The sequence below is a fragment of the Mustela nivalis genome (genome assembly GCF_964662115.1).
Source record: "Mustela nivalis genome assembly, chromosome: 5".
NCBI classification, from domain to species: domain Eukaryota; kingdom Metazoa; phylum Chordata; class Mammalia; order Carnivora; family Mustelidae; genus Mustela; species Mustela nivalis.
In genome coordinates this window covers 135,844,591-135,916,679 of record NC_139024.1, presented here as the reverse complement: position 1 = coordinate 135,916,679, position 72,089 = coordinate 135,844,591, and positions in this window count along the sequence as shown.

Below are 72,089 nucleotides of genomic sequence, written 5' to 3'. Positions count from 1 at the left end.
AATTATAGCAAGACTACGATATACAAATTTAATACACAAAAGTAATTTTTTCCTCTGTACTGGTAATGAATAATTGCAATTTGAAATTAAAAAGAGAGGGCCATTTACATTAGCACATAAAAAAGGGAAATGTTTACAGAAAATATGTACAAGATCTATATGTAAAACTACAAAACTCTAGTGAAAGGAATCAGAGAACTAAATAAATGGAAAAATAATCCATGCTCATAATAGGAGGACTACATTGTCAAGATGAGTTCTTCTAGACTTGATCTAAAGATTTAACATAATCCCAATCAAAATCCCAGCAAGTTATTTTGTAGGTATTGCCAAATAATTCTAAAGTTTATACAGAGGAACAAAACAAACAAATAGCTCCCACCACTCCCCCCAAAAGAATACTTAACAAAATATTGAAAGGGAAGAACAAAGTCAGAGGAATGACACTGCCCAACTTCAAGATTTACTATAAATCTACAATAGTCAAGACAGTGTGGTATTAATGAAAGAATAGAGAAATAGATCAGTGAAACAAAATAAAGAGCTCAGAAATAGAGGCACAGAAATATCCTTCACAAAAAAGCAAAAACAATGCAATATAGAAACAGAGGAGCCTTTTCAACAAATCATGCTGGAAGAACTGGACATACATATGCAAAAAAAAAAAAATAAATTTAGACCCATAACTTACACTCTTCAGAAAAATTAATTCAAAATGCTTCATAGACCTAAATGTAAGATGCAAAAATATGAAACTCCTAAAAAGATAACATAATCTAAATGACCTTAGGTTAGGTGATGGCTTCTTAGATGTAAACCAAAAACATGATTCATGAAAAGAAATTGATGACTTGGACTTCATTAAAATGAAAAACTGTTTAATTCACTGTTAGAGAATATATATATGTGGTTTCATGGCCTTCTTTAATGATATGCTTGGATTCCTTTCTCTTTATTTTTTTGTATATCTGTTATACACTTTTGATTTGTGGCTACCATTAGGTTTGTATATAAAATCTTATGCAGGGGCACCTAGGTGGCTCAGTGGGTTAAAGCCTCTGCCTTTGTCTCAGGTCATGATCTCAGAGTCCTGGGATCCAGTCCCGCATCTGGCTCTCTGCTCAGCAGGGAGCCTGCTTCTCTATCTCTCTCTGCCTGCCTCTCTGCCTACTTGTGATCTCTGTCTGTCAAATAAATAATTAAAATCTTTTAAAAAGATAAGATAAGATAAAATCTTATGCATATAGCAGTTTATATTAAGTTGATGGTCGCTTAAGTTTGAGCTCACTCTTTATTCTTATCCCCTAGGTTTCAGGTATATGGTGTCATATTCATGTCCTTTTATTTTGTGAATCCCTGAACTGATTCTTAGAATTATACTCAATTTTACCACTTTTGGGCATCTTTTTTCTTACTCTTGCTTATGGTCTTTCCTACCAAAGAGCCCTTTAACATTTCTTATAGGGGTGGTTTAGTGGTCATGTATTTCTTTACCTTTTTATTGTCTGGGAAACTCTTTATCTCTCCTTGTATTCTGAATTATAGCCTTATTGAATAAAATATTCTTGGCTGCATGTTTTTTTCTTTCTGCACTATGAATATATCATCCCGCTCCCTTCTGGCCTGAAAAGTTTTTACTGAAAATTTAACTGGTAACCTTATGGGGTTTTTCTTGTATGTAGCAATTTACTATTTTCTTGCTGCTTTTAAAATTCTCTATTTATCACTACTTTTGCCATGGTGTGAAGCTCCTTGGGCTGATTTGCAGGGGGATGGTTGGGGGGGTGGTGTATCTGTGCCTCCTGGATCTAGATTTGAGAACGTTTTAGCTATTTTTTCCTCAAAAATCTGTTCTGTCCACTTTTCTCTCCTTTTGGGATCCCTATAATATGAATGTTATTATGCTTGATAATGTCCTTGAGTTTCCCAAGTCTATTGTCACCTTTCATTAGTTTTTTTCTCTCTCCTTTCAGCTCAATTGCTTTCCATAACTCTGCAGGTCACCGATCCATTCTTCTGCTTCCTCTATTCTACTATTTTTAATTTCAGTTACTAAGTTCTTCATCTCTGATTCATTCTTCTTTTTAATGTTTTCTATCTTTTCGTTAAGGGTCTCTCTGAGGTTCTCCTCTCTTATCAAGTCTAGTCATTATCTTTATGACCATTACTTTAAATTCTTTATCAGGCATATTATCTCTGTTTTGTTTAGCTCTCTTATTGTAATCCCCCACCCCAAGCTCTTTCATTTGGGACATTTTCCTCTGTCTTCTCATTTTATCTAACTCTCTGTGTCTGTTTCTCTGTGTTAGGAAAATCAGCTGTGTCTCCTGTGTTTTTTTTAAGTTTTTATTTATTTGTTTGAGATAGAGAGAGAATGAGCATGGGTGAGAGGCTGTGGAAGAAGGAGAAGCAGGCTCCCAGCTGAGCAGGGAGGTCCATATGGAGTTCAATATCAGGGATCATGACCTGAGCTGAAGGCAGATGCTTAACCTACTGAGCCACCCAGGCAGCCCCTGACTTTTTTTTTTTTTTTTTTTTAAGATTTTATTTATCTTTCCTGCTCTTGTCATTTGTGGGTGGGGTCTGGTACCTTTTTTGTTAGTAGGCCAGTCTAAGGCTGCCTTGGTCTTGGGTTGAGTCAGTCCAGGTGTTTGCAGTAGCACCAAGCTGCAGGAAGCTTTCCCTTTGTTGTTCCTGAGAAATTTTTATTGCTGGGTAGAGCCTGCAGTCAGAGCAGCTGTCTGTCTCCAGCTCACCACTTGGCTTGCAATGGAACCAGTGTGTGTGGTTAGTTATCTTTCCCTCTCCCTGGGGCAGGAGTCACTTTGGAGTGGTGATTGTTCACATTGGGGCTGCTTGCCCACTGCCAGGTTTGTGGCACACTTCAAAATAGTTCCAGCTAAGGGCCTACTGGAGGGGGCATGTCTGCAGGAGAACGCAGTGACAGTGCATGCTGTTAGCAAGTTAGGTATCGAGTGCTGGTGCCTCACTGATTCCTGCAGGTGTTCCTGTGTCTAGTTTGGGGAATAGGGGAAGGAAATGGTGCCTGATAGTTCTTAAAGTCTTTCAGTGATCCCTGCCCCTCCAGAAAATGTTCTGAGATTAGTAAACAAGTCTGTCTCTTGTATATCCCAGGAATTTTTTCAAACTGCTGCTCCTAGGCTGTATCTCCATGGGCCTGTTTGTTGTGTTTTCTCTTTAAAAGAAGAGACTCCATTTCCTCTTGCCCTCCTAGCTCTCCCTGAGAGCTGATTTCCCACTGAGAGCCAAGCCCACTGATTTCTAATGCCCCAGTGTTAAGCCCTGCAGATTATAAGAATTTGTGAAATTTGATTCCTCTGGTTTTCAAAGCCAAATGTTCTGGGGATTCATTTTCCAAAGCAGGTTCCCCAATGGACGTGAGAATGTGTTTCTCTCCCCTCTGCATTTCCTGCGTCCCTCCCTCCCACAGACAGTCCTATGGGTACATTTAGGGCCTGACTCTGTCTCTGCCCTTCCTACCCTCTCCAGTGTGGCCCCTTCTCCACATTTGCTGTGGAGAGTATTTTCTGCCAGTCTTTGTGGTGTTTTCTGATTTGTTTACACTAATGTGGGTGTTATCTAGTAGTATCCATGGAACAATGTAAGCTTAAGTCTTCCTACTCCTCCATCTTCCCCAGAATGATCTCCAAATCAACATCTTTAAAGTGCAGAAAGAAAAACCTAATGTCAACATATGATTCTATATTTGCAGAACTCTTTTTTCCAAAAATGAAGCAGAAGCCAAAATGAGATGCCACACATTTATTAGAATGACTAAACGGAAATACTATTGCAAAGACGAAGTACTGGTTAGGATTTGGAGCAGCTAGAACTGGAAACACAAAATAGTACAGTGTCTTTGGAAAATGAGTTTGATAGTTTTTTATAAAAGTAAAAATATAGCTATTATATGACCCCAAATATCTTTTTTAGGTATTTCACTTTTCAAGAAAATTGAAAGGTATTATTTAAACAAAAATCTTATGTGAATGTTTATGTCTACTTTAGTCATATTGGCTAAAAATGTGAAATAAATTGAAGTGTCCTTCAGTAGATGAATAGGTAGACAGATTGGCACATCCAAATAATAAAATGGCACAATAAAAAGGAGCAAAGTATTGATTCACACAAGAGCATGGATGCATCTTAGATATACCTCTAGAGACACCTGGGTGGCTCAGTCGGTTAAGCCTCTGACTCTTGATTTCAACCCAAGTCCTGATCTCAGGGTCCTGGGATCTCAACCCTACATGGGGTTCTGTGCTGAGTGTGGAGTCTGCTTGCCTCTCTCCCTACCCCCCCCCCCAACTTACACTCTCTCTCACTCTAAAATAAATAAAATCTTTAAGTGTCTTCCTGTGACATAATATTGTATATATTATGTAATTGGATTTATAGAACATTCTAGAAAAGGCAAAATTAAGGGATGGAAGATGATCAGTGGTTATCAAGCTATGATGTGGGGGAAGGGGCAGAGTGAGAGAATTTGGGGGAGTGATGAAATATTTCTGTATGTGTAAAGAAAACTTCAGTATTCCTTCTGAAGTTTCTTATTCTCTATTTTCTCTATTCTCACACTACTTCCACACAACACTTCTGGCACCAGATGTGTGGGGTTTTTCCTCTACAACAAGCAATTTTCTGTGACACCAGCTGGATCTCCTATAATTTGGCTCAATTCTGACACTATTGGCCTCGAGATAGCCTCAGATGCCACAGATTAAGACTCAGTCCTACAAGACTGCCCCATTCCCCTTGCTTCAGATGTAATTAGAGTTCCAGGTTGTTATTTGTGCTCTTGACCTTGGAGCTTGTATTGGAGGTCCCCAGGACCTTATCCTAGGGTTTGGTTAATTTGCTAGAGTGGTTCATAGAGCTCAGAAAAACAGTTTACTTACTGTCTGACAATTTACTATGAAGGAATATGATAAAGGATATGATTAACATTCAGATGGAAGAAATGCATAGGGCAAGGAATATATGCAGGAACGGCCAGGCTTATCACTCTGCCACACTTCCATGTTCAGCCTGGAGGCTTTCTGAACATTGTACTTAGGGGATTTTTATGGAGGCTTTATCACATAGGCATGATTGATCATTAACTCTATTTCCAGCCCTTCTCCTCTCTCTAGAAAGTGGGAAGTAGGGCTGAAAATCCAAAGCTCCTCATCTTAGCTTGGTGTTTCTGTTGATCAGCCTTTTTCAAGGGGCCCATCATTACCCCCTTAGAACAAAAAGATACTGCTATCACCCAGGAAATTCCAAGAGATTTAGTAGCTTTATGCCAGGAAATGGGGTCAAAGACCATCTAATAGAAAAGCTGCTCCTCACAACCTAACCCTACACCTAAAGGAGCAGGAGAAAGAACAAGAAAGAAACCCTAAGCCCAGCAGGAGAAGAGAAATCATAAAGATCAGAGCAGAAATCAATGAAATAGGAACCAAAAAAACAATAGAACAAATCAACGAAACTAGGAGCTGGTTCTTTGAAAGAATTAATAAAATTGATAAACCCCTGGCCCGACTTACCAAAAGAAAAGAGAAAGGACCCAAATAAATAAAATCATGAATGAAAGAGGAGAGATCACAACTAACACCAAAGAAATACAAACTATTATAAGAACATACTATGAGCAACTCTACGCCAATAAATTTGACAATCTGGAAAATATGGATGCATTCCTAGAAACATATAAACTACCACAACTGAACCAGGAAGAAATAGAAAGCCTGAACAGACCTATAACCAGTAAGGAGATTGAAACAGTCATTAAAAATCTCCAAACAAACAAAAGCCCAGGGCCAGACGGCTTCCCGGGGGAATTCTACCAAACATTTAAAGAAGAACTAATTCCTATTCTCCTGAAACTGTTCCAAAAAATAGAAATGGAAGGAAAACTTCCAAACTCATTTTATGAGGCCAGCATCACCTTGATCCCAAAACCAGACAAGGATTCCACCAAAAAAGAGAGCTATAGACCGATATCCTTGATGAACACAGATGCGAAAATACTCAACAAAATACTAGCCAATAGGATTCAACAGTACATTAAAAGGATTATTCACCACGACCAAGTGGGATTTATTCCAGGGCTGCAAGGTTGGTTCAACATCCGCAAATCAGTCAATGTGATACAACACATCAATAAAAGAAAGAACAAGAACCATATGATACTCTCAATAGATGCTGAAAAAGCATTTGACAAAGTACAGCATCCCTTCCTGATCAAAACTCTTCAAAGTGTAGGGATAGAGGGCACATATCTCAATATCATCAAAGCCATCTATGAAAAACCCACCGCAAATATCATTCTCAATGGAGAAAAACTGAAAGCTTTTCCGCTAAGGTCAGGAACACGGCAGGGATGTCCATTATCAACACCGCTATTCAACATAGCACTAGAGGTCCTAGCCTCAGCAATCAGACAACAAAAGGAAATTAAAGGCATTCAAATCGGCAAAGAAGAAGTCAAATTATCACTCTTCGCAGATGATATGATACTATATGTGGAAAACCCAAAAGACTCCACTCCAAAACTGCTAGAACTTATACAGGAATTCAGTAAAGTGTCAGGATATAAAATCAATGCACAGAAATCAGTTGCATTTCTCTACACCAACAGCAAGACAGAAGAAAGAGAAATTAAGGAGTCAATCCCATTTACAATTGCACCCAAAACCATAAGATACCTAGGAATAAACCTAACCAAAGAGGCACAGAATCTATACTCAGAAACCTATAAAGTACTCATGAAAGAAATTGAGGAAGACACAAAGAAATGGAAAAATGTTCCATGCACCTGGATTGGAAGAATAAATATTGTGAAAATGTCTATGCTACCTAAAGCAATCTACACATTTAATGCAATTCCTATCAAAGTACCATCCATCTTTTTCAAAGAAATGGAACAAATAATTCTAAAATTTATATGGAACCAGAAATAGCCAAAGGGATATTGAAAAAGAAAGCCAACGTTGGTGACATCACAATTCCGGACTTCAAGCTCTATTACAAAGCTGTCATCATCAAGACAGCATGGTACTGGCACAAAAACAGACACAGACAGCCTCTTCAATAAATGGTGCTGGGAAAATTGGACAGCCACATGCAGAAAAATGAAATTGGACCATTTCCTTACACCACACACAAAAATAGACTCAAAATGGATGAAGGACCTCAATGTGAGAAAGGAATCCATCAAAATCCTTGAGGAGAACACAGGCAGCAACCTCTTCGACCTCAGCCACAGCAACATCTTCCTAGGAACATCGCCAAAGGCAAGGGAAGCAAGGGCAAAAATGAACTATTGGGATTTCATCAAGATCAAAAGCTTTTGCACAGCAAAGGAAACAGTTAACAAAACCAAAAGACAACTGACAGAATGGGAGAAGATATTTGCAAACGACATATCAGATAAAGGACTAGTGTCCATAATCTATAAAGAACTTAGCAAACTCAACACCCAAAGAACAAATAATCCAATCAAGAAATGGGCAGAGGACATGAATAGACATTTCTGCAAAGAAGACATCCAGATGGCCAACAGACACATGAAAAAGTGCTCCATATCACTCGGCATCAGGGAAATACAAATCAAAACCACAATGAGATATCACCTCACACCAGTCAGAATGGCTAAAATCAACAAGTCAGGAAATGACAGATGCTGGCGAGGATGCGGAGAAAGGGGAACCCTCCTACCCTGTTGGTGGGAATGCAAGCTGGTGCAGCCACTCTGGAAAACAGCATGGAGGTTCCTCAAAATGTTGCAAATAGAACTGCCCTATGACCCAGCAATTGCACTACTGGGTATTTACCCTAAAGATACAAACGTAGTGATCCAAAGGGGCACGTGCACCCGAATGTTTATAGCAGCAATGTCCACAATAGCCAAACTATGGAAAGAACCTAGATGTCCATCAACAGATGAATGGATCAAGAGGAGGTGGTATATATACACAATGGAATACTATGCAGCCATCAAAAGAAATGAAATCTTGCCATTTGCAACAACATGGATGGAACTAGAGCGTATCATGCTTAGCGAAATAAGTCAAGCAGAGAAAGACAGCTATCATATGATCTCCCTGATATGAGGAAGTGGTGATGCAACATGGGGGCTTAAGTGGGTAGGAGAAGAATAAATGAAACAAGATGGGAATGGGAGGGAGACAAACCATAAGTGACTCTTAATCTCACAAAACAAACTGAGGATTGCTGGGGGGAGGGGGTTTCAGAGAAGGGGGTGGGATTATGGACATTGGGGAGGGTATGTGCTTTGGTGAGTGCTGTGAAGTGTGTAAACCTGGTGATTCACAGACCTGTACCCCTGGGGACTAAAAATATATGTTTATAAAAAATTAAAAAAAAAAAAAAAAGAAAAGCTGCTCCTACTGTTCTTATTACTTAAGAAATTACAAGGGAATTAGGAGGTCAGTGCCAGGAAGTAGAAATAGAGATCAGTATAAATATTTTTAATTATCTCACAATATGCTACTATGGAAGTAGATACATAACTATGTAGATATATAACTATAATTATATATAAAACCTACCATCTATCACAAGTCCTTTCCCATGGAAACCACAGTGAAGGTTCTTGCCCAGAGTTCCGCCCCTCCTTCCGTGTTGTGATGGACTTTGGTGCCTCCCTCTGTGAACTTCATGACTTGGTGTGCCACTTGGTGTTTCTTGGGATTTATGAGTAATGAATTATCTTTTCAATGGCAATCATCTCTTGATCTGTTGGCCTTATTATACCTCAAATTTTTCTATTAATACCCTATATTTTAAAACAATTAACACAGTGAACAGATTAGTTTAGCCTTAGACTGGAATGATATGCTATTAGACTGCTCTTTGCTTACTGACTTGGTTCTACCAGACAGCAGGGACAGCCTGGGGAGGTACCACTGCTTGTTGGCATATGCTTATGCTATGGTAAGACTACTGTTTGTTGCATGTGCTAGGTGTTGCCATTGATTCCCATCCTAAATTCAGAATTTGGAAACAAGGCTCTCTAGTTTCTATTTGAGTTACTTGCTTAGATTCTGGGATATGCTCCCAGGGGCACCTAGCTAAATTTACAAAACACTCCACTGAAGGGAATAAAGTGTGACTTTCTTCAAAGTGCTGGATCATGGGCCTGACTGATGTACCAGGCAGCACTGACAAGTTGTGGGGTGAGCTGAGTTGCTATTTTTTCATACATCTTAGCCTAACCCATTGAGGAGAGGGAGAATGTGCTTTGGAGGTGCTGGGATACTGGGAGCTAAGCACAGAGTCAGTGTGAGGATATTGTTTCAGGAAACATAAAATTCCACAAAGGGTGCTCTTCTAGACCTGACCTCATCTGTTGTTGCTTAAGGGATCTTACCCTTGGAGACCAGGGTAAGATCATGCTTAATTAAGGAAAAGAGAGAGAGAACATTTTGTTCCTATCCTGCCTAAGACCCATGAAGAGGTTGTAGAATGGATTGAAGAATGTAAACAGCCCAGATAATATACAGTGGGCCTTATCAAGCATTTCTGATTATCAGCATGCCAAGAACCTTATACTCAAAATCCAGAGTCTTCAAATACTGTTAGGCTACCTTTACTCTCCTAAACTGGATCAAGCTTCTCAGAGGACAACTGGGGCACCCTAGAGAGGGAGGCCACTCCCTATGCTTAGCCTATTCAGGACTAATATGAGTTTATCCAGTGAACCCCCAAAGGATGAAAACAGTCTGAGATAGACAGGAGGCTTAAAAAAAAAAAAGCCAGTGGGAATGGAAGTTGGTACAGCCACTTTGGAAAACAGTGTGGAGACTCCTTAAGAAATTAAAAATAGAGCTACCCTATAACCCTGCAATTGCCCTACTGGGTATTTGCCCCAAAGATAGAGATGTAGTGAAAAGAAGGTCAATCTGTACCCCAATGTTCATAGCATCAATGGCCACAGTCGCCAAACTGGAAAGAACCAAGATGCCTTTCAGTGGATGAATGGATAAGGAAGATGTGGTCTATATATATTATGGAGTTTTATGCCCGCATCAGAAAGGATGAATACCCAACTTTTATATCAACATGGACGGGACTGGAGGAGATTATGCTAAGTGAAATAAGTCAAACAGGGAGAGTCAGTTATCATATGGTTTCACTTATTTGTGGAGCATAAGGAATAACGTGGAGGATATGGGGAGCTGGAGAGGAGAAGTGAGTTGGGGGAAATTGGAGGGGGAGATAAACCAGGAGAGACTGTGGACTCTGAGGAACTAACTGAGGGTTTTGAAGGGAGGGGGGTGGGAGGTTGGGTGAGTTTGGTGGTGGGTATTGTGGAGGGCACGTATTGCATGGAGCACTGGGTGTGGTGCATAAACAATGAATTCTGGAACACTGAAAAGAAATTAAGAAAATAAATAAAAAATTTTTAAAAAAGAACACCCAGTGTTCATTAAAAAAAAAAAATAAAGACAGTGAAAATGGACTGATTCTTCAGACAACAGAGCTAACTGTATTGTTCCAGGAAAAGGCTGCTGTGGTTCTAAGTGCAAACCCCAGTTTCTGGGAGATGGATTGGAGAGTCTTGGAATGAGAACTGGCTGCCTTTGAGACCCCACCAAGCCCCTTATCTCTTTTCCTATAATTGCCCATAAGTTCCACACTATGAGCTATCAACTGGAAACTAAAAATTATAGCTTCTGGTGGCTAACAGCCTAAAGCAAAACCCAGAAGATAAGAGCAATAGGGGAAAAAAAAAAAAAAAGGTAAAAGACAAAAAAAAAAAAAAAAAAAGTCACCTAAATACAGAAGGAGAAAATAAAGGTAAATAAGTAAATTATTTTTATACATATATGTTAAAATATAGAATAAATGATATATATGTCCATATATTAAAAACAAACTTCATAATTTGATCCAAGTGGAAAACCAAAATTTATATATTAAAAGAGTTTATGTAACAACAACAAAAAATGAGAACACCAGTTGGCTTTTGTGCCTCTACAATGTAGATTCTAAATCAAATTTAGCGTTTGCTAAAATAAACAACTGACAAAACTTAACATGCTTAATTAATACTGGGGCTGAAATTATACGTGGAGTGCATGGGAAACCCACTAAATTTAAACACTGTACCCCCTATAATCTTAGAAAAATAACTGTAAAACAGAGTTTTACAGTTACAGTCTTGTAACTGTAGTTGTAGTTGTAGTCTTGCCTAAATTTCTTATGCTCTTAGTACCCATTGCCCTAAAATATTTTATTGGACATAGATATTCCAACAAAATGAGTAATAATGAAACAGTTAAATGAAGTATTTAGCACTTACAAATCAGCTTGATGAAATGGGACCCACAAACCCCCGCTAAAATAGATAAGATGGCTCACATATAAATCAACACAGGGATTAAAAATTACTGAATAATACCTAATTAATAAACAGATTATTATCCTCAGTATTTACCATTCAACAGCCCTGTTCTAAGCTTAACCTGTTCTTAAACCTGGAAAAAATAAACATCTCCTACAACCTTAATGCTGTGGTCCCAGTCATTAAGGCCACCATACTCAATATCCAACACTTAAAAAATTACTGATATAGATTTGACTAATCCATTCTGTTCAATGCTTATTTTGACAGCCTCTCAGCCACAGTTAGCCTTCTCTCTGAACAGACCCATCCATCTTTTCCAGGCTATCAGTACCTCAACAGCTTTCCCATTCTACATTATCTTTGCAGGAGATCCTTAGCTACATCCATCTTCATCTAGGAGCACAGGTATAACATTATATCAATGCCATTCTCTTCCCAGGAGATTCATCCCTAAGGATATACAAATCCGATATATTCTAGTCCTGCCTGGGTTTCTGGTGACAGTGTATTCCTCATTTACAGATTTTGCTTATCTCCCTGATACTGCTAATTGCAAGACATACCAGCTTAAATGAGTGTACCTATAACAAAAAGGCTCTAGAATCTGTCCACATTAGAATCAATGGGCACTCTCATTAGTGCCTCAGAGGCTTCATCATTATAGAGGCTTCACAGCCTCTTCTCATGCCTCCTGGAATCTCTGGACTGTCTATTATGGCTGCAAATTCCTAAAGGTCTTCTGATGCAAGAAAGGGCCCTTTCTGGCTCTGTGCTATACACCATTAAAACAAAAAAAGTTGGATGCATACTGGGCTTTCTTGGAAATGGAGGCTTTTATAGACCCTGAACCTATGACTCTTCATACATAGTTGCTCATTACACTTTGGTTTACAGAAACAGCATCCCACAAACTTGGCATAGTTACCAACACCTCCTTAATACAGGATGGAGCCAAACTTTGGCCCTAAGGCATATTTCACTTGTAGAAGGGGCTAGCATCTCTTGACCTCAGTCTTCTGCCAGAGATGGCATCCCTCCTCCAGAGGAACCCCTTGGGCATAACTGAGTGAAGAGCAATAGGAATGTGAAGATTCTAAGAATGCCACTGCCACTCTCATAAAAATGATGAAGTTCAATAGAATGTTGCTGCTTTCCCTCCCTTACCCAGGATGTCTTTCTGATAAGGGATGGAACACCTTCAGGCAATCATCTTAGCACTGGATGCTCTGGCCAACAAATGGCCCCATCTTCATATTTTTTATACATTGTTGGGTCATCCCCCAAGAGTTGAACAATTAAGGAAGTCTCTTGTCTCACAGATACTCAGAATGTTGCTGCATATACTAAGGCCCCAGTACAAGATCCTACCAGAATACTCATTACCCACTTAGTAGTTGCAGACATTACCAATAAGAACCAAGGCACATATTTCACTTCTCAAAATATACAGTGTTAGGCGCTCATAAAAAGCATTCAATAGAAATTTCATGTTCCTGTGGAATCCTAGCCACTTTAATTAGAGACTTTAATAGTCTCCTCAAACAACTCCTTTTCAAATTCTAATCCAGTAAGTGATTATCTATCTTGCTCTATCTATCTATCTTGCTCTAAGCTTTAATTTCTCTTAATCTACTGCCTGCTGGCCAACTCACAGCTTAAATCAAATTAAAAAAAAAAAGCTAAACCTTTTCCATCAACTTTTCTTATATTTAAAGGAGGATATATCTCTCTTCCATGTATATAAGGACTCATTATATGAGGTTTTTAAATTATATCTCTCATCTGTATGAACTTTTAATCTTTTCCATAAGGGCTGAAGGCTGGGACATCTACATTCCTGGTACTCATTAACCATAGAATGTCCCATGGGCCACATAGCTCCTCCTCTGATATGGGTCCATTTGAGCCTAAAAATTCCACCACCTCCTAAAACAAAAACACACAAAAAAACCCATTATGTGCAACTATATACCAGGCCATTGGTTATTTATCTCATTACAGTTGGTCTGGGTGCTTTCATTGGCTTGCAGTATGGAGTCCCAAACCCTCCAAGTAAGTTATTGTTTCAACCAGACATGACAAGTGCTGAGGTCCACACATCATCAAGTTTGACTAATACAAGCCCTTCTACCCAAAGACCTCTCTGGCTTGCTTTTCAACAACCAAACCAACAACTGAGGTAAAGTGCTTATAGTTATTGGCAAAATCCAAAGGTCTTCTTATGAGCTAATGTTAAACTTCCAACCTTAATTTGCAAACAATCTTACACCCTATTAGCACACACACCCAAACTGAGCCATATATATTTTTTAAGATATAATGGATATAATAGTCTTATAAAGGTTTTAGTTTTACTTGTACAACATAATGATTCAATATTTGTATATATTGAAAAATGGTCACCACAATGTCTGATTATCACACACATAGTTAAAATTTTTTCTTATGATGAGAAATTTTAAGATTTACTTTCAATAACTTTCAAATATACAGTACAGTATTATTAACTAGTAACCAGGCTGTACCTTAGGTACCTGGGACTGACTTACTTTACAAATGGAAGTTTATAACTTTTGACCACCTTTACCCATTTTGCCCACTTCCCATCTCACCCATATTAGATTCCACATATAAATGTAATCAAGTGTTATTTGTCTTTCTCTGGTTTATTACATTTAGCATAATGCCATCAAGGTCCATCCATGTTGTCTCAAATGGCAAGATTTTCTTCTTTTTCATGGGTGAATAATATTCCAATGTCTATATATGCCAGAACTTCTTTCCCTGTTCACTCATTGATAGACACTTAAGTTGCTTCCATGTTTTGGTTATTATAAATAATGTTAAAACCTACATGGGAGTGCACATATCTTTCCAAGTTAGGTGTTTTTTAACTTCAAATAATAACCCAAAGTTGGAATTGCTGGATCATATGGTAGTTTTATTTTTAATTTTCTGAGGAATTTCATAATGTTTTCCATCATGGCTACAGCAATTTACATTTCTACCAACAGTGCATAAGTAATTCTTCACATCCTTACTAACATTTATTATTTCTTGTCTTTTTTGATAATTACAATTCTAACAGGTGTGAGGTGATATATCATTGTAGTTTTGATTTACATTTACCTGGTAATTAGTGATTTTGAATACCTTTTCAAGTATCTGTCAGACATCTCTGTGTCTTTTTTGGAAAAATGTCTATTCAGATCCTCTGTCAATCCTCTAATTAGATTGTTATTGAGTCGTATGAGTTCTTTATATATTTTGAATATTAATCCTTTGTCAGATTATGAGTTGCAAATATTTTCATTTGGTAGGTTGCCTTATCTTTTCTTTCTCCTCTTTCTTTTCTTTTTTCTTTTTTTTTTTTTCTGTGCAGAAGCTTTTTAGTTTGATGTAGTCCCATCTGCTTATTTTTGTTTTTATTGCCTCTGATTTTGATGTTAAATCCAAAAAATTATTACCACCGTCTATCTCAAGGAGCTTATTGCTTATAATTTCTTGTAGAAATTTTATAGTCTCAGGTCTTATGTTTCAGTCTTTATCCAATTTGAGTTAATTTTTGTGTATAGTGTCAGATAGCAGTCCAGTTTCATTCTTTTGCATGTGGCTATCAACTTTTCCAACATCAATTGTTGAAAAGACTGTCCTTTCCCCATTGTATATTCTTGCCTTGTTTGTTGTAAATTAATTGGCCAAGTATATGTGGGTTTATTTCTAGGCTATCTATTTTGCTATTTTGTCCTATTGACTTATATATTTATTTTTATGCCAATACCATACTAATTTTATTACTATAGCTTTGTGATATAGTTTGAAATCAGGAAATATGATGTCCCCAGCTTTGTTCTTCTTTCTTAAGATTGCTTTGGCTATTTAGGGTGTTTTCTGGTTCCACACAAATTTTAGGATTATTTGTTCTGTCTGTGAAAAATGCCATTAGAATTTTGAGAGTTGACTGTATGATTTAAAACCTATTTGCTACAGAACTCTTCTCATCACCAATCTAGGGAAAACCTTGGATTGTTGGAAACTAAGATTTTGCCACCCATAATTGGGGCTCGAGTCAAGCCAGTTGGGCGCTGGGATGGCTGTCAATATCACCTTTGCTAGCTTTTCACTTGTGAGCCCCTTGACATATAAGGTATTTTCAAGTTAAGTTCCTAAGCCCAACATGGCATTCAAATTATGTAAGTGGGTCAGCCTTGTTATAATAACACAAAGAGCCACAAAAACAAGATCCATATCAACTCAAGTAGATATCCACATGGAAAGGATACACCAGTCCTACATCTCAATTGATATCCCTGTGGCCCAGAGGCCTGCTACTGGAGATGACATCGCTTCAGAAGACTTCATCCTAGCCCAAGATCTCACTGTTGGAGATGATTTAGCCCTCTTCACCAAAGACAAATTTATTCCAGACACTAAAACCTCCACCCCAGAATTAAAAGTGTAAAGCTTACAAGTTTTATTGAAGTTGTTATCAGTTTAAAATAGTGTGCTATAAATTAAAGATAGTTTATGAAATACTTATGGTACCTACAAGGGAAAATCTGGTAGGAATTTCACAAAAGAATGTGATAAAGAAGTCAAAGCATACTCATACCAAAAGACATCAAAACATACACACAGAAGAGCAGAATAAAAAACAAGAAACAATAAAAGCACAAAAAACCCCATAAAACAATTAGCAAAATTGAAATAATAAGTCTTTACCTATCAATAATTACTTTAAATGTCAACAGATTAAATTCTCTGATTAAAAGATCTAGAATGGCTGAATGGATCAGAAACAAAATCCAGAAATATGTTTTCTACAAGACACTCACTTTTTTAAAAATTTTATTTTATTTATTTATTTGACAGAGAGAGAGAGATCACAAATAGGCAGAGAGACCGACAGAGAGAGAGATGAGGAGTAGCAGGCTCCCTGCTGAGCAGAGAGCCCAATGCGGGACTCAATCCCAGGCCCCTGGGATCATGACCTGAGCCAAAGGCAGAGGCTTAACATACTGAGCCACCCAGGCGTCCCAAGAGACTCACTTTGAAGTTAAAGACATATAGACAAAATAGACTTCAAAGCAAAAATGGTAAGAAGAGAAAAAGAAGGTCAAAATATAATGTTAAAGGAGTCAATATATCAAGAACACATAAAAATTATAAATATTTATGCATTCAACTTGGAACAACTAAATACATAAAGGACAAACTAACAGAACTAAAGGGAGAAATAAACAGTAATACAATAATAGTTTGGGACTTTAATACCTCACTCTCAACAATGGATAGATTATCCTGATAGAAAATCAAAAAAGTAACAGTGAATTTGAACATCACTATAGACCAAATGGACCTAATAGACATGTACAGAACATTCTATCCAACCACAGAAGAATACACATTCTTTTCAAGTGCAGAAGGAGAATTTCTAGGATAGACTCAACTTTAGCAAAGTTGAGAAGACTGAAATTATACCAGATACCTTCTCTGACCACATGGCATGAAACTAGAAATAACATAAAGAGGAAAACTGGAAAATTCACAAATACTTGGAAATTAAATAGCCTTCTTCTGAATAACCAATGGATCATAGAAGAAATTAAAGGGAAATTAAAAGTTTCTTTAAAAAAGATTTATTTACTTAGTTGAGAAAGAGAGAGAGAGAGAGAGAGGAGGAGGAGCAAAGGGAGAGGCAGAGGAAGAAGCAGACTGCCTGCCAAGCCAGGAGTCTGAAGTGGATGGAGCTTGATCCCAGGAACTGGGGATCAGAACCTGAGCTGAAGGCAGATGCTTAACTATCTGAGCCACCCAGGTACCCTGGAAATAAAAAAATTTCTTGAGACAAATGAAAATGGGAGGGGGTAAGATGGGGGAGGAATAGGGGACTCTATTTCAACCAGTCCCCTGAATTGAACTGGCTATCTCAGACCACTCTGAACACCCACAAAATCAACCTGAGACATAAGAAGATATATCCAGATCTATACCAATGGAATATCTCTGGTGGCTGGTTTCATAGTATGACGTGGGGAGCCTTGATTCTGCAGGCAGATAAAAGAAGGTAAATGGAATGGGGAGGGAGTCGCCATAAGCACTGGCACTGGAAATGTGAAATAACACAGGAGTGTAAAAGCCCCCTGATCTAGAGACTGGGAATAGACTAACAGACTGGTAGTGGCAGGGAAAGGACTTCAGAGCAGCCCTCCAGGGCTGAAACCTGGAGCTGCAGGGGTTTGCATATGAACTGGGGGCAGCTGGCAGTTTTAGAAGCACAAAGGGCAGAGACATGCCTGGACCTGGAAGCAAGGGCTGGGAGTGCTGCTGTGGGGTGCTCAACACAGGATTTTGTGGTTTTTAGCAGTACAGACAAAAATGGAGTCAGTATGGCCTGGAGGGGTTTCTGGAGAACAGACTGTTATCTCTCTGTTGATATAACAGTCTGTTCTGAGACAGAGGATTCGATATGGTCACTTCTGCTCTGGCTCTCAGAAAAGACACAGAAAGCCACCAGGGAAAGCCACCAGAGAACAAAAGTCCCCCAAAGCTGGTTTTCACTGAGCCCATTCCCTACACAGGGGGCAGGACAACTTTGCCCAAATAGGGTTATCTGAGTAACAATGCTATAGTCCCTCTCCCCACCCCAGAAGACAGGCTGGAAGAACAAGAGACCAACAACCCTAAGGTCCCTATAAAACAGGTGCATCTAGCTTAGGTTGTGGTCTGTATTTTAGACTCTGTAGATTCCTTCAACCACCCCTTACCAGAATGACTATGAGGAGGAACCCCAAACATAGGAAAATTTTGAGACTGTGACATCTGCCACAGAACTAATGGATATAGATATAAGCAAGATGTCAGAAATAGACTTCAGGGTAACAGTTATGCAGACAATAGCTAGATTAGAGAAAACCATTAATGGCAACTTAGATTCTCTAATGGCAGAAGTGAGAGCTGATCTGGCAGAACTGCTATCAGTGATATCCAATCTAATCTAGATACTCTAATAGGTAGGGTAAGTGTTGGAGCAGAATAAATTAGTGATCAAGAATACAAATTTATAGAAAAGAAGGATCGAGAGGAGTCCTGGAACAAGCAGCTTAGAACCCATGAAAACAGAGTTAGAGAAATAAATGTTGCCATGAAACATTCCAGTGTTAGAATTATTGGGATCCCTGAGGGGGTGGAGAAAGAGAGAGGACTAGAAGATATATTTGAGCAAATCCTAGCTGAGAATTTTCCTAATCTGGGGAATGAAACAAGCATTTGTGTCCTAGAGGCAGAGAGAACAACCCTTCAAGATCAAGGAGAGGAGACTGAAGCTCAAGCATGTAATAGTGAAACTCTTTAATCTTAAAAGGGGGAAGAGTTTCCTTATGTACAGAGGGAGGAACATCAGAATAATGTCAGAACTGTCCACAGAGACCTGGCAAGTCAGAAAGGGCTTGACCTATTCAGGCAAGACCTGAATGGCAAGACCTATTCAGGGTATTAAATGAGAAGAACATGAAGCCAAGAATACTTTACCTGGTAAGGCTATCACTTAGAATGGATGGAGAGATAAAGAAATTCCAAGACTGGCAAAAACTGAAAGAATACATGATCACTACATTGGCCCTGCAAGAAATATTAAGGGGGGTTCTATCAAAGGAGAAAGACCCCCAAGAATGATATGGAACAGAAACTTACAGAGATAATCTGTAGAAATAAAGACCTCACAGGCAACACGATGACAATAAAATCATATCTTTCAATAATCACTTTCAATGTGAACAGCCGAAATGCTCCCATAAAGCAGGACAAGCTCACAGATTGGATAACAAATAGGATCCGTCTATATGTTGTCTATGAGAGACTCATTTGGAACCTAAAGATACATCCAGACTGAAAGTGAAGGGATATAGAACCATCTTTCATGCCAATGGACTACAAAAGAAAGCTGGGGTAGCTATTCTCATATCAAACAAATTAGATTTTAAGCTAAAGATTGTAGTCAGAGATACAGAAGGACACTATATCATTCTTAAAGGATCTATCCAACAAAAATATCTAATGATTGTAAATATCTATGCCCCCAACATAAGAGCAGCCAACTACATAAGCTAACTGTTAATCAAAATAAAGAGACATATTGGTAATATACATTAATTGTAGGGGAATTTAACACTCCATTCTCAGCAATAGACAGATCATCTATGCAGAAAATCAACAAAGAAGAGCTTTGAATGACATGCTGGACAGATGAGCCTCATAGATATATACAGAACATTCCACCCTAAAACAACAGAATACTCATTCTTGAGCACACATGGAACTTTCTCCAGAATAGACCACATACTGGGTCACAAATCAGGCCTCACTGATACCAAAAGATTGAGATTATTCCCCGCATATTCTCAGACCACAATACTTTGAAACTGGAACTCAATCACAAGAAAAAGTTTGGAAGAAATTTAAACACTTGGAAGCTAAAACCATCCTGTTCAAGAATGTTTGGGTCAACCAGGAAATCAAAGAATGACTTAAATAATTCATGGAAAGCAAACAGAACGAAACACATCAGTCTAAATCCTATGATGGGTTATGGCAAAGGTTGTCCTAAGGGGGAAATACATAGCCATCCAAGTCTCACTCAAATAATAATAATAATTAATAATAATAATAATAATAAAAGAAAAGAAAAGGAAAAGAAAAAAAATCCCAAATACACAAACTATCTTTATACCTTAAAGAACTGAAGAATCAATTAGTTAAGCCTAACCTATGCATGAGAAGGGAAATAATTAAGATAAGAGCAGAAATCAATGCATTAGAAACCAGAAATACAGTAGAACACATCAACAAAATTAGAACCTGGCTTTTTGAAAGAATTAATAAGATAAAAAAACCACTGGACAGACTTATCCAAAAGAAAAGAGAAAGGACCCAAATTAATAAAATTATGAATGAAAGGAGAGAGATCATGATTAACACCAAGGAAATAGAAACAATCATCAGAAATTACTATCAACAGCTATATGCCAATAAGTTAAGCAACAGGGAAGAAATGGATGCATTGCTGAAAACCTAGAAACTTCCAAGACTGAAACAGGAAGAAATTGACAAACTGAACAGACCAATATTTAGTAACAAGATTGAAGCAGTAATCAAAAACCTTCCAAAAAATGAGCTCAGGACCTAATGGAGTCCAGGGGAATTCTACCAAACATTCAAAGAAGAAATAATACCAATTCTCCTAAGCTGTTTCAAAAAATAGAAATAGAAGGAAAGCTTCCAGACTCTTTCTATGAAGCCAGCATTTCCTTGATCCCCAAACCAGGCAAAGATCCCATCAAAAAGGAGAATTTCAGACCAGTATCCTTGATGAATATGGATGCTAAGATTCTCAACAAGACACTAGCTAATAAGATCCAATAGTACATTAAAGAGATTATCCACCATGACCAGGTGGGATTTACCCATGGGATACAAGGATTGTTCAACATTCGCAAATCAATCAATGTGATAGGACAAATTAATAAGAGAAAAGAGAAGAATCATATGGTCCTCTCAATTGATGCAGAAAAAGCATTTGACAAAATACAACATCCCTTCTTGATTAAACTCTTCAGAGTACAGGGATAGAGGGACCATTCCTCAATTTCATAAAACCCATCTATGAAAAATCTGCAATGGATGTCATTCTCAATGGGGGGAAAAGCTGTAAGCTTTCCCACTAAGATCAGGAACACAACAAGGATACCCACTCTCACCACTATTATTCAACATAGTATTAGAAGCCCCTCAACATGAGACAGGAATCCATCAGAATCCTAGAGGAGAACATAGGCAGTAATCTCTTCGATATCAGCCACAGCAACTTCTTTCAAGATATGTCTCCAAAGGCAAAGGAAACAAAAGCTAAAATAAACTTTTGGGACTTCATCAAAATCAAAAGTTTCTGCACAGCAAGGGAAACAGTCAAGAAAACAAAGAGGCAACCCACGGAATGGGAGAAGATATTTGCAAATGACAGTACAGACAAAAGGTTGATATCCAGAATCTATCAAGAACTCCTCAAACTCAACACACACAAAACAGACAATCATATTAAAAAGTGGGCAGAAGATATGAGCAGACACTTCTCCAATGAAGACATACAAATGACTATCAGACACATGAAAAAATCTTCATTATCTCTCGCCATCAGGGAGATTCAAATTAAAACCACATTGAGATATCACCTTACACCAGTTAGAATGGCCAAAATTAGCAAGACAGGAAACAACATGTGTTGGAGGGGATGTGGAGAAAGGGGAACCCTCTTACACTGTTGGTGGGAATGCAAGTTGGTGCAGCCTCTTTGGAGAACAGTGTGGAGATTCCTTAAGAAACTAAAAATAGAACTTCCCTATGACCCTGCAATTGCACTCCTGGGTATTTACCCCAAAGATACAGATGTAGTGAAAAGAAGGGCCATCTGTACCCCAATGTTTATAGCAGCAGTGGCCATGGTCACCAAACTGTGGAAAGAACCAAGATGCCCTTCAACGGACGAATGGATAAGGAAGATGTCGTCCATATACACTACCCAACTTTTGTAGCAACATGGACGGGACTGGAAGAGATTATGCTGAGTGAAATAAGTTAAGCAGAGAGAGTCAAGTATTATATGGTTTCACTTATCTGTGGAGCATAACAAATAACATGGAGGACATGGGGAGATGAAGAGGAGAAAGGAGTTGAAGGAAATTGGAAGGAGAGGTGAACTATGAGACACTGTGGACTCTGAAAAACAACCTGAGGGTTTTGAAGGGACAGGGGGTAGGAGGTTGGGGAAATCAGGTGGTGGGTATTAGAGAGGGCACGGGTTGCATGGAGCGCTGGGTATGGTGCAAAAATAATGAATACTGTTATACTGAAAATAAATAAAAAATAAATAAAAATAAAAAATTAAAAAAAAGAAGTCCTAGCAACAGCAATCAGACAACAAAAAGAAAATAAAAGGTATTCAAATTGGCAGAGAAGTCAAACTCTTTCTTTGCAGATGACATGATATTTTATGTGGAAAACCCAAAAGACTCCACCCCTGAGAATACTAGAACTCATACAGGAATTCAGTAATGTGGCGGGATACAAAATCAATGCACAGAAATCAGTTGCTTTCTTATACACTAAAAACGAAACTGCAGAAAGAGAAATTAGAGAATTGATTCCATTTACAATAGCACCAAAAATCATAAAATACCTTGGAATAAGCCTAATCAAAGAGGTAAAGATATATACTCTAGGAAATACAGAACACTCATGAAAGAAATTGAAGAAGACACAGAAAGATGGAAAAACAGTCCCTGCTCATGGATTGGAAGAATAAACATTGCTAAAATGTATATCCTTCCCAGAGCAATTTACACTTTCAATGCCATCTCTATTACAATACCATTGGCATTTCTCAAAGTGTTGGAAAAAACAATCCTAAAATTTGTATGGAACCAGAAAAGACCCTAAATCACCAAGGAAATGTTGAAAAAAGAAAAACAAAGCTGGGGCATCACATTCCCTGATTTCAAGCTATATTACAAAGCTGTAATCACAAAGACGGCACAAAAACACATAGGGGCTCCTGGGTGGGTCAGTGGGTTAAACCTCTGCCTTCAGCTAAGAACATGATCTCAGGGTCCTGGGATTGAGCCCTGCTTTGGGCTCTCTGCTCAGCAGGGAGCCTGTTTACCCCCCTCTCTCTGCCTTCCTCTCTGCCTACTTGTGGTCTCTGTCTGTCAAATAAAGAAATAAAATCTTAAAAAAAAAAAAAAAAGAAGATGCATAGACCAATGGAACAAAATAGAGAGTCCAGATATGGACCCTCAATTCTGTGTTCAAATAATCTTCAACAAAACAGGAAAAAATATCCAGTGGAAAAAGGACAATCTCTTCAATAAAAGGTGTTGGAAAAATTGGACAGCTATATACAGAACACTAAAACTTGACCATTCTCTTACACCATACACAAAGATAAGCTCAAAATGGATGAAAGAACTCAGAGTGAGACAGGAATCCATCAAAATCCTAAAGGAGAACATAGGCAGTAGCCTCTTCAACATCGGCCATAGCAACTTCTTTCAAAAAACATGTCCAAAGCCATAAGAAACAAAAGCAAAATTTGGGACTTCATCAAGATAAAAGCTTCTGCACAACAAGGGAAACAGTAAAAAACAAAAACAAAAACAAAGATGCAATGCACGGAATAGCAGAAGATATTTCAAAATGACACTACAGACAAAGGGCTGATACCTAAGATCTATAAAAAACTTCTCAAACTCAACATCCAAAAAACAAATAAGTAAAAAAAAAATGGGCAGAAGACATGAACAGACACTTCTCCAAAGAAGACTTACAAACAGCTAACAGACCTATGAAAAAATGTTCATCGGGGCGCCTGGGTGGCTCAGTGGGTTAAAGCCTCTGCTTTCGGCTCAGGTCATGATCCCAGGGTCCTGGGATCGAGCCCCACATCGGGCTCTCTGCTCAGCAGGGAGCCTGCTTCCTCCTCTCTCTCTGCCTGCCTCTCTGCCTACTTGTGATCTCTGTCAAATAAATAAATAAAATCTTTAAAAAAAAAATGTTCATCATTAGCCATCAGGATATTCGAATCAAAACTACATTGAGATACCACCTTACACTAGTTAGAGTGGCAAAAACTGACAAGGCAGCAAACAACAAATGTTGAAGAGGATGTGGGGAAAAGGGAACCCTCTTACATTGTTGATGTGAATGCAAGTAGGTACAGCCACATTGGAAAACAGTGCAGAGGTTCCTCAAAAAAGTTGAAAATAGAGCTACCCTATGACCCAGCATTTGCACTACCAAAGATACAGATATAGTGAAAAGAAGGGGCACCTACACTGCAATGTTCACAGGAACAATGTCCACAATAGCCAAACTGTAGAAAGCAAAGATAGATGAATGGATAAAGAAGATGTGGTCCATATATACAATGGAATATTATGTAGCCATCAAAAAGGATGAATACCCAGCTTTTGCATCAGCGGGGATGGAGATTAAGCTGAATGAAATAAGTCAAACAGAGAAAGTCAATTACCATATGGTTTCATTTATTTGTGTAACATAAGGAGTAGCATGGAGGATGTTGGGAGAAGGAAGGGAAAAATGAAGGTGGGAAATCAGAGGGGGAGACAAAGCATGGGTGACTATGGACTCTGAGAAACAAACTGAGGGTTTAGAGGTAAAGGAGGTGGGGGGATAGGTGAGCCCAGTGATGGGTATTAAGGAATGCACATATTACATGGAGCACTGTGTGTTATATGCAAACAATGAGTCATAGAATCATTGATCAAAAAACTTATGACATACTGTATGGTGACTAACATAACAAAATAATAATAATAAAAAAACAAATGAAAATGGAAAAACAATAAACTATAACTTGTGGAATGCAGCAAAAGCAGTTTTAAGAGGGAAGTTCATAGTAATAAATACCTACATTGAGAAGCAAGAAAGATCCCAAATAAACAAACTAACTCTAACTCTACACTTTAAGGGACTCAAAAAATAAAAACAAACTGAGTCTAAAGTTATCAGAAGAAAAGAAATAATAAAGATTAGAACAGAAACAAGTGAAATAGAGATAGAAAAAAATCAACCAAACTGGCCCAAATCAACAAAATTATAAATGAAGGATACATTAAAAGCAATAACACAGGGGTGCCTGGGTGGCTCAGTGGGCTAAGCTGCTGCCTTTGGCTCAGGTCATGATCTCAGGGTCATGGGATCGAGTCCCGCATTGGGCTCTCTGCTCAGCAGGGAGCCTGCTTCCTTCTCTCTCTCTCTCTCTCTCTGCCTGCCTCTCAGTGTACTTGTAATTTCTCTCTGTCAAATAAATAAATAAAATCTTTAAAAAAAAAAGCAATAACACAGAAAATCATAGGATCATAAAGGAATACTAAGAACAACTATATGCCAACAAATCAGACAACCTAGAAGAAATAAACACATTCCTAGAAACATACAACTACCAAGACTGAATCAGGAAAAATTACAAAATATTAAAAGACCAATTACTAGTAAGAAGTTTATGGTAGTAATCAAAAAATTTCCAATGAGCCCAGGATGACTTTACTGATGAATATTACTAAATATTTAAAAAAGAATTAACACCAATCTTTCTCAAACTCTTCCAAAAAATTGAAGAGTGAAACTCTCCCAAACTCCATTTTACAAAGCCAACATTATCCTGATACCAAAACCATGAAATATAACTATAGGCCAATATCTCTGATTAACATGAAAGCAAAAATTCTCAATAAAATATCAGCAAACTGAATTTAACAGTGCATTAATAAGATTATTCACCATGATCAAATGGTGTTTATCTGTGGGATGCAAGGATGGTTCAATATATGCAAATCAGTCAATGTGATACATCACATCACATGAAGAAAAAGAATCATGTAATTATCTCAATAGGCACAGTAAAAGCATTTGACAATATGCAACATCCATTCATGATAAAAACTCTTAACAAATTAGGCATAGAAAGAACATATCTCAACATAATAAAGGCCATGTATGATAAGTTCATAGCTAACATCATACTCAATGGTGAAAAAATTAAAAATTTTCCTCTAAGATTAGGAATAAAACAAGAGAGCCCACTCTCACTGCTCCTACCCAATATAGTACTAGAAGTCATAAATAGGGCAATCAAGTAAGAAAAATAAACAAATGATATCAGAATTGGAAAGAAAGAAGTAAAATCATCTCTATTTTCAGATGACATGATTTTATACATAGAAAACCCAAAAGACTAAAAAACAAAATATTGTTATAGCTAACCAATAAATTCAGTAAAGTTGCCAGATTCAAATTAACATACAAAAATCAGCAATATTTCTTCACAGTAATAATGAATTCTCTGAAAAAGAAATAAAGAAATAAATCCTATATGTAATAGTGTCAAAAACAATAAAATACTTAGTAATAAATTATCTAAGCAGGTGAAAAAATCTCTACTCTGAAAACTGCAGACACTGATGAAAAAAACAGAAGACACAAATAAGTGGAAAGATATCCTGTGTTCCTGGATCTGAAGTGTTAATATTGTTAAAATGCAAATACTACCAAAAGCCATCTAATCTTGGACAAGATTCCAATGTCATTTTTTACAAAAGCAAAAAAACAAAAACAAACCACAAAACCCCAAAACAAAACAAAACAAAAAAACCAAACTCTTAAAATTTGTGTGGAATTACAAAAGATACTGAATAGTCAAGCAAATCCTTGAGAAAGAAGAGTAAAGCAGGAGGCATAATTCTTCCTAATTTCAAGCTATACTATAAAGTAATAGTCATCCAAACAGTATAGTACTGGAATAAAAACAGACAAATACACCAATAGAACAGAATCAAAAGCCTAGAAATAAACCCAAACCTATATAGTCAACTAATATTTGACAAGAAAGAAAAAAATACTCAAGGGAGAAAAGACAGTAGCTTAAAAAATGGTACTGGAATAGCTGAATATGTAAGAGAATGAAACTGGATCCATGTCTTATACCACCCAAAAAAATTAACTCAAAATGGAGTAAAGACTTAAATTTAAGACCTGAAGACATAAAACTATTAGAAGAAAATGTAGGAATAAAACTCACTGATTTGGATTTTAGAAGTGATTGTTTGGTATGACACCTACAGCAAAAGCAATAATATAAAAAAATAAACAGGTAAGGCTCATCAAACTAAAAAGCTTTCCACACAAAAGAAATCATTGACAAAGTGAAAAGAAAACCTATGGAATGGGAAAAAATATTTGCAAGCCATATATATATGGGGTTAATATCCGAAACATATAAAGAATTCACACAACTCAATAGCAAAAAAACAAATACCCCATTTCTGTAAACAAGATAAAGGAAGGGTCAACAAATATATGAAAAGATCCCCAACATCACTGTTGAGGGCAATGCAAATAAAATCACAATGAGATATTATGTTATGCATGTGAGAATGGCCATCATCAAAAAGACAAGAGATAACACGTGGATGGGAGAAAGGAGAATCCTTGTGCCTATCCTGTTCGTGGGATTGTAAATTGGCACAGAGATTATGGAAAACACTGTGTGGAATACTCAAAAACCTAAAAAAAGAACTACCATGTGGTCCAGCAATTCCACTCTGAGGATATGTCCAAAAAACACAGAACAGTAACTTGAGAAGGTAGCTGTACCTCTATGTTCATTGCAGCATTATTTAAAATAGACAAGACATGAAAACAACTTAAGCATCCATCAATAGATAAACGGATGAAGAAGTTGTGAGATATATATATATATACACACACACATACAATGGAGTACTATTTAGCCATAAAAGATGAGGAAATTCTACCATTTGTGACAACATGGATGGAACTTGAAGGAAGTTTGCTGAATGAAAAATGTCAGACAATGACAAATACTGTATGATCTCACTTACATGTGGAGTCTAAAGCAAACACCACACTCATAGAAAAAAGAGCTCAATCTTGAGGTTACCAGAGGCAAGAGATGTGGGAAGAGGGAATTGGAGGAAGGTGGTCAAAAGGTAGAAAGTTCCAGGTAGGAGAAAAATAAATACTAGGGATGTAATGTACACCATAATAACTAGCTAACACTGCTTATGGTGGGAAAGTCAAGAGTTAATCCCTAAGAGTTCTCATCACAGGAGAATTTTTTTTTCCTTTTCTGTTGTCCTCTTCCTTTTCTTTTTATTGTATCTGTATGAGAAGATGGAAGTTGGCTAAACCTACTGTGGTAATCATTTCACAATATATATAAATCAAACCATCATACTGTACAGCTCAAACTCATATAGTGATGCATGTAAATTATTTCTTTTTTTTTAAAGATTTTATTTATTTATTTGACAGACAGAGATCACAAGTAGGCAGAGAGGCAGGCAGAGAGAGAGGAGGAAGCAGGCTCCCTGCCAAGCAGAGAGCCTGATGTGGGGCTCGATCCCAGGACCCTGAGATCATGACCTGAGCCGAAGGCAGAGGCTTTAACCCACTGAGCCACCCAGGCGCCCCTGTAAATTATTTTTTAATAAAATTGGGGGGTGGGCGGGAAACCCCTTCATACCAGAAATACCTATGGATTGCCTTTCTTAAGGTGATAACCATTTAAACACATTTAAGGACATTTAATTGCCTTTCTTCCTTTGATATTAGGGATTCCATTATGATTCTTGACCTACTTACTGCTTAGCCCATGATCCTGGTATATTTTTGGCTCTTCTCCTAAAGCATACACCATATTCTCCCATAGTAAGGGGAAAGCTGGTCAAGTTACTGTGGTTAGTGTCATTCTAAAATTAACAGAGATCATTGTTCTCTCCATCAGGCTCCTGCCTCATATTAATCAACTAGTGCCTGGCCCCCACTTTTCTATCTTCCACCAAGTCCCCATATGATGTCAAAGCATCACAAAGCCAATTGTATTAACCACATCTTTTATTTTCTATATTCTGATGCTTTGACATCTGAATATGGGCTGACCCTGAGGTGAATGCCTCTTCCAAGGGTTAACTAATTTTTAGAGATAAGAAACAACCCACCCCATAAGCACATCTTTCAAATGTAAACCAACCTACACACAACCCCACTTCTTTTATCCAGCTCTCACATTCTAGGCAACTGACACTAATCACCTGGAAACAAGGTACCAGACAACTAGACAGATGTGGATAGTTCCTATGCCTCAGGGCCTGTTGAGATGATCCAATCTTAAACCTGCTTACCCTATTTCACCCATTTCATCTCATGGAAACTACAATAAGTACTCTTACCAGTTTCCACCTCTGCCTCTGCTTCCTGACTTCCCTTTGTGGCCCCCTGTGTTATGGCATGCCCTTTTCTTTTGAGCTCTGTAATTCTAATAAGCTTCCTTTTAAATATCAGTTGTCTCCTTATCCTTTGTCCTTACTCTTATTAATAATAAAGCCTATATTTATTATTATTTTTTAAAGATTTTATTTATTTATTTGACAGACAGAGATCACAAGTAGGCAGAAAGACAGGCAGAGAGAGAGGAAGGGAAGTAGGCTCCCTGCTGAGCAGAGAGCCCAATGTGGGGCTCGATCCCAGGACTCTAAGATCATGACCAGAGCTGAAGGCAGAGGTTTTAACCCACTGAGCCACCCAGGTGCCCCTAAAACCTATATTTAAAAACAATCCTGTGTTTATCTTTATCTTTGTTCTGACTACATGGTACAGAAAGTAAATGGTTTGTAGTCTGTATCCCCAGCTACAACAGCGATGGTATCCAAAGCTAAGATCCTGGTACATGGCAGGAGGCATGTAACATATGGTTATTGAATTCGACTCAAATTTAATTTACAGTTGGCCCATCCTCTTAATTATTTGGAATTGTTTTTCCCACCTCTGACACCCCTTTTTTAATGTTACATCAGTTTCAGGTGTACAACATAGTGATTCAACAACTTTATATATTGTGCTACATTCACCATTAATGTAGCTACCATCTGTCTACATATATTGCCATTGCAATATCATTGACTATATTCTCTACGTTGTGCCTTTTATTCTTGTGATTTATTCATTCCATAACTGGAATTCTGTATCTCCCACTGCCCTTCACCCATTTTCTCCAAACTCCTGCCCCCTCTCTTCTGGTAGTCATCAGTTTGTTCTCTGTCTCTATAGGTTTAGTTTTGCTTTTTTGTTTGTTTGTTTGTTTTTTCATTTGTTTTTTGGTGTTTTGAGTTTTTTTTTAGAGTCAACTTATAAATGAAATTACAAGGTATTTGTCATTCTCAGTATGATTTCTTTCTTTTAAATTCTTCTTTTTAAAAATTCCAGTATTTTTAACTACATTGTTATATTAGTTTTAGGTATACAACATAGTGATTCAACAATGCTATACATTGCTCAGTGTTCACCACTCAGTGTTCAGCACTGATTGGATCGGATTTTATTTAGTATAATACCCTCTAGGTCCATCCATGTTGTCTCAAATGTCACGATATTATCCTTTCATATGGCTGCATAATATTCCATTGTGAGTGTGTGTGTGTGTGTGTGTGTGTGTGTGTACCACATTTTTCTTACCCATTTATCCAACACCCATTTTTACACTATAATGGCCAGAACTCCCTGTGGCATTCCAAGCTTCGATCTACGCTGAGGTAGTGTGTGGGAGAAAGAACATAGGAGTAGAATTAACTGGTCAGGTTTTCAGTGTTGGTTCTGCCACAAGGTTGCTGTTTCTCTTAGCTGGATTGTTTTATACAACTTCTAGGACTTAGTTACTCATCTAAAAAATGAGGCCTATGACGTAGGCACTCTCTGAGATAGTGCCGCCTGCAATAACTTGCATGGGGAGAGAAGTGTTCCGTGTCTGTGCTGTCCAATATGGCAGTCATTTCCCACCTGTAGCAACTAAGGCCTTGAAACGTGGCAGGTGTGACTGTGTTGGAAGCTCAGGGCTAAGACCCCTCCCAGCTTTAAGTTAGCACTTTCTTTATGTTTTTCTGCACATTCTTTCCTCTAGCCTTGTTTTCGAATTCTAATATATAAAAAGAGAACACTCAAACATCTTTTTTATTTTTGTTTGTACAAAATATCAACACGTTTGTGACATAATTCATGATAAAGGAAACTTTTTAGATAAGAATCTTGGAGAACGGAGGAACACCCAAAAGGATGGCATAGCTGCGGAGTGTAAGGATGTGAGGCATGAGCCCCAGGAAGACGTACCTGGTGCTGTGACCAGACAAGACTTGCGGTATCCCCAGCTCATTCAAGGTGCCAGGCAGGCAGCCCCTGTTGTGCCTCTGCTTCTGCCTGGGGGTGGGAAGTGGGGACATCCAAGCATCTAGAGGCTGCTGTATCTGCTCAGCTGATGGGAAATGAGTTTGGAACACAAAGTCCTACTGCCCCCTGTGGACCTGTGTCTCCAGTGAATGTAAAAGGGGGCTCACTTGTGCACAGAAAGGCTTTCATAGGAGTGGTGCTCAAGTGGTTCTCAAAGGTCTCCCAGGGACATTTGGTAATGTCTGCAGATCCTTTTGGTTTTCACAAATTGGGGTAGGGGGTGCTATTGGTATCCAGTGGGTAGAGACCAGAGATGCTGATAAACATCTTACAATGCACAGAAGATCCCCACTCCCAACAACAAAAAACTATCCAGCTGTTCTAAACCTCAATAGGGCTGAGATTGAGAAACGCTAATTTTTTTTTTATTAAAGATTTTATTTATTTATTTATTTGACAGAGAGAGATCACAAGCAGGCAGAGAGGCAGGCAGAGAGAGAGGAGGAAGCAGGCTCCCTGCTGAGCAGAGAGCCCGATGCGGGACTCGATCCCAGGACTCTGAGATCATGACCTGAGCCGAAGGCAGCTTAACCCACTGAGCCACCCAGGTGCCCCGAGAAACGCTAATTTTTAAAAAGATTTTATTTATTTATTTGTTTGTCACAGAGTGAGCACAAGCAGGCAGAGTGGCAGGCAGAGGCAGAGAGAGGAGCAGGCTCCCCGCTGAGCAGGAAGCCCCATGCAGGACTCAATCCCAGGACTCTGGGATCACGACCTGAGCCGAAGGCAGTGGCTTAACCAATTGAGCCACCCAGGTGTCCCAAGAAACCCCAATTTTATAGCAATATTCTATCATTGTGTACTCTTGGATTTCTAAATTTTTTATTGTATTGATCAACCCAAATAGTCTTATGTGAAGGAGACATTTTTCCACTTTGTTCTTTAATAATTTTGGTTTTCTTTTTTCTTTTGACGTATGCATGCGTGCATTTATTTGTATATATTTTCAAATGGCCTATAATTTGTAACTTCAAATTGGCTGTAAAAATGCAACTTCATATTTATGGTACAGTTAAATAACACTTTCCAGACAATATTTATCAAGTATTTAATATTTATGTTCAACCGTTTCACACATATTAATTAACCATGAGCAGTCTTGTAAGATGACATTGTTTTTATTTCATTGTGAGGGAAACCAAGATGAAATAAGGAGTAAATGGTTTCTCAACACTGTAAGAAGAATCAAGTTTCTAACATTCAAATGTTTCTGTTCCTTGGATCTTTATATACAAAATAACTTAGCAAATGATTCCTTTTTTTACTTTAAATAGCCAAATTTTTATTCATTGATTTTAGAAACTAAGTTTTACTGAGGTACACTTTACATACATCAAAATTTAAATGTACAGTTTGATTAAGTTATGACTTCTATTGTTTCTAAACTTACTATTAGAGCAAAATTTATTATGTGTGCAAAATAAATAGATTTAAGATCTATTGCACCAATTGGCTGTATGGCATCTTAGTACATGCAAAGGTTAACAGTTCTGATACATCAATAAAATCTCACTAATTTAACACATTGGGAAAATGTCCAGTGTGCCTGAATAGGAACAATTGTGAATTTTAGAATATTTCTTAGAAAAAGTGTTTTATTACTCCTTAGGCATCAGGAATCCTGCTGTGAAATCACAGTGTGACCTGAAGAATTCACCTCACTTCTCTGAATCTGGATCTCTTCATCAGAAGAGATAAGGGGATTAGATTAAAAGATTTCTTGGGGAGTTCCTGGCTGTCTCAGTCGGTTAAGCTGATTCCTGCAGGCAGCTCAGGTCATGATCTCAGGGTCCTGGGAGCAAGCCCCGAGTTGGGTCCCTTGCTCAGCAGGGAATCTGCTTCTTCCTCTGCCCCTACTAGTTCCTCCACTTGGCTCTCTCTCTCTCTCTCTTTCTCTGTCAAATAAATAAATAAAATATTTAAAAAATAAAAGATCTCTGGGGTCCCTTCCAGCTGAACAGTTTTATGACTTTCAGTTTATGCTTTCAGAACACTAACTGAACTCATTCCGTGTCAGGGACTCTCCTTCCTGCCCTCTGGTATCCCACACTCTCCTGGTTTTCCTCCTCCTGCTGCTCTTTCTTGAGCTCCTTTCCAGCCTCTCCTCTGTGCGGGGATTCCTCAGGCTTCGTCTTCAGACCCCTGAGGCGGAACTACCCATTTTCTGTGGTTGTTGCAGCCACCTGCCTGCTTATCACTTCCAAATCTGTCTGTCTGTCCCCCAGCTACTCTGCTCCCGGCCTCTTGCGAGCATATCAAGTAGCTTTTGTCCATGGATGCCCACGGGCATATCCAACTTATGTGTCCAGTGGGATCCTCCTTCCCCAAACCCCACATGCTGCTGCTTTCCCTATTTTCCTTATTGCTGTAGGAGTAGAAATGAAAACACCAGCACTTATTTAAATCTCAGAATAACTCTGAGGTGTTATTTTCCCATTATATAGAATCTGTATACTAGAGAATAAAACACTGACGATCAGAGAAGCGAAGGAGAATGTCTATTGGCTCCACAGCTAGTGCGTTGGTGGAATCTGGATTTAAACTCAAGCATCTCTGACTAAGAGACTAGAGAGCTCACCCATGGCCCTACCCGACACGTCTGCCCAAGCCCGAACCCTGGGGGTTGTCCTCCATTCCTCCCTCACCACTCATACCCAAACCAACGCTGGCACCGGAATTCTAACGGCTCTCAGACCCGCTTGCCAGACCTCTGCCCTGGCTGAGTTAATTCACTCTCACCCTCAGCCAGCATAGCCAACCCCTCCCTGTCTCCAGTCTTCCCCTCTTCAACCCGCTCTTTACATTTAGAGACAAGTGCTTTTTCTACAGCAAAGATTGTGTCACTCTCTTGTTTGAAACCCTCTGGTGGCAGTGCATGGCGATCAGACAAGAGCAAGCCTCTGCACTCCCAGCAGCCTCCGTCTGCTCGGCCAGCAGTGCAGCCCATCGGCATTATTTGTGGATTCCGTGTTTGCCGGTTGCCTACTCTCTACAATGTATTTGTAATTTCAGAATCAATACTGCTGGCACGTTTGCAGTTTTTTACAGATATTTATGGAGTGGCAAAAAATTCAAGTTGTCTGACATGCATCTTGCCGAATGAGGGTGAACAAGGTGAGGTTCTGCCATTTGTTTCAACTCTCATGCTAGAAACAAACGTCCTTTCCATGGTTTATTCAGTATCATGGTTTTCACATTTTGGACCTTTCTGCTGGTGATTCATTGTTTGAAATGGCCTCTAAGCAGCATGCTGGAGTGCCACTTCATGTTCCTAAGTGCAGGAAGGTGGCGACATGCCTTATGGACAACGTACACATACTAGATTAGCTTTGGTCAGGCATGAGCCATAATGTTGTGAGCCACGAGTTCAATGTTAATAAATCAACAGCATAAATTACATGAGGTGTCTTTAAGTAGAAACAAACATAAAACAAGGCTATGTGTTGACTGGCTAATAATAACATGACCACAGGCCCATAGGAGTCTAACCCCGTATCTTCTCTGGTTCAGCATTTGTTAGTTCAGTGTTTGTGGCAACTTTGTATGAGAACATAACTACAGTAAAGAGGGAGAATCAATTGTACTTTTCTCTAGTCTGTGGTTTGTCTGTTTATTTTCCTAACAGTAGCTTTTGAAGAGAAGTAGTTTTTAATTTTAATTTGGACACTGTCCATTTAAATTTTGTTAAAAAGTTTTATGCCTGTGAATATACAGATTTAATGCAATCTCTGTTAAAATACCAAAATCATTTTTCACAGAACCAGAACAAACAATCCTAAAATTTGTATGAAACTACAAAAAGCCCATCAGAGCCAAAATAATCGTGAGAAAAGAAAAACAAAACTGGAGGAGTCACAATTCCAGACTTCAAGTTATACTACAAAGTCATTGTAATCAAAATAGTATGGTGCTCGTTGGGTCAGTGGCTCCAGGAATGCAGGAGGAACAATAAAAATGGCCGCTGGGCTGTCATCTTCCAGGCTGCCCTCTTCCTTTACCCATGATTCTCCCGTCAGAAGGACATATGCCGAGGACACGTCACCATAACTAAACCGATAACTATGCAGGAAACAGGAACATCAGGACTCCCCCTACCCTCCAATCACCAAATACCTTACCTTATATGGCTGTAAAACTATGCCCTATCTTAACCCAAGTAAAAGACCCACTCGATCCCCTCCTGGGCGCGACTTCCCTGACTCTCCTCTCCTGTGTCAAGGAACCTTGCCCAAGGCCCTTTTAATAACCCTTTCCTTGAGCTTATCTCCCCTGGTGTCGTGTGCATCTTGCCTGTAAAACCTTACACTGCTGGCACAGAAATGCACACATACATTAATGGAACAAAATAGATAACCCGGAAATAAACCCCAAATTATATGGTCAAATAATCTTCCACAAAGTAGGAAAGAATATGCAGTGGGTAAAAGACAGTCTCTTCAACAAATGGAGTTGGGAAAACCAGACAGCTATATGCAAAAGAAAGAATTTGAACCACTTTCTTTCTTACACCATGCACAAAAATAAACTCAAAATGGATTAAGGACTCAAAATGGATGTGAAACCTAAAACCATAGAAATCTTTGAAGAGAGCACAGGCAGTAATTTCTCTGATATTGGCTGTAGCAACATTTTCCAGATATGTGTCTTGAGATAAGGGAAATAAAAGCAAAAATAAACTATTAGAAGCCATCAAAAGAAAAAGTTCCTGCACAGAGAAGGAAATAATCAACAAAACTAAAAGGAAACCCACTAAATAGCAGATGATATTTGCAAATGACCTAGCCAGTAAATATATGCAGAACTTATAAAATTTAACACTCAAAACCAAATAATTCAATTAAAGATGGGCAGAGCACACAAATAGACATTTCTCCAAAGAAGACAACAGACTCATGAAAAGATGTTTAACATAACTGATCATCAGGGAAATCCAAATCAAAACCACAAAGAGGTATCATCCACATCTGTCAGAATGATTAAAATCAACAACAAAAGAAACTGCAGGTGTTGGTGAGGATGGGAAGAAAGGGGAGCCCTCACGGATATTGGCCTGCACTTCTCTTTTTTAGTAGAATCTTTTTGTGGCTTGGGTATCAAGGTAGAGCTGGCCTCAGAAAATGAACTTGGAAGGTTTTCTTCCTTTCCTAGTTTTTGGAATAGTTTGGGAAGTATAGCTACTAACTCTACCTTAAATATTTGGTTGAATTTGCTTATGAAGTCATCCGGCACTGGACTTTTGTTTGCTGGGAGTTTTCTGATTACTGACTCAATTTCCTTGCTGGTTATCAATCTGTTCAAGTTTTCTATTTCTTCCTGTTTCCATTTTGGTAGGTTATATGTTTCTATGAATTTATTCTAGGTTGCTCCATTTCTCCTAGGTTGTTCACTTTGTTGGTGGATAGTTTTTTCTTTTTCTTTTCTTTCTTTTTTTTCTTTTTCTTTTTTTTTTTTTTTTTACAATACTCTTTTCTAATCCTCTGTATTTCTGTTGTGTTGGTTGTTAGTTTTCCTCTCCCATTTGTGATTATATTTTTGGGTCTTTTATCCCTTTGATAAGAAGTCTGGCTAGAGGTTCATCAATTTTATTACTTTCTTTAAAAAAAAATCACACTTGCAGACCAGGAATAAATCCCACTAATCATGGTAAGTGATATGGTTTCATTGATTTATTCTTTTTTTTTTTTTTTTAGTATTTATATCATTTATTTCTTCTCCAGTATTTATTATTTTCTTCCTTCTGTTAGCTTTAGGCTTCATTTGTTGTTATTGTTCTCAATCTTTTAGGTGTAAGGTTAGGTTGTTTATTTGAGACTTTTCTTGCTTCTTGAGGTAACCCTGTATTGCTATATGCATGCTTCCTTTAGGACCATTCTTGCAGCATCTCAAGGGTTTTGGATTGCTGTGTTTTCATTTTTATTTGTTTCCTTTCAGTTTTTGTTTGTTCCTTGATTTCCTGGTTGACTCATTCATTCTTCAGGATATTCTTTAACCCCCATGTATTTGTGGTCTTTCCAAATTTTTGCTTGTGATTGACTTCTAGTTTCATAGTGTTATGGTCAGAAAAGATGCATGGTATAACTTCAGTGTTTTTATTTTTATTGAGGTCTGTTTTTTGACCTAATATGCAATCTATTCTAGCGACTGTCCTATATGCACTTGAAAAGAATGTGTATTCTGCATTTTTAGGATGGAAAGCTCTGAATATATCTGTTAAGACCATTTGGTCCAGTGTGTCATTCGAAGCCATTGTTTCCTTAATGATCTTTTTCTTAGTTGATCTGTCCATTGATGTAAGTGGGGTGATGAGGTCCCCTACTATTATTGTAGAATTATCAATTATTTCCTTTATGTTTGTTATTGATTGTTTTATATATTTGGGTGCTCTGATGTTTAGTGCATAAATATTTATAATTTTTAGATCATTTTGTTGGATTTTCCCCTTTATGTAGTGTCCTTCTTTGTCATTTGCTTTGGTCTATGTTTTAAAGTCTAGTTTGTCCTGTATAAATACCGCTACTCCATATTTTTGACATCCATTGGAATGATAAATTTTTCTCCATTTCTTCACTTTCAAACTGCAGGTGTCTTTAGATCTAAAATGAGTCTCTTGTAGGCAATATATAGATGGGTCTTAGTATTTTTATCCATTCAAACACACTATATATTTTTATTGGAGAGTTTAGTCCATTTACACTCAAAATAATAATAGTAATATATTTTTAAAAAGATTTATGTATATATTTTTTTTCTTTAGAGAGAGAGAGAAGAAATTGGGGGGAGGAACAAAGGGAGAGAATCTCCAACAGACTCCAAACTGAGGACAGAACATGACATGGTGCTCTGTCTCAAGACCCCAAGATCATGACCTAGGCTGAAACCAAAAGTTGGATGCTTAACCAACTGAGGCACCCAGGCACCCCTCAACATACTTATTGATAGATACGTATGGGTCTAATTTTATTGCTTGTTTTATCTTAGTTTCTGGAGATTTTCCGTCTTTGTCACTTTTGGTCTTTCCTTCCCACTCTAAGTGTCCCTTTTAACATTTCTTATAGGTTTGGTTTAGTGGTCATGAACTCCTTTAGTTTTTGTCTGGGAAACTCTTTATCTCTCCTGCAATTCTGAATGGTAGCTTTGCTAGATAGAGTATTCTTGGCTGCAGACTTTTCCCATTCATCATTTTGAATATATCATGGCCACTTTTTTTCTGGCTTGTCAAGTTTCTGTGGAGAAATCTGCAGTAGCCTTATGGATCTTCCTTTGTAATCTAGGGACTTCTTTTGTCTTGTTATTTAAAATTTTTTCTTTATCACTACATTTTGCAAATTTTAATTACAGTATGTCTTGGTGTTGACCTGCTTTTGTTGATTTTTATGGGTATTCTCTGTTCCTCCTGGATCTTGATGTCTGTGTTCTTCCCTAGATTGGGGAAGTTATCTGTTATTTCCTAAAATAAATTTTCGCCTCTTTTTCTCTCTCTTCTTTTGTGACTCCAATAATATTTATGTTATAACATTTGATGGAGTCACTGAGTTCCCTAAGTCTACTCTCATGTTTACAATTCTTCTTTCTCTCTTTTGTTCAGCTGCATTGCTTTCCATTATTTTGTCTTCCATGTCATTAATTCATTCCTTTGCTTCCTCTAGCCTGCCATTCATTATATCAAGTCTGTTTCCAACTTTGTTTACTGCCCTCTTCATCTCTGACTGATTCTTTTTTAACTCTTTTATCTCTTTGGTTAAGGTCTCACTGACGTCTTCTATTCTTTACTCAAGCCCAGTGAGTATCCTTGTGATTGCTGCTTTAAATTCTCCATTAGACATGTTACTTATATATGTTTCACTCAGATATGGCTGTGGCCTTATCTTGTTCTTTCATTTGGGATAAATTCCTTCATCTTTGCATTCTTCTGTGTATTAGAAAAGCCAATTATGTGTTCTGCTCCTGAAAGTAATGACCTTATGAAGAAGTCCTGTAGTGCCCAGGGCCTGGCACTTCAGGGAACACTCTGTTGTGTGCTGTGTACTCTGCAGTTGTATTTTGGCTACTCTGTCCTTCAGACCAGTCATCTACAGAGGCTCTTCTTGCCTGAAGTGAGCAGTGTGTGGTCCCTTGCCTGAACATGGGAGTTTTAACCAGGTATGCTCTGGTATGCTTGTAAAATGAGACCTGACACTACCTCCACCAGAACTGAGGCCCTGTAGAACTCACTGGTCTGGAGTGTGGGCAACTGTTTGTGTTGGTTTTCTGTGGGAAAGCCCCAGCATACTTGGACTGAGGCAAGCTTGACTGAGAAGGGAAGTCCTGTTAGAGTGCAGGGCATGGGGCTTGTAAGCAAGTTGGGCAGCCAGTGCTGGTGATGCACTACTTCCCACAGGTGGTCTGTGCTTATACTGAGTCATGGGGAGGGAAATGGCTCATGGGCCACCTCCTTTCTTCCCAGAGAGTCATTTCTGTGAATGCTTCCTCTCAGGGATGTGCTCTGAGAAAAACAAATAATCTCCTCTCTATATGCTTCAGGCATTCTCCAGATCAGTTTCCATGCTGTCTTCCTCCCACCCTACCCTGTCCCAAGTCACCAGGGTGTTTGCCTGCCTTCTGTCCAGGAGGAGTGCAGTACTCTCTAGGTTCTATTCTAGCCAAGCCTGCTGACCTTTAAAATTCTAGGCCTTAAGAACTGCTGGTTTCAAGAACTTATCTCATTTTCCAAACAAATGACTGGGGAGACATTCCCCTTGTGCATTCTCTTGTGTGTTTCTCTCTTGAATGCCCTTCTTTATGACCATGGCTCCTTCCCCTCTGCTGCACCTCCAAACCACATCTCTGCACTTCCTACCTTGCTGGATGTGGCCTCTTCTCTCCCATTAGTTGTGGATTTTGCGATGCCAGACTTCAGGTCTATTTCTGGGGTATTTAGGATGATTTGATAGTTATCTTATTGTATTTCTGGGAGAAGGGGGGTCTAGGGTCCTCCTACTCCACTGCTATCTTCCACCAGACCTCTCATTAAAAACTTTAGAATCTTTCCCTATCCATAAAATAACTTCTTGCGATTTTGATTGGAATTGCTTTGAAAATACAGATCATGTTGGGAAGAACTGAGGTGACAATATTGAGTCTCTCTATTCTTAAACCTGGAATATCTGTTTATTTAATATTTTGAGTTCATCAGAATTTTGTAGTTTTCTTTGTATCAGTTTTCTACATATTTCATTAGATTTATACCTAAGTATTTCATTGGGGGTGCCAAGGTAAATGGTATGTACTTTTAATTTCAAATGCCACTTGCTCATTATTAGGATATAGAGAGCAATTGAGTTTTGTATATCAACTTTGTATCCTACAGCCTTGCTATAATTGCTTAGCAAAAGGGTTTTTTAGCCAGTTCTATATAGATGATCATGTCATCTATGAACAAAGACAGCTTTATGTCTTTCTTTCCTGCCCCTTTCCTTTCTTTTCATCCATTATTGCATTAGCAGGGACTTCCAATGCAATGTTGAAAAGGAGTAGTGAGAAGTGACATTCTTACCTTGTATCTTATTTTAATGGGAAAGCTTCAAATTTCTTACCATCAAATATGATGTGACCTGCAGGCTTTTTAAAGATAGTCTTTATCAAGTCAAGAAAGTTTCCCTCTACTCCTACTTTATGAGAGGCTTTTTTTTTTTTATTGCAAATGGATGTTGAGTTTTATCAAATGCTTTTTCTGCATCTATGATATGATCATGTGATTTTAAAATTCTGTTTATGATAAATTATATTAGTTAATTTTTGAATGTTGAACCAAATTTGCATACATGGATAGCTCCCACTTCATCATGATGTATAATTCTTTTCATACATTGTTGAATCTTTTTTTTTTTATTAATTTTTTATTTTTTATAAACATATATTTTTATCCCCAGGGGTACAGGTCTGTGAATCACCAGGTTTACACACTTCACAGCATTCACCAAAGCACATACCCTCCCCAATGTCCATAATCCCACCCCCTTCTCCCAACCTCCTTGCAGCAACCCTCAGTTTGTTTTGTGAGATTAAGAGTCACTTATGTTTTGTCTCCCTCCCAATTCCATCTTGTTTCATTGATTCTTCTTCTACCCACTTAAGCCCCCATGTTGCATCACCACTTCCTCATATCAGGGAGATCATATGATAGTTGTCTTTCTCTGCTTGACTTATTTCGCTAAGCATGATACGCTCTAGTTCCATCCATGTTGTTGCAAATGGCAAGATTTCATTCCTTTTGATGGCTGCATAGTATTCCATTGTGTATATATACCACCTCTTCTTGATCCATTCATCTGTTGATGGACATCTAGGTTCTTTCCATAGTTTGGCTATTGTGGACATTGCTGCTATAAACATTCGGGTGCACATGCCCCTTCGGATAACTACATTTGTATCTTTACAGTAAATACGCAGTAGTGCAATTGCTGGGTCATAGGGCAGTTCTATTTTCAACATTTTGAGGAACCTCCATGCTGTTTTCCAGAGTGGCTGCACCAGCTTGCATTCCCACCAACAGTGTAGGAGGGTTCCCCTTTCTCCGCATCCTCCCCAGCATCTGTCATTTCCTGACTTGTTGATTTTAGCCATTCTGACTGGTGTGAGGTGATATCTCATTGTGGTTTTGATTTGTATTTCCCTGATGCCGAGTGATATGGAGAACTTTTTCATGTGTCTGTTGGCCATCTGGATGTCTTCTTTGCAGAAATGTCTGTTCATGTCCTCTGCCCATTTCTTGATTGGATTATTTGTTCTTTGGGTGTTGAGTTTGCTAAGTTCTTTATAGATTTTGGACACTAGTCCTTTATCTGATATGTCGTTTGCAAATATCTTCTCCCATTCTGTCAGTTGTCTTTTGATTTTGTTAACTGTTTCCTTTGCTGTGCAAAAGCTTTTGATCTTGATGAAATCCCAATAGTTTATTATTGCCCTTACTTCCCTTGCCTTTGGCGATGTTCCTAGGAAGATGTTGCTGCAGTTGAGGTCGAAGAGGTTGCTGCCTGTGTTCTCCTCAAGGATTTTGATGGATTCCTTTCTCACATTGAGGTCCTTCATCCATTTTGAGTCTATTTTCGTGTGTGGTGTAAGGAAATGGTCCAATTTCATTTTTCTGCATGTGGCTGTCCAATTTTCCCAGCACCATTTATTGAAGAGGCTGTCTTTTTTCCATTGGACATTCTTTCCTGCTTTGTTGAAGATGAGTTGACCATAGAGTTGAGGGTCTATTTCTGGGCTCTCTATTCTGTTCCATTGATCTATGTGTCTGTTTTTGTGCCAGTACCATGCTGTCTTGACGATGACAGCTTTGTAATAGAGCTTGAAGTCCAGAATTGTGATGCCACCAACTTTGGCTTTCTTTTTCAAAATCCCTTTGGCTATTCGAGGTCTTTTCTGGTTCCATATAAATTTTAGAATTATTTGTTCCATTTCTTTGAAAAAGAATGATGGTACTTTGATAGGAATTGCATTAAATGTGTAGATTGCTTTAGGTAGCATAGTGGAGTCTTTTGGGTTTTCCACATATAGTATCATATCATCTGCGAAGAGTGATAATTTGGCTTCTTCTTTGCCGATTTGGATGTCTTTAATTTCCTTTTGTTGTCTGATTGCTGAGGCTAGGACCTCTAGTACTATGTTGAATAGCAGTGGTGATAATGGACATCCCTGCCGTGTTCCTGACCTTAGCGGAAAAGCTTTCAGTTTTTCTCCATTGAGAATGATATTTGCGGTGGGTTTTTCATAGATGGCTTTGATGATATTGAAGTATGTGCCCTCTATCCCTACACTTTGAAGAGTTTTGATCAGGAAGGGATGCTGTACTTTGTCAAATGCTTTTTCAGCATCTATTGAGAGTATCATATGGTTCTTGTTCTTTCTTTTATTGATGTGTTGTATCACATTGACTGATTTGTGGATGTTGAACCAACCTTGCAGCCCTGGAATAAATCCCACTTGGTCGTGGTGAATAATCCTTTTAATGTACTGTTGAATCCTATTGGCTAGTATTTTGGTGAGAATTTTCACATGTGTGTTCATCAAGGATATTGGTCTATAGCTCTCTTTTTTGATAGGATCCTTGTCTGGTTTGGGGATCAAGGTGATGCTGGCCTCATAAAATGAGTTTGGAAGTTTTCCTTCCATTTCTATTTTTTGGAACAGTTTCAGGAGAATAGGAATTAGTTCTTCTTTAAATGTTTGGTAGAATTCTCCCGGGAAGCCGTCTGGCCCTGGGCTTTTGTTTGTTTGGATATTTTTAATGACTGTTTCAATCTCCTTACTGGTTATGGGTCTGTTCAGGCTTTCTGTTTCTTCCTGGTTCAGTTGTGGTAGTTTATATGTTTCTAGGAATGCATCCATTTCTTCCAGATTGTCAAATTTGTTGGCGTAGAGTTGCTCATAGTATGTTCTTATAATAGTTTGTATTTCTTTGGTGTTAGTTGTGATCTCTCCTCTTTCGTTCATGATTTTATTTATTTGGGTCCTTTCTCTTTTCTTTTTGATAAGTCGGGCCAGGGGTTTATCAGTTTTATTAATTCTTTCAAAGAACCAGCTCCTAGTTTCGTTGATTTGTTCTATTGTTTTTTTGGTTTCTATTTCATTGATTTCTGCTCTGATCTTTATGATTTCTCTGCTCCTGCTGGGCTTAGGGTTTCTTTCTTGTTCTTTCTCCAGCTCCTTTAGGTGTAGGGTTAGGTTGTGTACCTGAGACCTTTCTTGTTTCCTGAGAAAGGCTTGTACCACTATATATTTTATTCTCAGGACTGCCTTCGTTGTGTCCCACAGATTTTGAACCGTTGTGTTTTTATTATCATTTGTTTCCATGATTTTTTTTCAATTCTTCTTCAATTTCCCGGTTGACCCATTCATTCTTTAGAAGGATGCTGTTTAGTCTCCATGTATTTGGGTTCTTTCCAAACTTCCTCTTGTGGTTGAGTTCTAGCTTTAGAGCATTGTGGTCTGAAAATATGCAGGGAATGATCCCAATCTTTTGATACCGGTTGAGTCCTGATTTAGGACCGAGGATGTGATCTATTCTGGAGAATGTTCCATGTGCACTAGAGAAGAAGGTGTATTCTGTTGCTTTGGGATGAAATGTTCTGAATATATATCTGTGATGTCCATCTGGTCCAGCGTGTCGTTTAAGGCCTTTATTTCCTTGCTGATCTTTTGCTTGGATGACCTGTCCATTTCAGTGAGGGGAGTGTTAAAGTCCCCTACTATTATTGTATTGTTGTTGATGTGTTTCTTTGATTTTGTTATTAATTGGTTTATATAGTTGGCTGCTCCCACGTTGGGGGCATAGATATTTAAAATTGTTAGATCTTCTTGTTGGACAGACCCTTTGAGTATGATATAGTGTCCTTCCTCATCTCTTATTATAGTCTTTGGCTTAAAATCTAATTGATCTGATATAAGGATTGCCACTCCTGCTTTCTTCTGATGTCCATTAGCATGGTAAATTCTTTTCCACCCCCTCACTTTAAATCTGGAGGTGTCTTCGGGCTTAAAATGAGTTTTTTGGAGGCAGCATATAGATGGGTTTTTTTTTTTTATCCATTCTGATACTCTGTGTCTTTTGACAGGGGCATTTAGCCCATTCGCATTCAGGGTAACTATTGAGAGATATGAATTTAGGGCCATTGTATTGCCTGTAAGGTGACTGTTACTGTATATGGTCTCTGTTCCTTTCTGATCTACCACTTGTAGACTCTCTCTTTGCTTAGAGGACCCCTTTCAATATTTCCTGTAGAGCTGGTTTGGTATTTGCAAATTCTTTCAGTTGTTGTTTGTCCTGGAAGCTTTTAATCTCTCCTTCTATTTTCAATGATAGCCTAGCTGGATATAGTATTCTGGGCTGCATGTTTTTCTCGTTTAGTGCTCTAAAAATATCATGCCAGCTCTTTCTGGCCTGCCAGGTCTCTGTGGATAAGTCAGCTGCCAATCTAATATTTTTACCATTGTATGTTACAGACTTCTTTTCCCGGGCTGCTTTCAGGATTTTCTCTTTGTCACTGAGACTTGTAAATTTTACTATTAGGTGACGGGGTGTGGGCCTATTCTTATTGATTTTGAGGGGCGTTCTCTGAACCTCCTGAATTTTGATGCTCGTTCCCTTTGCCATATTGGGGAAATTCTCCCCAATAATTCTCTCCAGTATACCTTCTGCTCCCCTCTCTCTTTCTTCTTCTTCTGGAATCCCAATTATTCTAATGTTGTTTCGTCTTATGGTGTCACTTAATTCTCGAATTCTCCCCTCGTGGTCCAGTAGCTGTTTGTCCCTCTTTTGCTCAGCTTCTTTATTCTCTGTCATTTGGTCTTCTATATCACTAATTCTTTCTTCTGCCTCATTTATCCTAGCAGTGAGAGCCTCCATTTTTGATTGCACCTCATTAATAGCTTTTTTGATTTTGACTTGGTTAGATTTTAGTTCTTTTATTTCTCTAGAAAGTGCTTTTATATCTCCCGAGAGGGTTTCCCTAATATCTTCCATGCCTTTTTCAAGCCTGGCTAGAACCTTGGGAATTGTCATTCTGAACTCTAGATCTGACATATTACCAATGTCTGTATTGATTAGGTCCCTAGCCTTCGGTACTGCCTCTTGTTCTTTTTTTTTGTGGTGAATTTTTCCATCTTGTCATTTTGTCCAGATAAGAGTTATGAAGGAGCAAGTAAAATACTAAAAGGGTGGCAACATCCCCAGGAAAATATGCTTTAACCAAATCAGAAGAGATCCCAAATCGTGAGGGGGGAGAAAGGGGATAAAAAGAGTTTCAAAAAGGAAGAAAGAAAAAAAAAAGAAAGAAAAGAAAAGAATTTTAAAAAAAGAAAACGAATAAAGAAAAAAATAAAAAAAGAAAAAATATATATATTAGATAAACTAGTTAAAAAATGTTAAAAAAGAGGGGAGGAGTCAAGATGGCGGAGAAGTAGCAAGCTGAGACTGCTTCAGCTAGCCGGAGATCAGCTAGATAGCTTATCTAAAGATTGCAAACACCTGAAAATCCATCGGCAGATGGAAGAGAAGAAGAACAGCAATTCTGGAAACAGAAAAACAACCACTTTCTGAAAGGTAGGACCGGCGGAGAAGTGAATCCAAAGCGACGGGAAGATAGACCCCGGGGGGAGGGGCCGGCTCCCGGCAAGCGGCGGAGCAACCGCGCACAAAATCAGGACTTTTAAAAGTCTGTTCCGCTGAGGGACATCGCTCCAGAGGCTAAACCGGGGCGAAGCCCACGCGGGGTCAGCGTGGCCTCAGGTCCCGCAGGGTCACAGAAGGATCGGGGGTGTCTGAGTGTCGCAGAGCATGCGGGTATTGGAACGGGAAAGCCGGCTACAGAAACAGAGCCGACAGTAAGCCCGCAGCTCGGTGTTACCTTGAACCGGTCGCAGGCTCAGTGAGCTCGGAGCGCGGCCGGAGGTCAGGCAGACGGGAGTGACTGGGCGCTGTTCTCTGAGGGTGCACTGAGGAGTGGGGCCCCGGGCTCTCGGCTCCTCCGGGCCGGAGACCAGGAGGCCGCCATTTGTGTTCCCGTCCTCCGGAACTCTACGGAAAGCGCTCAGGGAACAAAAGCTCCTGAAAGCAAACCCGAGCGGATTACTCACCCTGGCCCCCGGGTAAGGGAGGTGTAATTCCGCCTGGGGCAAAGACACTTGAGAATCACTACAACAGGCCCCTCCCCCAGAAGATCAACAAGAAATCCAGCCGAGACCAAGTTCACCTACCAAGGAGTGCGGTTTCAATACCAAGGAGAGCAGTAGAATTCCAGAGGAGGAGAAAGCCAAGCACGGAACTCATGGCTTTTTTCCTGTGATTTTTTTTAGTCTTGCAGTTAATTTAATTTTTTCTTTTTCATTTTTTGTTTTTTTTTTCTTCTCGCCTTCGGGTAAAACTTTTTTTTTTTTTTTTAACTGTTACCTTTTTCTTTTTTAACGATTTTTTACTAGTTTATCTAATATATATATTTTTTCTTTTTTACATTTTTCTCAGGTGTTTTCTTTTTAAAAAAAAATTTTTTTTTCTTTTCTTTTTTTTTTTTCTTTTTTCTTTTTTTTTCTTTCTTTCTTTTTGAACCTCTTTTTATCCCCTTTCTCCCCACTCACGATTTTGGATCTCTTCTAATTTGGTTAAAGCATATTTTCCTGGGGTTGTTGCCACCCTTTTAGTATTTTACTTGCCCCTTCATTTACTCTTATCTGGCCAAAATGACAAGATGTAAAAATTCAACGCAAAAAAAAGAACAAGAGGCAGTACCGAAGGCTAGGGACCTAATCAATACAGACATCGGTAATATGTCAGATCTAGAGTTCAGAATGACAATTCTCAAGGTTCTAGCCGGGCTCGAAAAAGGCATGGAAGATATTAGAGAAACCCTCTCGAGAGATATAAAAGCCCTTTCTGGAGAAATAAAAGAACTAAAATCTAACCAAGTTGAAATCCAAAAAGCTATTAATGAGGTGCAATCAAAAATGGAGGCTCTAACTGCTAGGATAAATGAGGCAGAAGAAAGAATTAGTGATATAGAAGACCAAATGACAGAGAATAAAGAAGCTGAGCAAAAGAGGGACAAACAGCTACTGGACCACGAGGGGAGAATTCGAGAATTAAGTGACACCATAAGACGAAACAACATTAGAATAATTGGGATTCCAGAAGAAGAAGAAAGAGAGAGGGGAGCAGAAGGTATACTGGAGAGAATTATTGGGGAGAATTTCCCCAATATGGCAAAGGGAACGAGCATCAAAATTCAGGAGGTTCAGAGAACGCCCCTCAAAATCAATAAGAATAGGCCCACACCCCGTCACCTAATAGTAAAATTTACAAGTCTCAGTGACAAAGAGAAAATCCTGAAAGCAGCCCGGGAAAAGAAGTCTGTAACATACAATGGTAAAAATATTAGATTGGCAGCTGACTTATCCACAGAGACCTGGCAGGCCAGAAAGAGCTGGCATGATATTTTTAGAGCACTAAACGAGAAAAACATGCAGCCCAGAATACTATATCCAGCTAGGCTATCATTGAAAATAGAAGGAGAGATTAAAAGCTTCCAGGACAAACAACAACTGAAAGAATTTGCAAATACCAAACCAGCTCTACAGGAAATATTGAAAGGGGTCCTCTAAGCAAAGAGAGAGTCTACAAGTGGTAGATCAGAAAGGAACAGAGACCATATACAGTAACAGTCACCTTACAGGCAATACAATGGCCCTAAATTCATATCTCTCAATAGTTACCCTGAATGCGAATGGGCTAAATGCCCCTGTCAAAAGACACAGAGTATCAGAATGGATAAAAAAAAAAAACCCATCTATATGCTGCCTCCAAAAAACTCATTTTAAGCCCGAAGACACCTCCAGATTTAAAGTGAGGGGGTGGAAAAGAATTTACCATGCTAATGGACATCAGAAGAAAGCAGGAGTGGCAATCCTTATATCAGATCAATTAGATTTTAAGCCAAAGACTATAATAAGAGATGAGGAAGGACACTATATCATACTCAAAGGGTCTGTCTAACAAGAAGATTTAACAATTTTAAATATCTATGCCCCCAACGTGGGAGCAGCCAACTATATAAACCAATTAATAACAAAATCAAAGAAACACATCAACAACAATACAATAATAGTAGGGGACTTTAACACTCCCCTCACTGAAATGGACAGGTCATCCAAGCAAAAGATCAGCAAGGAAATAAAGGCCTTAAACGACACACTGGACCAGATGGACATCACAGATATATTCAGAACATTTCATCCCAAAGCAACAGAATACACCTTCTTCTCTAGTGCACATGGAACATTCTCCAGAATAGATCACATCCTCGGTCCTAAATCAGGACTCAACCGGTATCAAAAGATTGGGATCATTCCCTGCATATTTTCAGACCACAATGCTCTAAAGCTAGAACTCAACCACAAAAGGAAGTTTGGAAAGAACCCAAATACATGGAGACTAAACAGTATCCTTCTAAAGAATGAATGGGTCAACCGGGAAATTAAAGAAGAATTGAAAAAATCATGGAAACAAATGATAATGAAAATACAACGGTTCAAAATCTGTGGGACACAATAAAGGCAGTCCTGAGAGGAAAATATATAGCGGTACAAGCCTTTCTCAAGAAACAAGAAAGGTCTCAGGTACACAACCTAACCCTACACCTAAAGGAGCTGGAGAAAGAACAAGAAAGAAACCCTAAGCCCAGCAGGAGCAGAGAAATCATAAAGATCAGAGCAGAAATCAATGAAATAGAAACCAAAAAAACAATAGAACAAATCAACGAAACTAGGAGCTGGTTCTTTGAAAGAATTAATAAAAGTGATAAACCCCTGGCCCGACTTATCAAAAAGAAAAGAGAAAGGACCCAAATAAATAAAATCATGAACGAAAGAGGAGAGATCACAACTAACACCAAAGAAATACAAACTATTATAAGAACATACTATGAGCAACTCTACGCCAACAAATTTGACAATCTGGAAGAAATGGATGCATTCCTAGAAACATATAAACTACCACAACTGAACCAGGAAGAAACAGAAAGCCTGAACAGACCCATAACCAGTAAGGAGATTGAAACAGTCATTAAAAATATCCAAACAAACAAAAGCCCAGGGCCAGACGGCTTCCCGGGAGAATTCTACCAAACATTTAAAGAAGAACTAATTCCTATTCTCCTGAAACTGTTCCAAAAAATAGAAATGGAAGGAAAACTTCCAAACTCATTTTATGAGGCCAGCATCACCTTGATCCCCAAACCAGACAAGGATCCTATCAAAAAAGAGAGCTATAGACCAATATCCTTGATGAACACACATGTGAAAATTCTCACCAAAATACTAGCCAATAGGATTCAACAGTACATTAAAAGGATTATTCACCACGACCAAGTGGGATTTATTCCAGGGCTGCAAGGTTGGTTCAACATCCACAAATCAGTCAATGTGATACAACACATCAATAAAAGAAAGAACAAGAACCATATGATACTCTCAATAGATGCTGAAAAAGCATTTGACAAAGTACAGCATCCCTTCCTGATCAAAACTCTTCAAAGTGTAGGGATAGAGGGCACATACTTCAATATCATCAAAGCCATCTATGAAAAACCCACCGCAAATATCATTCTCAATGGAGAAAAACTGAAAGCTTTTCCGCTAAGGTCAGGAACACGGCAGGGATGTCCATTATCACCACTGCTATTCAACATAGTACTAGAGGTCCTAGCCTCAGCAATCAGACAACAAAAGGAAATTAAAGACATCCAAATCGGCAAAGAAGAAGCCAAATTATCACTCTTCGCAGATGATATGATACTATATGTGGAAAACCCAAAAGACTCCACTATGCTACCTAAAGCAATCTACACATTTAATGCAATTTCTATCAAAGTACCATCATTCTTTTTCAAAGAAATGGAACAAATAATTCTAAAATTTATATGGAACCAGAAAAGACCTCGAATAGCCAAAGGGATATTGAAAAAGAAAGCCAACGTTGGTGGCATCACAATTCCGGACTACAAGCTCTATTACAAAGCTGTCATCATCAAGACAGCATGGTACTGGCACAAAAACAGACACATAGATCAATGGAACAGAATAGAGAGCCCAGAAATAGACCCTCAAATCTATGGTCAACTCATCTTCGACAAAGCAGGAAAGAATGTCCAATGGAAAAAAGACAGCCTCTTCAATAAATGGTGCTGGGAAAATTGGACAGCCACATGCAGAAAAATGAAATTGGACCATTTCCTTACACCACACACAAAAATAGACTCAAAATGGATGAAGGACCTCAATGTGCGAAAGGAATCCATCAAAATCCTTGAGAACACAGGCAGCAACCTCTTCGACCTCTGCCGCAGCAACATCTTCCTAGGAACAACGCAAAAGGCAAGGGAAGCAAGGGAAAAAATGAACTACTGGGATTTCATCAAGATCAAAAGCTTTTGCACAGCAAAGGAAACAGTTAACAAAATCAAAAGACAACTGACAGAATGGGAGAAGATATTTGCAAACGACATATCAGATAAAGGACTAGTGTCCAGAATCTATAAAGAACTTAGCAAACTCAACACCCAAAGAACAAATAATCCAATCAAGAAATGGGCAGAGGACATGAACAGACATTTCTGCAAAGAAGACATCCAGATGGCCAACAGACACATGAAAAAGTGCTCCACATCACTCGGCATCAGGGAAATACAAATCAAAACCACAATGAGATATCACCTCACGCCAGTCAGAATGGCTAAAATCAACAAGTCAGGAAATGACAGATGCTGGCGAGGATGCGGAGAAAGGGGAACCCTCCTACACTGTTGGTGGGAATGCAAGCTGGTGCAACCACTCTGGGAAACAACATGGAGGTTCCTCAAAATGTTGCAAATAGAACTGCCCTATGACCCAGCAATTGCACTATTGGGTATTTACCCTAAAGATACAAATGTAGTGATCCAAAGGGGCACATGCACCCGAATGTTTATAGCAGCAATGTCCACAATAGCCAAACTATGGAAAGAACCTAGATGTCCATCAACAGATGAATGGATCAAGAAGATGTGGTATATATACACAATGGAATACTATGCAGCCATCAAAAGAAATGAAATCTTGCCATTTGCGACAACATGGATGGAACTAGAGCGTATCATGCTTAGCGAAATAAGTCAAGCAGAGAAAGACAACTATCATATGATCTCCCTGATATGAGGAAGTGGTGATGCAACATGGAGGCTTAAGTGGGTAGAAGAAGAATAAATGAAACAAGATGGGATTGGGAGGGAGACTAACCATAAGTGACTCTTAATCTCACAAAACAAACTGAGGGTTGCTGGGGGGAGGGGGTTTGGGAGAAGGGGGTGGGATTATGGACATTGGGGAGGGTATGTGCTTTGGTGAGTGCTGTGAAGTGTGTAAACCTGGTGATTCACAGACCTGTACCCCTGGGGATAAAAATATATGTTTATAAAAAATAAAAAGTTAAAAAAAAATGTTAAAAAGGAATAGGGTAAAAGTTAAAAAAAAAAAAATTTACCAGAAGCGAGGAAAAAAAAAATGAAAAAAAAAATTAAATTAACTGCAAGACTAAAAACAATCACAGGGAAAAAGCCATGAGTTCCGTGTTTTGCTTTCTCCTCCTCTGGAATTCTGCTGCTCTCCTTGGTATTGAAACCGCACTCTTTGGTAGGTGAACTTGGTCTCTGCTGGATTTCTTGTTGATCTTCTGGGGGAGGGGCCTGTTGTAGTGATTCTCAAATGTCTTTGCCCTAGGCAGAATTGCACCGCCCTTTCCAGGGGCCGGGCTGAGTAATCCACTCGGGTTTGCTTTCAGGAGCTTTTGTTCCCTGAGCGCTTTCCGTAGAGTTCCGGAGGACGGGAATACAAATGGCAGCCTCCTGGTCTCCGGCCTGGAGAAGCCGAGAGCCCGGGGCCCCACTCCTCAGTGCGCCCTCAGAGAACAGCGCCCAGGAACACCTGTCTGCCTGACCTCCGGCCGCGCTCCGAGCTCACCGAGCCTGTGGCTGGTTCAAGGTAATACTGAGCTGTGAGCTTACTGTCGGCTCTGTCTCTCTAGCCGGTTTTCCCGTTCCAATATCCGCAAGCTCTGTGACACTCAGACACCCCCAATCTTTCTGTGACCCTGTGGGACCTGAGGCCACGCTGACCCCGCGTGGGCTTCGCTCCGGTTTAGCCTCTGGAGCGATGTCCCTCAGTGGAATAGACTTTTAAAAGTCCTGATTTTGTGCTCCGTTGCTCCGCCGCTTGCCCGGAGCCAGCCCCTCCCCCCGGGATCTATCTTCCCGTCGCTTTGGATTCACTTCTCCGCCAGTCCTACCTTTCAGAAAGTGGTTGTTTTTCTGTTTCCAGAATTGCTGTTCTTGTTCTCTTTGATCTGCTGATGGATTTGCAGGTTTGCAATCTTAAGATAAGCTATTTAGCTGACCTCCTGCTAGCTGAAGTAGTCTCAGCCTGCTACTTCTCCGCCATCTTGACTCCTCCCCACATTGTTGAATCTTATTTGTTAATATTTTGTTGAGGATTTTTGCATCATATTCATGAGAGATATTGATCTATAGTTTTCCTTTCTTCTAATGTCTGTCTTTTTTTAGTACTAGTGTAATTCTGTCCTCATAGAATCAGTTAGGAAGTATTCCCTCTGCTTTAAACCTCTGAGAGAGATTGTGGAGAATTGATGTCAATTATTCCTTAAATATTTGGTAGAATTCACCAGTGAACTCATCTGGGTTTGTTGCTTTGTGTTTGAGAATGCTATTTACTCTTTAATGGCTATAGTCTATTCAGATAGACTACATCTTTTTGTGTGAGTTTTGGCAATTTGTGTCTTTCAAGGAATTGGTCCATTTTCCTAGGTTATTAAATTTGTGGGCATGAAGTTGCTCATAGCGTTCCTTTATTATCTTTTTTTAAATGAAAGATTTTATTTATTTATTTGAGAAAGAGAGATAGAGAGAGAGCATGCAAGAGAGAAAGCATTGAAGGGGATGAGGAGCAGAGGGAGAAGCAGACTCCCCCCCGAGCAGGGAGCCCGATGTGGGACTCAATCCTAAGACTCCAGGATCATGACCTGAGCTGAAGGCTGGCATGTAACTGATTGAGCCACCCAGATGGCTCTACTTTATTATCTGTTTAATTTCCATGGGATCTGTAGTGATGCTCCTCTTTTATTTCTGATATTAGTAGTTTGTGTTCTCCTTTAATTTCTAGTTATTTATTTTTTAGTTAGGCTGGCTAAAGACTTAATCAATTTTATTAATCTTTTCAAAGACTGAGCTTTTTGTTTTATTGAATTTTCTCTATTTACAGTAGCTAAATTATGAAAGTATCCCAGTGTCCATAGATAGATGAATTGATAAAGAAGACATGGTACATTTATGCAATGGTATATTTTTCAGCTGTAAAAAAGAATGAGATCTTCCCATTTACAATGACATGGATGGAGCTAGAGAGTATAATACTAAGTGAAATAAGTAAGAGAAAGACAAATGACATATGATTTCACTCACATATGGAATATAAGAAACTAAACAAATGAGAAAAGAAAAGAGGGGGAGTGAGAGAGAGAGAAAGAGAACAAAGAAACAAACTCTTAACTACAGAGAACAAACTGATCTTTACTAGAGGGGAGGTGAGTGGGGGATGGGTGAAATAGGTAATGGGAATTAAGGAATGCACTTGTCATGATCAGTTCCTGGTAATGTTTGGAAGTGTTGAATCACTATATTGTACGTCTGAAATAAATAGAACACTGGATGTTAACATATTAGAATTAAAATAAAATTAAAAAATTAAAAAAAATTGATTTTTACTCTAATTCTTATACTTTCTTTTCTTCTGTTTATTTTGGATTTGATTTTCTCTTCTTTTTCTAGTTTCCTAAGACAGAAATTTACATTATTGATTTTAGAACTTCCTTCTTTTCTAAAATATGTATTTGGTGCCATAAGTTTCCCTCTAAGAACTGTTTTCACTGCATCCTACAAATTTTGATAAATTGTGTTTTCACTTTCATTTAGTTCAAAATATTTAAAAATTTGCCTTGAAATTTCTTCTTTGACCTATGTGTTATTTAGAAGTTATGTTGTTTAACCTCCATGTATGTGGAAGTTTTCCAGTTCTCTTTCTGTTACAGATTTCTAGTTTAGTTCCACTGTGGTCTGAGAACAGACACTGTATGATTTCTACTCTTTTATAATTATTTAAGTGATTTTTATGCTCAGAATGTGGTCTGTCTTGATGAATGGTCCATGTGAATTTGAGAAAATTGTTTGTTCCCCTGTTATTGGATGAAGTAGTCTGTAAATGGCAGTTATATCTAGTTGATTAATGGTATTGTAGAACTCAATTGTATCCTTACTGATCTCCTGTTAACTGGATCTGTCCATTTCTGAGAGGAGAGTGTTAAATGTTCCAACTGTCAAAATGGATTTATCTATTTCTCTTTGCAGTTTTACCAGTTTTTGCCTCACATAGTTTATTAGGCACATACACATTAGTAATTGTTATGTTTTTCTGGAAAGTTGGCCTCCTTATCATTATGTAATTCTTTTCTTCATTTCTGATAACTTTCCTTACTTTGAAGTCTGTTTTGTCTGAAATTAGGATAGCTACTCCTGCTCTCTTTTGATGAGTGTTAGCATGGTATATTATCTCTATTCATTTACTTTAAATCTACATGTATCTTTATATTTAAAGTAGGTTCTGGGGGTGCCTGGGTGGCTCAGTGGATTAAGCCTCTGCCTTCGCCTCAGGTCATGATCCCATGGTCCTGGGCTTGAGCCCTGCATCAAGGTTCTCTGCCCAGCAGGGAGCCTGCTTCCTGTCCCCTCTCTCTCTGCCTGCCTCTCTGCCTATTTGTGATCTCTGTCTGTCAAATAAATAAAATCTTTAAAAAAAAAGTGGGCTCTCTTACCAAACATGGTAAGAGACCAAATGTCCATCAACTGATGAATGGATAAAGAAGACGTGGCATATCTATATCTATAATGGAGTTTTACTCAGCCATCAAAAAGAATGAAATCTTTCTATTTGCAATGACATAGATGGATTGAGAGTTTATTATGCTAAGTGAAATAAATCAGTCAGAGAAAGATAAATATCATATGATTTCACTCATACATGGAATTTAAGAAACAAAACAGATGAACATAAGAGAAGGAAAGGAAAAATAAGATAAAAGTAGAGAGGGAGGTAAACCATAAGAGACTCTTAACTAGAGGGAACAAACCATGGGTTGCTGGAGGGGAGGTGGGGGGTGCTGGGGTAATTGGGTGATGAGCATTAAGGAGGGCACTTGATGTAATGAGCACTGGGTATTATATGCAACTGATGAATCACTAAATTCTACCCCTGAAACTAATAGTACACCATATGTGAGCTAACTTAAATTTAAATAAAATCTTGAATGAAAAAAAATAAAGTGGGTTTCTTGCAGACAAATTATAGTTGGGTCACATTTTTTTTGATCCACTTTGGCAATCTCTGTTATTATTTATTTATGTGTTTGTTTGTTTGACAATCTCTTTTAATTGCTGCATTTAGATCATTGGCATGGGCCTGTGATTTTGATGAAACCCCAGCAGGTCTCAAATAGCAAACAGTCCTTCTTGGATATATTTTAATGGTAGGATAAGATAAGTCAAATAATGCATTTAGTACATAACAAGTGCTCAATAAGCATTAGGCATCATTGTTGGGATTATGATTTTTACTTGTCAGCTTCAAAATTCACCCCTTGGGTGTTCTTCATGGTGCTTTGGTGGGATCGAAGAAATTGCTGTTTATTACCCTGTCTTGTTCTATTCATATATTGTCGCTTCTAACACTCTGTTTCAAATTACATCAAAGTAAGCATTCATTTAGCTGACAACCTATCACAGGGCATCTTTCCATGTAAAATGAACCAATTTATAGTCATTGCTGACAGCTGGTTTTTGAAGGAAAGGCCATTTTCCTTAGTTGATTGTGAAGAACAGTGATTAATTCAGCTCACCAGACTGCAGCAGCAAATGCTAAAAAGGGCCTCATTGTGTGAAGCCCCCTCCCCGCCAAGTCTCTTAAATCCTACTTTTCCAAATTTGTCAGAATTTCCTGAGCCTAGGCTGGACTTCAGAGGTCACTTCAGCCACCCTCCCACCTCCTACATTATTTTTAAGGACTTCTAAATAAAAATAGGCCCTGTTTTTTCCTTGGCAAAGAGCCATCAGGAGAGGCGAATTTGGCAGCACCCATATTTTAGGATTCCGTAGACGTAAGAAAGGGGGCTCTGCTTCAAAAAGTGACTTGCCAGTGCCTGAAAAGGTACAAAGTCTGATGCTACAATTACGAGAAATGTTTAGAGAGAAAGGCCAAGTGGTGAGATTGGTTTTTCCTTCCTCTTTGCGTCTAGCAAGATGGAGTTGAGACAGAAATTCGTTACTCTGATACCCAAGGGACTTTTGCTCCAAGAGGCAACACAGTAGCAGGAATACATTCTGTGCCTCTCCTGACAGTCTTCTGTGGGGAGAAATTTTGAAGATCATATTCAAAGCAACCTCCAGGACCTCTCTGTGGAGTTAGGACTCTTCAGGAGAACTGTGAGGGCAGAAAAGCCCAGGAGAATGTAGGGAAAGGAAAGAGAGGAAGAGTGGCCAGAGGAGGGACCTTCACAGAAATCCCTGTGAAATGGATGCCAACTAGACAGGATAAGACAAAGAGTGAACTGCATTCTGGACTCTGTGATTGGCTGATTTTGAGGACATTTTCTTTCTAGTAATGGGCAGACCTGCCCACTGGACCAGACATCATCGTTGTGGGCCCTCTGCTTCCCTCTGCAGAGTCGACCTGGACTGAAACATCTGAAGGGATATGCAAGGCAAGGACCACAGGCGAGGGGCAGGTGGTTGTCTGAGGGTGACCTCATAGCCTCTCGAGTGTGCTTTGCCAGTTTTTCTGCAGCCCGTCATGCAAGTCGAGGGTCACCGAAGCCAGGCTCCTGCTTGCTGTGGACTCAGGCGCTGGGCTCCAATGTTGAGAAAGTCCCTGTCTTCAAGCCCGTGGTGTCCGGTCAGGGAGGGGCAGTAAAACATAGAGCCCTGAGTCCCTCCATGGTGGCCCAGATAAGAATTTAGGAAGTGAACTTGCTTTCCATCATTTATTTGCTTATGGTATCATGCATTGAAGGAGGGAAGAGTTCCATCATCTTGGGGAGGAGTATTGAATTCATATGGGTGGAACGTGGAGCTTCCAAACAGCTTCCCTTTTTGCAAGCCTGGCCCAAAAGTCTACTTTTAATGTTTTGGGCTGCCTGTGGTGGGAGGGTGAGATTTAAGCCTTCATAAGGCTTCCTTTATGAAGCCGCGGCCTCCCCGTGCTCCATGGGGCACATCTGCAGGTCCACGAGGATTGCAGATGGTCAGATTTCCAGAACCGTTGGCAAGAATGGTGCTCCAGATTTCCCAGAGAACACACACTGCTCTGAAAGGAAGAAATAGTTGGTTTTCCTCCGACTGCTTAGCCAGGAGGAAGCAAGAATCCTTATCTCACATGCAGTGATATTCTGCTTGGCAGTCTCCTAAGCAGAGAGAGGAGGACCCTTCCTCAGAACGGGGCAGGAACTCTGCAAATGCCCCTGTGCTACCTCACACAGCTGGCCTGGCCCTGGTCCTTCTGGGGCCTCATGGCTAGAGGAACCCCAGGCTCCCCGCAGAAGATGGCATCACTGCGGCAGGGACATACTCTGCACTGAGGATTTATGCCCAGGAGTGCAGATCTAGCTGAGCAGGGGCAAAGGGACCACATTCTGCAACACCAAGAGAAAAATAGTATCTTCCTATTACTGCTGAACTTTACGTGCTGGGAATGAGCAGTTTCACACCTTTTTCTTGGTGTGGCAAGACATTAAAAATAATTTTTTAAAGATTTTATTTATTTATTTGACAGAGACACAGTGAAAGAGACAACACAAGCAAGGGGTGTGGGAGAGGGAGAAGCAGGCTTCCCGTGGAGCAGGGAGCCTGATGTGGGGCTCTATCCCAAGAGCCTGGCATCCCCACCTGAGCTGAAGGCAGACACTTAACGACTGAGCCACCCGGGTACCCCATGTCAAGACCTTTTTAAAAAGTGCTAATGTGGGCCGCCTGGTTAAGCATCTGCCTTTGGCTCAGGTCTGGATTCCAGCATCTTGGGACATTGGGCTCCTTGTCCAGTTGGGCTCCACACTGGGCTCCTTGCTCAGCCCATTTCTTCCTCCCCCTGCTGTTGTGTTCTCTCTCTCTCTCCCCCGCTCCCCCTCTCTCAAATAAATTTAAAAAAATCATTAAAAAATAAAATAAATAAAAGTAAAAAACAATTTAAGAAAATGCTAATGTGACTGGAAGTCATTTTCCGAAACCTGGGTGAGGTCGACATAACTGCTTATAACGAGCAGCCAATATGATGAGTAAATAATAGGATATAATACAACATGTTCTTATTTACAGGACTGTATGGTGCCTCTAGTGTCGCATTGCTTAATAAGTAGCTCCAAGTGGCTAGGGAGCCCTGCTGAAATTGCACGTAAAACACCATCCTGGAGCTCACCCAGTGAACGTGTGAGCGTTGAGCCTTGAATCATTTGCTTGAAAGATTTTTTTTTCCTTTCCCTTGGAAACAGGAAAAAGACTTCTCCCTAAGCCTCAGGCCACAAGGCTCGTGCAGGAAGTCCCTTTCCTTGCCTTCTTGCAGAACACAAAGAGGCATACATGCTCCCAGAGTGCTGCAAACACAGTTCGGCTTTCAGCAGCAGCTGGGTCCCCACATCACGTTCCCCGCCCCGGGCTGCACCCCGTGTAAACCATCACCTCTCGGGAGTCATTCCTTTTACACAGGAGGCTTTGTAAGTGGGAGACACGATCCATAACACTTTTAAAATATTTTTACTTATTTGTTTATTTCAGACAGAGAGAGAGAGAGAGTGCATAAGTGCAGAGTGTGGGCAGAGGGAGAAGCAGGCTCCTGGCTGAACAGGGAGCCTGTCAACGTGGGGCCGGATCTCAGGACCCTGAGACCATGACCTGAGCCGAAGGCAGATGCTTAACCAGCTGAGCCAACCAGGCGCCCCTCCACGACACTTTATACTGAGTCTCCACAGGAACCGGGTGGGTCAGTGGGTGTTGGCATGTACACAAACTGACCAGAAAGATGCTGACCTAGCTGATTCATAAAGATTCTTACTAGCAATGTGGTCAGCATCCTACGGCTTCAGTCCCTGACCCTCGACAGTCTTTATGCTCGGAGAGATCCCGGGGCCAGACATGAGGAGCTTCCAGGGTAAGTCACAGCACAGCAGTGCCCTGCACCTTTTGCAGACCCGGTGGGCTCCTAACATGCCTTTGTGAGCTACTGGTCCCAGCCAGGACCCTTCTGGTTGCTCAGCTGGCCAGTGAGTGAGAAATTGCCAGCGGCAGCGAGCGTGAAGGCCTCCAGTGCTGACCCTTTCTGCACCTTCAGCTTCCCTGCTTGCCGATCTCCAAGGCCAGGAGAGGAGCCACCGGGAACTGGTTTTGGGACATGGCAAGCCTGTTTCCAGTTTTCCCATTGAGTGTTTGCTAAAATAGCATCTTAGAAGTGTCTTAAGAGTGCTGCCAGCATAGCTGCAGTTCACTGGAGCGTGGACTCTGTTTTCAAGTAAGAAACCCAAAATAGGCTCTGTCTGGGGGTCCCCTCCAGCCGTCTGACTCCCACAGCTCCACCAACCTATCGGATTAAAACCACCTCCTCTCTTCTCTATTTCCCCCACTCTCTTCCTCCCTTTATGAGTCTTTTTCTCTTAAGAGTAATCTCCAAACACCTCAGTTAAGTTTTCAGGGTCCTTTTGATTTTCTTTCTTTCTTTTTTTTTTTAAATAAACCTTTTAAAATTAAACATAATGTGCATACAGAAAACCCCACATGCCCAGAGGGTTCAGTTCAAAGAATGTTCACAAAGTGAACAGATGTGTGTAGCAAGCACTCAGATGAGGAAACAGAGCCTGGGCAGCATCCCAGAAGCCCTCTCTGTGCCCCTTCCCATCACGCCCCCCCACACACAAGAGTAACCCTCAAATGACCTCCGTTACTGTACATTAATTTTGCTTAGTTTGCAGATTTACTGAAATGGACTCATACAACAGAATCTCTGTGGGATTCATGCATGTCGTTGAGTGTGGAATTGCTGAAGAGGACTAAATTTGTGGTTTTCTCTGAAAGAATGCTCCAAGAATAACAAATCCAACGGAATTTTAAAACCAGCATGAGTGTGGATAGGAGATTTGAGGGCCTCTGGCCCTGTGAGCTGAGTGGAGCTTGAGGTGAAAGGTGAGAGCCACCCAGTCCCTGCTCTGCTCTGAGATCTGCTCCTAGGACGCTTCCAACTTCTGCTCTCTCTTAATTCCTGATGCAATGATTGGAATGATGACAAATTAAATGTCAGTTGTTTGTTAAGTGGGTTTACATATCAAGCTATGTGTACCTCACTGAGACGGCTCACCTGAGATTTGGAATCAAAGTGATTCAGTGGAGAATCTAATTCCAAGAGATACAGGGTCAGAAGCAATCAGTGAATTAACCAACAGGCATTTGTAAATGCCTCTCGTACTTTTCCTTCACATACCTCTGTACACAGGCTCTGAAGTAATTCCTTCATTTTTAAAATATGTGAATGGGATTACTGTATCATAGAGATAATGCGCAAGATGTTATTTTATATAGCATTTTTAAAAAGATTTTATTTATTTATTTATTAGAGAGAGAGAGAGCACAAGCAGGGGGAGCAGCAGGCAGAAGGGAGAAGTAGGGTCCCCGCTGAAGGAGTAGCCCACTGCAGGACTCGATCCCATGACTCTGGGATCAAGACCTGAGCTGAAGGCAGATGCTTAACCAACTGAACCACCCAGGCGTCCCTATAGTATTGTTGTATACACAACTAAAAAACAAAAAATTCCTGAGATGGATTGTTTAAGAGGAGACCGCCCATAAAACTGGGATGTCAAAGGTATTCTGTGTGTCAGAATAAAGAGAAATTAAAACTGCCATGCAGAAAGGTCGCTGAGGAAACATGCCTGCCCCCATCTGGGGACATGAGGGAGAGAGAAACATAAAATTTCCATGAGGATTTGGACCACAAACCAGTATTCTGATCAGTTGGTGGACTGAATTCTAAAGTATCCTCTGCTTGGTAGTGCCCCAGGTTCTTTTTTTTCTTTTTTCTTTTTCTTTTTTTTTTTTTTTCCAATGTTACTGATTTGGTTTTTTTTCTTTCTTTTTTCTTTTTCAGCGTAACAGTATTCATTGTTTTGCACCACACCCAGTGCTCCATGCAATCCGTGCCCTCTTCTAATACCCACCACCTGGTTCCCCCAACCTCCCAACCCCCGCCCCTTCAAAACCCTCAGATTGTTTTTCAGAGTCCATAGTCTCTCATGGTTCACCTCCCCTTCCAATTTCCCTCAACTCCCTTCTCCTCTCCATCTCCCCTTGTCCTCCATGCTATTTGTTATGCTCCACAAATAAGTGAAACCATATGATAATTGACTCTCTCTTCTTGACTTATTTCACTCAGTATAATCTCTTCTAGTCCCGTCCATGTTGCTACAAAAGTTGGGTATTCATCCTTTCTGATGGAGGCATAATACTCTATAGTGCCCCAGGTTCTGACAGAAGTGTGGTATTCTCTGGAAGTCATCAAACTTCCATTGTGATAACTGAAGGTATAAGATACCATCCATTGCTACGATGTTTCCAATCTCAGAGATCTTAGACTATGAATCCTTAACATATGGTAATAGCATGTACTTCTTGGATTTGTAGTAGAGATCCAAGTGGAAACAGACACACCGTCCAGTACCTAAAAAGTTCCGTAAATTGGATTCACCACAGAGTAGAGTGTTCAGTGTCTCTGGATTTAGGACTAGCTCACCTGGAGACCACCTGTACCTCTGGCCAGAGAGCAAAGTAAACGTAGAAGCGGAGAAGCCTGGAATGACGAGGGAAGCTTTCATGGACAAGAGAGGTCTTGGGAATGGTTGTGAAAGATTGAACAAGTAAAGGGCAGAGAATATTCCAGGCTGTAGAAACAGTAGGAGCAAAGGTTTCGAGGTGGGTATGAATGAGGCATACAAAGGAGAAGGAAGGAGATAGGCTGCAGGAGATGAGCCCAGAGGGTTCAGGTGTGAGAGGAATGTTCTAGGGCATCTTGAGCTGTGATATGATTTGGTAAGTGTGCTTTAGCCGGCTGCCTTAGGACAGTGTGCAGGGTGACTGGACCAGACTGGCTGTCTAGGAGACAATGGCACTGATCAACTCAAGGGCACAAAGAGAGCCCCTCGGCCAACAGGGTAGCTATAGGACAGAGGAAAGAGTGCCTAAGAATGACAGGAGAAAGGTGAGCAGGATTTCAGTCTATTGATTTGATAAATGGAACAGATGAGTACAAGGAAGGAGTTAACAGTGAAGAGCCTTCCCCTTCTCCCGGGAGGGACCAAACCCCAAGGAGCTTGTAGATCAGACAGAGGCTACTCAATGACAACCTCCCCGGGGAGTGTCTCAGCTCTGCTTTTCCTGTGTCCTGGCCTACCTGAGTCCTTTTCTGTTCAAGGTCCTACTCTCTACTTCCCCAGCCCCTCAGTGAATTAATTTATAACCTTCTTCACTTTCTCCCACTCTCCAAATTCAACTCGAACCTCACTCACCCAGACCACACCTTAGTTGAGTCTTTGACAAAAATGGCGTAGAAACCCTCAACTGAGGACTGGTTCCCTTTCTCTTCCTTTTCCTTTTTAACCTCTACACTGCTTCTCTACATTCTGGGAGAATGGTTTGTACCAGCGGGAACTGACAGGGCGCCACCTCCCCCTGACAAAGACAACTGAAAGCGCATGTCTCCCGCTGGCGTACCGGCACAGCAACCACCCCCACAAAGAATGAAGAATGTTTTTAATGCTTCTAGAACCTTCCAAATCCATCCTCATGACCCATACAAATAATCCACCATGAGACAATCCAATGGAAAGTAATGAGAAGCGAAACAGAAGGAAGTTGACAGGTCAATAAAATAAAATTTAAAAAAAAGACACATCATCATAACTGAAAAAATAAATGTCTGATGTTCCCAAGTGTTGGAGAGACTAAGGCAGATGGAACTTATAAAAATGGGACTACACATTATGCAGAATTTGGGGAGGGGGAATTTGTCACTTTCCCCAGTAATTTGTCTATAAAGGAAGCACAGGAAAGAATCTGGACAGTGTTTGCAAGAGAAACAAAGTGGCAGCAAGGAAACCTCCCTCAGCAGGGGAATGAATCAGCTAGACTCTAGTCAATACCACAGTGGAAAGAAGTAAATTAGGTCTGGGCCAGCTTCAACAGTATAATATTGGAAGGAAAAATAAAGAGCCAAATGATACAATAGATTATCCTTTACGTACATCCAAAAATGGTCCACACAACAGTAGGTGTTTATGGATACAAGTAATATGCAGTATAAAGTACAAAGTCAGACCTTGTGGTCCTGCTGCCTTTAGCACAATGTGGCCTCAGCATGGGGTGTGTGGAGGCTGATATGATCCCAAGGTAGGAGCTCTTGCTGTGTCTGTCATGATTTACTTATTTAAAAACAGAGATATCTGTAATTACATAGTAAAATGTTCACTTCTTTTTAAATTTTAGTGGTGAGCATATAGATGCCTGTTATTTTCTGCATGTTTGAAAGGTGTCATGATTTTCAAAGAAAAAGGAACAATGAAGAACTGCAAAGAAATACATCAAAGTGTTCATAGGAATAAATCATAATGTTCACATTTGGTTGTGCCAACAGGAGAGGGTTGTGTGATTCTCTTCTCTCCTTGATTTTCCAAGTTTTGTGACTAAAGTTTTGTAATAAAAAAATTTGTAATAAAGTTTTGTAATAAAAAAATTGCAGATGATTATTTTAATTTCTTTAAAAAGTGATTATTTGGGAAAGAAAAAAAATGAAGAGAAATCTATGGGATAGCTCTTGAGGACTGCCTCTTTGTGTCATTCTCCTAGTAAATAGGGGTCCCTTTGTAATGGTGCGATTAATAAAATCCACGGGGGAGGGCATTAGTGGGTTCTCTCTGAGAGGGCTCATGTCATACAAAGACCACAGTGTTGCTAATTCTGACACCAATATTTCCGCAGGGCTGAATTGATGGAATCTTTCTGAATGTGTTATTTATGGTACCAAATGAAAAAGATCTTGTTCATCAGCCAGACTCCAGCCTGGCAAGGGACAGACAGATTTGTATTCAGGTTCTTATTGCTCAGTTTAAAACCAGCATCTTCATGGTAACCCAAATTAACTCAGCATATATTTTGTTGAGTTAGATCCTGCGCCTACAGGAGAAGGTGTATCCAATTCAGTCACGCAGATTGGCCGGGTCTAGCTTCTGGAGTAATTACCCCATTTAAAATGTAAATAAAGTTCCTCAAACCCCTATTTCACCAATAGAGGGCAAACCATCATGCTTCCCATATCTGCAGGGAACTGGGGGATGTTTTAAGATTCCTCCCAGTCACCTCTACCTTCTTGTTCTGGAATCCTCTCTCCGAATTATTGATTGTCTCACTGTGTTGTTCCTCCTGACCTTGCAGTGTCCCCACTGGGGGATCCATCTCCCCTCAAGGTTTGAGGAAATGAGGTGTGTGTTTGGTGGGGGAGGGTCATACAGGTGGCTACGTTACTGCCCCAGAAAACCTCTCCCAAATGACCATATATAGCCAATAATTAGAATCTTTTTTATTTGAAGTCCGTCCGCTCTCTTTCCACCTTTGGAACTTACTGCTCTTCCATCAAGCAGAACCCTGTGTACTTCTTTGTTTTTTACCCCTCTCTGTCTACCTTCAAATTTTTTTTTTCCTGGTCTATGGTCTCCTGGCTTTTCACTCTTTGGCTACCCTGAAGACACTAAACAGAAACTTTTGTTCATGTTGTCTCTCTGCCATCCTTCTTGGCTTTGCCCCAAGGGCTGTTTTTTTTTTTCCCCACCAAAAAATGATACCCCAAAGGGTGTATCAAAAAGGAATTCTCCATGCTAAGTGAAATTCTGCCACAGAAGTGAAAGTGTCACCACCCCATCCCACAGTGCCGCCAACTGGTCTCATCCCTTAATAAAATCACTTGGGAATCGTTAGATATCCAGAACAAAGTTGACCCATATTGTGCTAAGTGTGAAATAAGAAACAAAGCAGTAAGTTTTGCATGTATTGGCAGGGCATGGGGGGAGAAAACTAAGACATTATATGACCTATAAGAGATTATTTAAATTATTGAACTGTTGGAAAAAGAGGCAGAATTTTCAACAGCCATGTCCCTGAAACTGGCTTTTCGTCTCCTCAGGCTGATGTCACCGGCTGGGGGCAGTTTCTACTGGTCTAGAAGGCGCGGGGTTGGGGGTGGCCGGGGGTACTAAAGTAATCAGTGGGTTCTGGAGGGAAGTGGTGGGTGCGTCTCAATGCCGCTTCGGTCTGATTGCCAAGGACAGAGGGAGGGCTGTGTTTTCTTGCCTGAGGATGGGGAGTAGATGAACATTCTAAACAGGGAAAACCTTGGAGTCCGTGTCCAGCTGAGCAGGGAGTTAATTTCTGAAGGTGGAGCTGTCACAAGAACCACCTGCCTCCTTTATCAAAAAAAAGTTGAGGGGTGCCTGGGTGGCTCAGTGGGTTAAGGCCTCTGCCTTTGGCTTGGGTCGTGATCCCAGGATTCTGGGATCGAGCCCCGCGTCGGGCTCTCTGCTCAGCAGGGAGCCTGCCTTCTCCTCTTTCTCTGCCTACTTGTGATCTCCATCTGTCAAATAAATAAATAAAATCTTAAAAAAAAAAAAAAGTTGAAAACCATAACTGGAAGAAGCAGAGGCCTTCCCACAGAGCTGATGCAGCCCGTAGTCTGTTTTGGAAGGGAACCAGCTGTGAGCCAACGTTGCCTAGGAAGGTGCTTGGCCCGCAGCAGTTACTCAGCCTGTTGAGTGGGAAAAGGATCCCCTAGCTCGGGAATCCAAGGAATAAATTATGATATACTTGATTACAGCTCTGAGCTCCAGACTTCCTCGGGCTTTGCTCAGGGCTGAGACAGCATGTGGCTCCCATGTGAACCTAGAGGCATCACCTGGGCTGCTTCAGAGACTCCCTGTTGCCTCCTAGAGCTCACCTGAGTGGAGAACATTCCTGAGGGGTCAGGATTTAAAAAGAAGAAGGAGAAGGAGAAGGAAGAAAAAAAGAAAGAAAAGGTTTTACTGGGGAGAGGCAGAGGGACAGAGAATCCCAAGCAGACTTGGAGCTTGATCGCACAACCATGAGATCATGACCTGAGCAAAACCAAGAGTCAGCTGCTTCACTGACTGAGTCACCCAGGTGTCCCAAGGACACAGAATTTTGATTTAATTTTACTTTTCGGAACCCTTCAGTGGTGCATTTCCACTGCTTTCTTCTGTGGCCGCAACTTAAGCTCTTATTTACATCCTTTTCTCTTAAAACAAGGTGAAGCAGATGTGGGACTTGAAAGAATTAATCATCTGGCATCGGACTCACCATTTTACGGCAAAGGCACCATCCCCAGAGGGTCTGCCGCTGGCACGACTGTAATCGGACAAAGTGCCTGCCACTGTCCACTGACTCCTTCCTGTGAGTTGTCTGCGTCCATTTCATGTCTGCTGACCCCTGAAAGACACAGGGAGAGCGGGGGTATAACTACTGAGGTACACCGTGGGAAAAAGATAGGTATTCCAGTGTCCCAGCCAAACTTACAATTTTCTAGTTGATCCGCCATGAAATTTAACTTGAAACAAGCCTGCTATCAGAATTAATGAGATAGAAAGAGTGAGTATCACAGGGAAGATGGCCCACTTGATCAGAAGAGCTTCTTATGACCTGTTTATGGTGATGAGGGTGTGTGTCCTCCCTGAGTGACAGAGATGTCCCCTGAGCAGTATTGTATAACACTGTGAGTTGATGCGGTGCGGGTGAATATCGCCACTTATACACGCATGCGGAACTGCTCTCTGTGGCCTATAAGCTGGAAGGTAACATACCTGTGGCCAGAAATCACTTCTTACACCTCTTTCATCCTTCACAGTGTTGTATTGAAGTTTGCTTATTTCACAGACACTCATCTGCTCTAGCAGGAGCCCGTGAGTCACTGACCCAGGATTGGAAACAGAGCCCATACAGGTTGACTAGTCTTGTCGTCATCCTAGGTACAGGTTGGCACTAAATAAAGTATTTGCTGAATGGAATATATACACTATCTTAGAGATAACAAATTTTAGGAGATAAACTTTATTATGGAGAATTTCACAAAATTTTCACAAGTATTGAGAAGAAAAATAGTATAGTATAATACATCTCCATGTATCCAATAGCCAGCTTAACACTTACCAACTCATGCCCCATCTTTTGTTATCTAGACACTCCCTCTGGGTTATTTTGAAGCAAATCTCATATGTCCCATTATTTTGTCTGTAAGTATTTTGGTATGACTCTCTAACAAAAACGGTCTAAAAAATAACTGTAATATCAATATCCTACATAAAGTAATCAAAAACAATCACTTCATATCATCAAATATACATTGACTTTGAAAATTTTGCTGTCTCATATCTTTTTTTTTATGTTTTGTTCAAATCAGGAGCCAAAGAAGTTCTAATCATTCCAATTAATTAATGTGCCTCTTACGTCTTTTCTAATCTATACTTGCTCCTTTTCTTTCCTTGCCCCTTCTGGCATATATTCATGGAAGAAACCAAATTACTTGTCCTATAGGAACTGAATTTTGCTAATTGCATGCACATGGTATCTTTCAGCCTGTGTCTCTGTCCTCGGGCTGTCTGGTAGTTAGATCTTGGGTTCTTCTGGGGTTGTTTTTTGTTTGTTTTGTTTTGTTGGTTTGTTTTGCTTGTTTTTTTGGGGGGGGGGTTGTCCAGAATATGTCACAGATGGTACACAGATGTACCTCAACTGGGAACCACAAAATGCCTGGTGATTCATGCCTAGATTGTGTCATTAAAGATTGCAAAATGATGATTTTTCTAATTTTTAAAAATCATTTTACCCTTCATTTTGTTTGCTGGAATCCTTCTACAAGAGAAAGTTTTCCTCAGCAACTAGCTAATTATCTTAGCTACAGTTCATACAGGAGAAGCCAGAGAAATGTTTCATGCTTTCCTCTCATTTACTAGCTTTTTTAAAATATTAAGTTGGTCTCCTAGTATAGGAGCAACCAGCAAATTGGTGTAGTTGTTGTTCCTGAGTGTCAGTAAGAACAGACAGATTTGAATATAGACATGTGTTTTAGTCAATTACTGCTTTTGTTCTTACTGATGCCCAAATGGTCAGTTTCAGCAAGTGACCACCTAAGAGATATGTTTTGTTGTTGTTGTTTTTAAGATTTATTTATTTGAGAGAGAAAGAGAGGGAGAAAGAGAGCATGAGCACGATGAGGGTCAAAGGGAGAAGCAGAGTCCTGGCCAAACAGGGAACCCGACCCTGGGCTTGATCCCCAGACTCCAGGATCATGACCTGAGCCTAAGGCAGACACTTAACCAACTGAGTCACTCAGGTGCTCCTAGAAATATAGTTTCAATGGTGTCTTCCATTTGTAGAGCCGTGGAAGTTCTGTGCCATTGTATAGAGGTCATCCATATTCTGGAGATGTAGCTCTGGTTCGTTAATTCTCACTGCTCTATAATTTTCCACCATATGAATATACCATGGTTTATTTAACCAATTAATGTTCAAATGGTTTCTACTTCTTTGCTGTTATAAATAATGCTGCTACGAACATCTCTTTGCCTAAAGCACTTCCTCTAGAGCAAAAGCAAAGTCTCTAAGAGCAAGACTGCATAGCTTTCTCACGTCATGGCACACACGGAAAATGACAGTCTTTGTCACACATGTGGGTAAACTGAGGTGATATGGGGTTATCTATAGGGGCTTGGTGAAGAAAATTCATTTCATTTTTCATATTTTTAAAAATTACAATGCACTATTCTTTCATCTTCTGAATTTTCTTTCTTCTTTTTACTCTTTTCCTATCTTCACCAATAACAAACATTTCAACTCCTACAACTTTTCTTTAACATTTTGTTTTATTTTTAAAATTTTTTAATTTAAATTCAATTTCATTAACAGATAGTGTATTATTAGTCTCAGAGGTAGAATTTAGTTGCATGTAAACACCCATGCTCAGTTGTATATAATACCCAGTGCTCATTCCAACCTGCACCCTCCTTAATGTCCATCACCCAGTTACCCCATCCCCCCACCACCTCCCCTCCAGCGACCCTCAGTTTGTTTTCTAGATTTAAGAGTCTTATGGTTTATCTCCCTCTATGTTTCCATCTTATTTTATTTTTCCTTCCCTTTCCCTATGTTCATCAGTTTTGTTTCTTAAATTCCACATATGAGTGAAATCACATGATATTTGTCTTTCTCTGACTTATTTTACTTAGCATAATACCATCTAGTTCCATCCATGTCATTGCAAATGGCAAGATTTCATTCTTTTTATTGCTGAGTAGTATTCCCTTGTATATATATACACCACATCTTTATCCATTCATCTGTCAGTGAACATCTGGGCTCTTACCACAGTTTGGCTATTGTTCAATTCCCAGAATTTCTGCTCACACATGGGATGTTAGGTAGAAAGCATTCTAGGCCAGTGTTTCTTAAAATGTAGTCTGTGAGCATCAAGTAACTCTCCATTACCTGGTCACTAGCACACAGGAAAGGCACAGACATAGACCTTGTTCATACCAACCATAAGTTAAGTGGCATCAGTTTCGAGGATGAACGAACTCCACAGGAGTGCAAGTGAAGGGACAGTAGAGAGAGGACTGGGTTATTGTACAGCCAATGCTTCTGTAGCAGCTTATTCAGGTTGGGAGTGGCTATTGGCTTCAGTAAAATGATGTCATTGTTGACAATTAGCTTCATTGGTTTCGTAGGTTCGTACTAAATTTATTTATTTATTTTTTTAAAAAAGATTTTATTTCTATATGTGAGAGAATGAGAGAGAGGGAGAGAGAACATGAGAGGTCAGAGGGAGAAGAAGACTCCCTGCTGAGCAGGGGGCCCAATGTGGAACTTGATCCCAGGACTCCAGGATCATGACCTGAGCTGAAGGCCGTTGCTTAACTAGCTGAGCCACCCAGGCTCCCCATTTGTACTAAATTTATAAATTGGTTTTAGCTTTGTAGCTATAGGACTATATGAAGAAGAACATTATAATAAAGATAACAAAGTCCACATCCATTTCAGAATCTTTTTTTTTTTTTTCCATTTAGAAGAAGAGGCTGATCATTCCTCAAGTTTGAGAGAAAGTGACCATGGTGGTCTACCCAACAGCCATTACCTCTCTCTTTCTGCCTCCTAACAGAACCTTAAGTTTGTTCAGTATCCCACTCTCCCATATAGCCACGTGTTTAGGGAGGATGGGCACCTTCACCACCCCAAGTTCCTGATGGGTCTGAGACAATCATGGGGACCCCATGACTGGTTTAAATGTAAGTGCAGGATGACACAAGTTTGTCCAAGAAGACCCAAGGGATAATTTGGTGGGGTGGTGGTGGGGTGCTTTCAGGAATGATTTCTTTACTCATAACAAGAGACAACAAGAAGGGAAAGCCCCTTTCTTCTTTCTGTGAAGGAGTCATGACCGGAAGTGTCCCTTGAAAGTGCTGCAGCCATCCGGTGAGCACGTGGGGATAGTCAGCCCCAGGAGGAAGCCAGTATTCCAAGGGGGAGGGGCAGGAAGATGAAAACGACCCAGGTTGCCATGACCCCCTAACACTATTGTGCCCTGAGCCCTGTCTCCTGACTTCTTGTTTTACGAGATGATGTTTTCCCTGCTGCTGATCCCTTAAGAGTGGGTTTCGGTAACCCGCACCTGAAAGTGTCCTGAGCAGTACAGGGGTGGGAGAGGACCCCAGGAGGATGGGCTCCTGGTCCTTTTCACTGCTTGCTGTGGTCAGTAGCTTTGCTGGCCCTCCATCCTCACGAGACTGCGAGCGTGGCCAAGCCTACTGTCAAAGCCCCCGGCATAAGCCTGGCAGCCAATGGGTGTTCAATAAATAGTGGCATGATGAGGGAATGGGTACTGGTTAGAGGAGAAGAGACCTAAAGGTGGGCCACCTAAGATGTGGGCACATGAGGCCATTTCCAAGTCCTCTTTGGCAGCAGAAGAGATGCTGAGAGTCTGAGTTCCCTTGCACTGCTCTAGTCCAGAGAAGCTGCATCGAGACATAAGTTACTAAACACTGGAAGCCAGCTGAGTAGAGGCCCGGCGCTGAATGGCAAGTAGTCGG